Here is a 72,089-nt window from a genome sequence, read left to right on the forward strand (position 1 = left end):
TTATCATTTCTTGTTAGAGTACGAGATTCATATTTTCCATTTGACCTTGGACTTGAGAGATCCTATTAATTACAATACTATATCAACTGTATTAATCAATCAAATGATGATATTCTGTAAACGATATATAGGCGAGAAATAGTTTCAGATCGTTTAACGATCAAGAATATGCTTGAACATGAAATCTTCTACCATTTTTTGGAGAATATCAAATGAAATCTCCCACTTCACGATGGGAGCGTGGTTTTTGCAGTTGTTGCTAGTTAGATGGATGCCAACGTTCTTGCTTGTGAGCTAAAGGGTATTAGGTGTGGATTGAAGGAAGCCTGGGCTTGTGGATATAGGAAGGTTGAGCTTCTGACTGACTCTCTTAATTCTGTCCGAATTTTGGTGGGGGTCTGGAGCATTCTTTGGCATGTTATTGAGCTTTTTGATGACATTCATACGGTAAGAGAGGAGTTTTAGTGCCTTATTGTCCACAACGTTAGGGAAACCAAGAGGTGTGTTGATCTGCAAGCAGAGATGATACCAGTGAATCAAGAGCTCCAGTTGAATTTTTCTTTTTTTTTCTTTTTTTGTTGATACAAGCAAATAAAATAATTACAGAGAACAAACACAGATCTTCATGGTACATTGCCTCCCAACCGTTCATGAGATTTGAGTACATTGTTTGATTTGCTAGAGTGACAAACCAATTCTTTGTTTCTCCTTCTGGAATGGTTAGAGCCTAGCTGCAATAGTTTCTTTGGCTAAAGATAGCAGTTCCTCAGCTACCTCCATTGGCTAAAGTGACTTAGAAGTCTGCTAGTATTGTAATATGTTGTCTAGCATGGTCTAGATCTTGGTCACTCATAAATTGTGGCCTCTAGCATATTTGAATCCTTCTAGAAAGCCTCAAATGATCAATTTTAAGTGGTTATCCGTTGTGAACCGATCAACCACACAATTGTGGATTGTACCATGCACAACGGTTGGATGTTGATGGCCTTCCATTTTCTCTTCAGGCCTGTGTGCTAGAAAAGAGACGGGAAGGAAATTTTATAGTTTGTGGTTTGTTTTTCTCTTATATTTAGTATTTTTTTTTGGTAATATTATATTTAATATTTAATATATTGTATTCTCACCCTTGTTTCAATAACAACAATAACAAAAAAATAGTAAACTTTTCTTTTTTTCTACTCATGTTAGTCTTTGATTTCTCAAAATTTTTACTGATGTTTTTCCTTTGTATTTATTTTAGTAGATAATCTAGAAAAAAAGTATTTACATATCTCAAGTAAATAGTTTTTATAAAAATAATAAAACAAATCCATAAGAGTAACTTAAACAGACAATTTTATCAAACGGATAATAATCGAAAAGGGATATACCACATGCGCATCTTATTAGTAATTAGATGAATTTGAATACCTCAAAACAAATACGAATGTGAATTCAAAAACATATTTCCGTTATTTATTTACAATCCTAAATAAAAGCTCGAAATTTGGTTGGTCTTGAAATTACATCAATATTAGGGGTAACTCAAGAAGGTTATCTTTTTCCATCAAAAAAAAAAAAAAAACCCAATATCACCAACGACCATAATGGATATCAATACGACACAAATGATGAAAACAACCTTCGTGGCGAATCTGATACACCCTCACCCATGGAATTGGAGTCCAATCAGTTTCCCATAAGAGGAGAGAGAATAATGTTTTTGTGATACTTTTGAACCACACAATAAGGGACGGAACCCAGATAGACCCCACTAAAATTTTATTTTTTATTTTTAAAATATTTACAAGTGAATCCCACCATTGTTGTATGGTGAAAAAACCATCAGAATGAACACATTGTTCTTCCGAACGAAGAAGGCATCTAAACTCATGGAAATGTATTCTCTCTATAGGGTCCGGATCATATTGTGCTTCTTTGAGCTTTTGACCGCATAATTGGAAGTGGAATCCACTGGCTATTTTATATAATTTTAATATTTATTAATGGGTCACACGGTCGCACCCCAATGACTCTCTTAGCTTCATTGGCTGGCCGCCAGCCCGCCACATGTTTTAATCTTTTCCAAGAAAAAATAATAACAATAATTTATACAATAAAAATGGAAATAGATCATTAATCCTCGTGTTTCGAGGCTGTTAGGCAAAAAAAAAATTAAAAATTAAAAAAAATATAAAAAAAGGATTTGTCTGGGAAGTGACAATGATATCCTTGTAAAGGCCACTTCTTCATCTCTCTTTTGCTGGTTCATGTCCAATGTGAGTGCTTGAATTTGTATTTTCCTCTATTCGTTTTCTTGGTCTTCCTCCTCGGAGACGCACAAATATTAACTTGTCTTTCATCTTTTAGCCCAAAGAAGAATAAGGTCTCCAACCCAAAAGCTACTTGTTGTGTAACTTGCTTGGAAACCCAATTTGTTATCCTTCGAATTCCCCAACCCAGCAACCCAACAGCAGTTAGCTCAACTATTAAGCTGCAAAGAGCAGAATGTTAGACCTTCTAAGGTTTTCCTTAAAACCTTAATCAATAATAAAACCATGCAAGAACTAGAATACGATATTAAATTTAGAAAGTATTGGACATACTTTACACCAGACGTATATTGAAGAAAATTGATGCAAATTTTGAATGCCAAATTTGCAGAGTGACGAAGCCTTCTCCAATCTCCTCGTCTTTCTACTGTACCTCTTTTTTGTGGAGAGAGAAAAGAATAAAAGAACTTGAGAGATTGGAGGGACTCCATTATAGCTATTTATAATAGCAATCCTAAACCCTAGTTCACTTCCACAATAGACGGGTTTGGCCCATCTCAAACATATGGCAGTGCATCGGTGTGATGTGTTGAGACTCCCATCAATTATTAACCCTAGTATTTAATCTAAGCCCATATATTGCCTAGGATAAACCTAACACTGAAAGCTTGGGTTCAATGGCTTAAATTCTACACCCTTCACCTTCTGGGTCTTGGGGATTTTGAGCCCTGAATTTTTTTTTTTTTTATTTATTTATTTTTGTCATTTCTGCTACAAAGTAGCTTGAAGAAGTGTTTGAGGCATTGGAAGAAGCCATGTCGGCAAGGATGGTTCATCGCAGTCTTGATTTGCTGCAATTTTCCAGCTATGGTTCTCGAATTCACTCCCAACCTCACCGTGTTTATGTCTCTCCAGTAATGTGAGTAGCCTAATACCCTTGTAATGTTATTTTCTGACCTCTAGCCTACAAAATTTCTTCCCTAAAAAGGTTAAATTTTTGTGGAATTTAAATTAAAATATTTAGCCAGTTCTGGTTTCGCGACCTCTGTTCCTTTGGATCAGAGAAAATTATTGAGGTTCAAGACTGGATTTGTTGGAATAGTTCTAGTTGTTTGTATCAGTCCCTCTTTCTATTAATTGTTAGCTGCACATATAGGGCTATTTCTGATCTCTAATCCAATCAATCAACATTAGTCTTGATCCTCAGGAAAATCGACCCAACAAATAAAGACTTTTTCAACTTTTACACAAGCTTCTTTTTGCCTTTCTCAACAAATCTTTCTAGTTTCCTTATGTACACCTCTTCAAGAAGTTCACTATGTAAAAACGTTATTTTCACATCCATTTGTTCAAGCTCCATGTCATGCATAGCAACAAATCCAAGCACTGGCCTAATTGTCACCAACTTCACAATTGAGGCAAATACTTCAAAGAAATCTATACATTCTTTTTGTGTAAAGCCTTGGCAACAAGCCTTGCTCTATACCTCTCAACCTTGCCATCCACCCCTCTCCTAAGTTTGTACACCCATTTACAACAAATCACTTTTATTCCCTTTGACAATTCCACTAAATCCCATGTCTTGTTCTTATGAAGTGCTTGAAACTTTTCGTTCATTGTATCATCCGCACTGATGGCTTCAAGAAATGTACTTAGTTCTTCATTTAAAGCCACCAAAGCTCTAAGAGTATTTAGATCAACATAATCCTTCTACCTTTCTAGCAAGTGAGTTTGTCTTGTAAGCCTTCCTCCCAAAGGTACCACAATTTCTTCTTCAACACCAACCGATGTTTCCTTTGAATTTTTCATTGTACATTTTGATTATCAAGATCCATAACATTTTCATCATGAACATCCTCATTAAAAAAACTTGTAGGTTGCATGTGAAATTCATGGGTATCCTCAACAATTGATTTTTCTTCATCACATTTATTTTCCACCCCCTTAATCAACATAAAGGATTCATTAAAATGCACATCACAACTTATGATGATCCTATGGGTACTTGGATCCCATTAACGATACCCCTTCACATTTTTACCATATCCTATAAAAATGCAGTTCCTAGATTTTGGATCAAACTTACTCCTTTGATAACTTTGAATCAAAGCATATGCATTATGCATCACATCCAAAAAATTTCAAATTTTAATAATCATAAGGAGTTCCATGCCGTACCTTATTTGGAGTCTTTCCACCCAAAGTCATTGAAGGAGACCTATTCACAAGATAACATGTTGTAAACATAGCTTTGGCCCACAATTCTTTCTCCAAATTTGCATTGCCAAACATAGCTCGAACCCTCTTCATCAATGTTCTATTCATGTGCTCCGCCACTCCATTTTGTTGTGTAGTATGCACGACCGTATGATGTCATACAATTCCTACATCCTTGCATAAACTACCAAATTCATTCTCTAAATATTCCATTCCATTATCCATTCTTAAACTTTGATGCTCCTACGGTTGTTTTTTCCACCTCAACCTTGAAGTTCTTGAATGCCACTAACACATCACTCTTTGACTTGAAAATTGTCACCCATACTTTCCTTGAAAAATCATCAATGAAAGTAACAAAGTATTGAGCACCACCATAAGACACATTTGGTGATGGACTCCAAACATCCAAGTGAATATCATCAACAATCCATTTACTTGTATGCATACCTACTTTAAAAGTCATTCTATGATACTTCACAGACACAATGCTCACAAAATTCTTTCTCTAAAAAATTCAGTTTTTGGATGAGTTTCTTTTCCATTAAAATTTTTATACATTTCTCACTCATGTGCCCAAGTCTTCGATTCTTCATTTTTTCAACCACCACATTTGCAACATCATCAATCATGGAACTACCCAATAACTTATATAATAGACCAACACAAATTCCCTTGATAATAACAAGAGCACCTCTTAAAACTTTAAGGATAATCCATCTCTTCTGAAAAATTTACAACCTTCCTTCTCAAAAGTAGGTAAAAAAATCACACATTTTGTCATATTCGGAACATGTCTAACATTTTCAAGTGTGCGAACAGTACCATCAAACATCTTCAAGCATATCGATCAAATTACAAGTGTTCTACTAGTTGAGTTATTCTCCATCTTCACTAATCCTCCTTCACATGGCTCATATGTGTTAAACCAAGATTTGTGTGGGTACATATGATGTGTAACACCGGTATCAAAAACTCAATTTTTGTGAGATTTCGAATTACATCCCACTATCAACACTTTATATTCGATAACACTAGATGTGGTAGTCACAACATGATTTGCCTCCCTACAATTGTCACTAACAATCTCTTTACCTTTCTTATTTCCCGAGTTAGAACAATTTTTCTTTCTTTTGAGACAATTCTTTTTAAGATGTTCACTCTCTCTACAAAGCCAACAACTATATTTGTAATTATGCCGGCCCCTTGGATTTAGAACAATGTCTTGACTTGCTTCTTGAAAAACCCTATGAAGATTTATGACGTTCCTTCTTACCCTTGTCATATTAGCTTTCAATTCCATTTCCATAGAATTTCCCAAAGAAGCATTTTTCCAGAATTCCTCAGCAATTAATGTACTACAAACCAAATCAAAGTCAAGAGAATCCCCCTTATTACAACTTAGGGTCGTTATTAAATGATATAAGATTCCGGTAGAGAGCAAAGTAAAATCACCGCCTTATCTTCAACACTTTCCAATGGACAAAGTATGTTGTTGAACTCATTCAAATGATTAGAAATATTTGAATCATCTTTCATCTAAAATAAAATAATTTTTTCTTCAAGAAAATTCTATTTGTGAGAGACTTTGTTTGGTAGATGCTTTTCAATTTTGACCACAAATCCATCACCATTTTTGTATGTACAATGTTAAACAAAACTTCATTGGACAAGCTTAACCGAATAGTAGACATGGCCTAGAGATCCATCTCTTCCCAATCACCACCTATCATTCCCTCCGATTTTTTTTTTTTTTTTCTTTTTTTCCAACAATGCTTTGTGATAACCATTTTGAATTAACAAATCTTTCATCTTCATTTTTCATAACTCAAAATTTGTCTTTCCATCAAATGACTCCACCATAAATGTATGAACACTCATCGTCTTTAAAATAGTTAAATGCACAAAACATATACTCTGATGTCAATTGTAAAAGACAAGATATGATCCAAGGATGTGGGTAATTGAACAAATCACCCAAATAAACAAAATAAACCAAAGATCTTGGACAAATAAGTTGAAGACAATCACAAAGCAAATAACAACAAACCACCACAAGAATGAAAGAAAAATGCAAACAACACATGAAAATTTTATGTGGTTCACTAACCCGAAATATTCAAAATCAGCTACTTCTACGAGGAGGGAACTCACTATTTTAATCTTCAAAATAGAACAAGATTTGAGAATAATATAATGTTACCTCAATCGGTCACACCACCTCTCAACCTCCTTAAAAACACCCTTCCACCTTCAAGCTCTTGAAAAAAAACCCTTCAATCCAAGCTCTAGCTTCAATAGAGTTGGAATGGAAAAGAATACAAGAGAGAAGAAACTTTTTTCTTGCAAAACCGCAAGAAGAAGAAGACCCCAAGAGCTCAATTCCGTTTTTACTCAAAACCTCTCTTGAAACTCACTAGAAACTCTCTTTTTCTCACCCCATTTACCTCTCTTAAGGCCTTCTTAATGATACCAAACACCTAACCCATGTTTAACACTAAGTGAGACCCACCAAATTCAAATTTGAACTCAAAAAGAGATAAAGTGATTTTCATCACAAACCCAACACCCTCCTTCCGAAGCCACCAAAAGCTTCAAAGATCCATCCTCAACCAAAACCAAATTCTCTAAACAAGTGATTGAGTTCTTTTGGATAGTTTCAGTCCCTATGGAAGAAGCTCAATGATTACCGGAACAACAGTCTCCTCAATGAAACTTTATTTGATTTCAGTGAATCGAGCGAGATTCCTGAGGACCCGAGCCGTGACTACTTGGGTATTGGGCGTACCGGCATGGTAGAATGGCGGGAAGTGTCTTTTTTAAACTTAAAAAAAATTAAGTGAGGTTTAGTATAATTTTTTTATATTTCTCTTCATCCATGAACAGAATGGTCATCTCAATTTTAAAGTTAATAAAAAAATAACTATAGACAACTTGTAATTTTTAAAAAAATCTACACTAAGTAGTCTGTGAAATTTTCTACTTAAGTGGACAGTCAAGAATTTTAACCTTTAATAGGTAGCGCCATGAAGAAAACTCTTAAGCATATTGTGGAGTGTTGCAAGTTGCAACATGCTCCACCAACTTCGCCATGCTAATCGAGAAAAAAATAGGAAGAACCTTGGGAAGCACCACCCCATGTGAAGCTCTAATTTTGATGGATGCCAGTATTCATCGGATCCTCCTCTTTCAATGTTTAGAACTTTTGACCACCGCTACCCCCAAGAAACAAAACAAAACAAAAACAAAAACAAAAAAAAAAAAAAAAAAAAAAAAAAAAAAAGAAAGATTCAGCTCCACTACTTAATTAATTAGCGAGTTTTTAGTAGTTTAAGTTATTCTTTAATATTTGAGCTGTTATGGCCAACACCTTGGAGACTACACAAGGGAAGTCTTCACTTGATTTATATTGAAAGAATATCAAACAATCAATTTCACATATTTGCTAGCTACCAATATGCGAGATATCTGTTTTATGTACCATGGGTTGGTCATGTGTGAAGGTGGGGGAATATGAGGACTCCAAGGGTGAAGAAGATATGGACTCTTAAGATATAGGTATCAAGTATCGTATCTATCAAATGATTCTAGGAGATGTATCATATATTTTGGTGAAATCTACCAATGGATGTCCTCAAGGAAAAAAAACAGAAAAAGAAAAAGAGCCAAATATCGTATCAATTGTATCCAATATGAATATGTATTAGCTAGTATTATATCATGGGAGAATTCTTTACTAATTTTGACTAAGCTTTGATAACATGCTCTAATCGAGAAATATGAATTGAAAATTACAAATGAAAAAAAAAATGCATGTGAATAGTTTTTGCGTAGCTCTAATTTCTTCAGTCTTCACACGCAAGCTGCATTGGTATTTTCGCTTGTCTATTAATTTTTATGTTAAGCTGTTTAGCTGTTGGAAGCATCCAATCAGTGGTTAAGATTTCTTGCAAGTTGCAATAGATTTATTCTAAATGTTTAAGATATAGTTATAAGAAACTGATAAGAAAATGAATTAACTTTCAATAAAAATACAAACTATTCTTTTGGTCAAATAGGCCCAACTGACTTTGCATGTTCAACGAGAAATATAAGTAAAGAAGTATATATATAAATAAAAAATGTAATTAAGTAATAAGAATGGTGGGAACTCCTAGGAAAACTAAGCACGGATGCATGTGAGTTGCTCTACTTTGCTTGAAGATTTATGATTACTGGCTATTCACTCGCATTTTCCATTTCAGAGGTTCAGATCTGAAGTTTACAGAGTTCTTACCAGTTTTCCCTATTCTCTATCAAGCAATCAGTTTCATAATGGCTTCATCTTCTCAACAAACCTCTTCATCCGATTTTAGTTATGAAGTGTTCTTGAGCTTTCATGGCAACGATGTTCGTACTGGTTTTGCCGATCACCTCTACCATGCTTTAGTTAGAGTTGGAATTCGAACATTTAGGGATGCTGAAGAATTGGAGCCGGGAAAAGAGATTGCTTCGAATTTACTTGCGGCAATCCAGCAATCAATAATCTCCATTCCCATTTTCTCAATGAACTATGGGTGTAGCAAATGGTGCCTTAATGAGCTTAAGGAGATATCTGAATGTAGAAGAACAAGGAACCAGATCGTGTTGCCCATTTTCTACAAAATTGAACCAACAAACGTGCGAAACCAGACTGGGGAATATGCAAAGGCCTTCGATGACAAACACTCAAAAAAATTCAACAAGAAAACAGTGCAAGAGTGGCGAGATGTCCTGCAAGAGATAGGGAAATTGGATGGACGACATGTAAAGGAAAGCTTGTAAGTGCAATACTTTCATTTTGTTAAATTCTATATATTCCTCTCATATGAATTTATAATAAGGTTGGTCAACATGGGGTTTAGATCGATGAATGAAGAATAATCTGGGTTTAGAGTTACCCGAGAAAGAATTTTAGGGCTAAGAGACAAAAATATGTGAAATATTATATATAATTTTTCTTTACCCTATTTGCTATTCTTTGTTATCTTTGTGAAGAATTTTGATGAAAAATAAATGCCAAGATCGAATCACATAATGGAACTTGCATAATATAAATCAATTCACATAATTCACTTCTAGTTTTCTTTTATATGGAAATTTTCTTTTCATTCTTTTCCTTGTGAAGGTTATCAATCACCTATGTCTTTATCATTCTCTTGTTTGAATTATACAGGCATGAAGGGGCATTAGTAAAAGAAATTGTTACAATGGTTTCAAATAAATTGAACAAGAGACTTGTGCATCTTGCCGACGACCTAGTTGGAATCAAATCTCATATAGAAAAAGTGGTGGAACTATTAGAGATTACATCTGAGGTCACAAAAATTGTGGGGATCTATGGTTTCGGTGGAATTGGGAAAACAACCATTGCCAGGGCTGTCTGGAATAAAGTCCTTAATGAATTTGAAGAATATGCATTCATTGAAGATGTTCGAGAGAATGTTAAAAAATTTGGGATTACTTATCTACAAAACAATCTTATCAAAACTATCCTAAAAGGCGGGATTTCAGATATTATTGATGTGGATAGTGGAATTAAAGTGATCAAGCAAAGATTATGTGAAAAGAAAGTTCTGCTCATTCTTGATGATGTGGATAAAGATAGTCACATAGAGTCTTTAATTGGAGATGGTGGATGGTTTGATACTGGAAGCAAGATCATTATCACGAGTAGGGATAAGGATATTTTAACTTCCCGAAAAGCTAAGATTTATGAGCCCGGTGTAATGAATTTAGATGATTCTCTCAAACTTTTTAGCCGTTATGCATTTAAAAGTGACCAGCCACGAAGAGAGTATTTGAACCTTTCGAAAGCAATGGTAGAAATTATTGGAAGGCTTCCCTTAGCTCTTAAAGTTATAGGTTCATCTTTATTTTTAAAGAATGAATTAGTATGGGAAGACACGTTGAAGGAATTGCAAAAGGTTCCTAACAGTGATGTTATGGAAAGATTGAAAATAAGTTACGATGGATTAGAAAATCCAGAGCAACAAATGTTTCTTGATACAGCATGTTTCTTTATCGGCATGAAAATAAATATTGTGTGCTACATATGGGAAAGCTATGGTTTTTTCCCTCATAAAGGACTTGATATTCTCTGTGCAAAGTCCTTGATAACGATTGATGAAAATAATGAACTGAGGATGCACGATGTGCTTCGAGATCTTGGGAGAGGCATTGTTCATCGAGAGAGTACAATGCCTGAGGAACATAGTCGAATATGGTCTAAAGAGGAAGCCTTGGGTATACTTGTCGGACGGAAGGTATGTATTCACTGTATCTTGTTATCTTTGTGACGATTATGTGAATTAGTTATTTGAGGGCTTTACTAATTTTGGGGGTGGGGGCTTGTTAGAACAATTTAATTTTAACATTTAAATCGATAATCATTTCTTTTGCAGGGAACAAACAAGTGCTTTGGACTCACTATTGACTTCAAATGTGAATCAAACAAAAGATGTTCAATCAGTAAAGGCCTTGATGCAATGACTGGATTAAGATTGCTTCAGCTTGATTATACACATATCTTGGGTGACTGTAGAAATTCCTTTTCGGAATTGAGATGGCTGAGTTGGAAAGGATGCGTAGACAACACTCTTTCAAATCTGAGACAACTTATTTGGAAAGGATCTCTTGGACGATTTGCACTAACAAACTTTTGCCCGAAAGAACTAGTTGTTCTTGATCTATCATATAGTGAGATGACTGAGGATTGGAATGGTTGGAACTACATCAAGGTCTCTCTCTCTCTCTCTCTCTCTCTCTCTCTATATATATATATATATATATATATATATATATATATATTCTATTTAGTTTTGTGAATTTTCAAGCAATAATTAAAAAAAAAAGCAATTTTGAATTTCTTTCTTTCAATTACTATTTTGCAGATGGCAGAAAAATTGAAAGTTCTGAAACTCGAGTCCTGCAAGCAGCTACGTAGCACTCCTGACTTTTCAGGAAATCGATTTTTGGAGGTATTGAGTTTTGCAGGTTGTATTAGTTTGGTTAAGGTCGACCCATCTATTGGTCATCTCAAGAACTTGGTCGCTTTAGACATGAAAGGCTGCCAGAGTCTTGTGGATCTACCAATTAGAATTTCTGAGTTGGCATATCTTGAGACACTCATACTACATGGGTGTAAGTCTCTGAACAAAATACCAGATAATTTGGACCAAATGACATCCTTGACAACGCTGGACATAAGTTGCTATCGTGAGGTCCCAAGTCTTCCATCAGGCTTGACTAGCGTTAGTTTCTGTGATTGTAGTTTGCTTCAAGAGATCCCTAATCTTCCCCCATGTTTGACCAACCTAGAATTCCGTGACTGCCGCTCACTTCAAAACATAATGTTAGGTTCCCTTTCAGGTTTGACGACATTGTCTGTCGTAGGTTGCAATTCAGTTCGACACATATCGGATCTTCCATCAAGTTTGAGAAGCCTAGAAGTTCGCAACTGCAATTCAATGGTAAAGCTATCAATTGCATCAGGAGGACGCTTGAGAAATCTAAAGATATTACAACTTGATTCTTGCAAGAGGCTGGAAGAGATCGAAGGTGCCGACGACGAATTGGAGTCTTTGGAGCAGTTTCAAATTTGCAGGTGTAATTCATTTAAGAAGTTACCAAAACTGAGTTGTTCCAAAAAACTATCTAGTTTAAGTATTGTTGTGTCTGATATCTCAAGTTTTGAAGTTGAAGGGATGGATTATCTTCAGAAGTTGCAGATAGTGGACTGCAAATTGCTCAAGAAAATACCATACATGAGGGATTCAAAACAGTTGAGGGAACTACACATTGAGGAACTCCCAGAATTAAGGGAGATTGAACACCTTGAGGGCTATGAATCCTTACAAGAATTAAGAATTATGAAGGCCCCATCATTAAGAATAAAGGATATCTCAACTTTGAAGAACCTGAGGGATTTAGATATTGGTTGGTGTTCCTCGATGGAAATATTACCCGATCTTTCTAACTTAAAAGAGTTGAGGAAATTGAAGATTTGGGGGTGGGACAAGTTATTGGAGATTCGAGGCCTTGACAGATTGGAGTCCTTGCAAAGATTAGTTGTGGGAGGTTGCAAGAATTTGGAAAGACTACCAGATCTTTCTCATTCCAACTTGAAAAAGTTGTGGGAATTAAAAATCAACAGATGTGACAAGTTATCCCAAATTGTTGGACTCCACACGTTAGAATCCTTGCAAAATTTGTGGATATCTTACTGCACCAAACTACTTCAGATTAATTGTGTCGGCCGATTGAGAAGCTTAAAAGATTTGAATATTAGTGACTGCTCCTCCTTGAAAAGATTACCGGATCTTTCAAACTTAAAGAAGTTGCAGAAACTAAGGATTTCAAATTGTATCAAGTTACCTGAAATTCCTGGCCTTGATGGATTGGATTGCTTGGAAGATTTGGGAATAATTAAGTGCAACAATCTAACTGATATTCACGGTGTTGAAAGATTGAAAAGCTTAAAGACTCTAATCATTTTTGATTGCTCCTCCTTAGAAAAATTACCGGAAAACTTGAAAAAGTTGAACAAGGTATATATTACAGAATGCAAGAATCTACCCGATATTGAACATCCAAAATTCAGCCTGATGAGCTGCACAATTAGCTAGCTTCTCTCGTGGAAGGTAAAATAACAGTTTTGTCTATTATTCTTTGTTTTGTCCAATCAATTTGCATTATATTCCTTTTGTTTGTTTGGTAAGGACTTGCCGTATATCACACACATGTTTTTCAAAAGAAAAAGAAAAGCCCCCATTTATAGAATAAGCAAGGTGACACAAATAAGTTTTGCAAGGCTTTATTCCATTTAAAATCTTGCATCTCACACTTTAGTTCATTGACAGGAAATGAAGGAACAGGAATATTTGAAGTGTAAAGTCTCCAAACTGTCTTGATGTTGCCATGTTGTTCAAGCTGCAAATCATGACAACTCTGATTTTCATGAATCCTATTATGTAAATGGGCATTTCCAGACTTCCTGAGGTATACAATTCTGATCAAGGTTATTCCCAATAGTCCTAGTTTTTGAGGTATAAGATTAGGCTGCTCCCATGAAATCCTATGACATATAAATTGTACAGGGGAAGAAATGAAGGAAAAAAATATCATACTCCTTGGTGATGATCAGTGTGAGAAACGACAGATCAAAATGCATGAGGTTGTTCTAGTTAATCTTAGCCTACATCTTGGGGTTGTTTCTTCTATTCATTAGTTGCCAGTTGTGAAGTGTGGGAAGTTTGTTCACATCCTTTCTATGGAGGATACAATTGAGGAGTAACTTGGGAACCTGTTTGATTTGTACATGAAGCTTAAATGCTTTACAATACTTTTATATAGTTTGATTTCTTTATCTCCACATTTTCTTACTTTTAACATTTTTATATATGTGGCACTGTAAATCACTAGTGTTTGTTTTTGTTTGATCAGCATATTTACTGGATTTATACCGACCTTTGAGGAAGGGGGGTCTATTACTTGTTACAGAGGTCTGTGAAGTGTTCAATTCAAGGTAATTTAGACAATACCTGGTTAATTATGATGTAGTTGCATTACATAAATAAATCAGATTTTTTTTTTTTTTGGGGGGGGGGGGGGGGTGTGGGGAACCTATCTAACAAGAGAATGAAGAGTGACATGGGCATGGCCCTTCTCCAGATTTTAGTCTGATCTTAAATATTGTTGGGATCTTTTATTTCATCATGGGATCAGTTTTATGTGGTACATATCCTGGATTCCAAAATCTGAGTAATTTCTTTGAAGACTATTCATTATTGGGTGTTGGGGTGAGTTTCCCAATAAGCCATAACTGAGGCTTCTGAGTTTTCCCTGAAATGGCAAGCGACTGAATTTTACTGTCTCCAGGAAAGTTAGGGATGTATATACAGCAACTCAATCTGGTAGTTGGGTAGGAAAAACAAGATAAAATAAATGACTCATTGAAATGAGAATGAAGTGTGTTTAAGCGATTCTAGCCAGCATTTCGGTCTTCTCAGCTGACCCAATATATCCTTTCTGTATCCTTGATTTTACTCCCCCAAAAATTGCCTTTCAATGTAATTCATCTCACTAGCATCACATCCTTATCTGGGCGTGAACTCTGTACACGTTAGAAAAAGGAGCTAATACCGTACTGACCATACAGACTACAGGACCTTTTAGTTTTTATTTCTTTGCTGATAGAAGTAGAGACAAGGTAATACTCTAAGGAACACTCAAGTTACAGGATCTTAATGGCAGTTGTACTGTGAAAAACACTTCTAGATTCTTTACTCATCACAATAAAAAGCAGTCAATACATTGAAATTCATTGCAGAGTTACAATAACCCTACTTAGTAACTCTACAAATTTTTTCTTTTTCCATGTTCACATGTTTAGCCGGAGGGGGACAGTTTTCATAGTGAGGAACTAAACCACAGGAGTAAGGTTGGGGCAGCTGTTGTTGGGGTGTGTCTTGGAGATGTGAAGTGCAGGAAGCCTAATATTCAAATCCTTCCTATTGAGGATACAATTGAGGCATGACCCAGGAACCTCTTGGATATGTATTTGAAGTGTAGATGCTATACAATGCTTTTAAATTGTTTGACTTCCTTTTATCCGGGCATTTTGTTTTATATTATATTTTTACAAGTGCCAATATAAATTACTGGTGTTTATTCTTGTCTAAACAGCAAATTTCCTGAAATAATACCAACTTGTGAGGAGGAGTAATCTATTCCTTGTTAGGGAGGTATATGAAATGTTAACTTCCAAGTAATTGAGACAGAACCTGCTGAATATTGTGTTGTTGCACCAGATACAGAAATCTTCTGTGGAAGGGAACCTATCAAACAATAGAACGAAGAGTTACTAAATGAGGTTAGCCTTTCTCCAAATTTGAGTTGTTTCTTAACCCTTTTTTGTGACTCTATATTAAGATCACAGTATAATGTTTTTACTTCTTCCTTATTTTTTTTAAAATCAAGCTTGTTCCTATGTATTTGTTTGAAGTTGAAGTGAAGATTGTTATTAGTGATGCACCTAATCTTCTAGAAAATTGAACTATTGGTTTCTAGTTTTCTTGTCTTCCTGTCTAGCATTATGTGTGTTTGTCATACAGTGTGTTGAATTTTGAATCATATTTTCAAAACCAGACCATTCGTCAGGCCTGTTTAGTTTAAGAGAAATTACACCAAAACCTTGTGTTTTCTGTTGAATAAACAATTTTCCCAATACTTTCAACATTATACCTTGAGTAAATACCGAGAATTCTCCAAACAGAGTAGGAGAGTGGTGTTTCAGTTCAATTAAAATTGTTGAGGGTACCAAAGTAAAAAATGGAATAGATTCTGGAGACCCTATCTAAGTAAAGAGTAGTATTTTGATTGAGTCAAGTATGAACCTGGTTTTAGTATGATTTACAAATTACAACGCTATGGATGATGGATTATATTCAAATGGATTTGATTAAATGACCAAAGTGGTATCACCTTCCTCTGTTATGCTCCTTATTATGTACTGTAACTACTTTTTTGTTATTAGTTGGATGATCTATTGTGAGATTTTTTTTTTCTGTTTGTCTTTTTTGATGTTGGCTTTCTACAATAATTGGGAATTAAGGATGATTCAACACATTGTGATTTTCCTGTAGGTATTGGGAGGAACTCCAACTAGAGGCACCTATACTCAATTGTTTAGAATTGAAGTTCCAGTGATTAACAGGTAATCCCATCACCTCCATGTGAATTGTTAAATAACAAGCTCTCAATTGATTTCACTAGTTAAACATGTTCTCTTCTTGACCCTCTACATTGTCGTTTTCACTTTTCCCCTTCAGTGTCCCTGAAATCACTCCTTATCTGCTGGTGTATATACATACAGGTCTTCAGGCACACAGCAGACTTACCTGGAAGGGAAGCCACAATCAAACTTCAATACCAATTCCACTTTCTCCATAAATGATCTAATATTTGAACTGTTTGCAATGAGCCACTGCCACATGAGGAGATGACAACAGGCAAGGCTGCATTGTGGCATCATCTTTCATTTAACAGGAGAGAATGAGTGAGGAATCGTCTTTGAATTTCCGAGCTGATAACTGATCCGGACCAGTTCAGAGTAAGAAAGAAATCGTCTTCAAGTTTATGAGCTACCCTAGCAATATCTTGGTTGGTTTATGAGAGGATCACTTTCCTTCATCATACAGTCTCGATCCTGGCCAGAAGCTGCTCAAATATGTGGGTCACTGTGGATGGGGATCTCGTGAATGAGCTTTCTCCACATCAAAATATATATTTCCAGCCAGGACAGTTCTTCCTCTCATTGAAAGAACAGATGTGTTCCTTTCTTTCTAAATGAGTACACAGAGAATCCAAAAACAATGTGTTATGGTCAGAGAATCCAAAAACAATGTGTGCCATAACCTCTGGATGAGCTTTTTGATAAGCTTTTTGAAGTTCTGATGTCCATTTCCTCTCAAACTCCCTGCATTGAAATGCTGTTTATGTCTGGCATTTGTAGAAAAAAAAGATGCTAGACACTTGTGACCAATATGGATTGAGTAGAAATTAGTTTGGGCCAACTACTCTTTGAAACAATGAGCAATGGACTTCCCTTTAAATTTGTACATCACCCAGCCATTGTAATATATGGAGTTGAGCACCAGCAATGAAGACTCAGCCAGCTATAATATATGGAGTTGAGTCTGAGCAATGAAGATTGAGCTAAGTTACTAAACAACTGTAACTACTAGTTGTTTTTACAGAATTCTCATATTGAATTCAACATCCATTTTGCTTACCATCTTCATAGTTAAGAGTTTTGTACAGGTGACCCCCTAACCCTATAGGCACTCCACTTTAGTGCCAAAAATTACTGGTGGTCCACTTCAAAAATTACAAGTTACCCACAGTTTGGGTTTGATTTTGTTGAGTCATTAATATTTTGAATGTGAAATGACCATAATGTCTTTCGATGTAGTGAATTGACTGATGAGTTACCCTCCTGTACTCAACACTTAGGTGGGTGAAGGGAGAATCTTCTTTCTACATCTAGTCGGAAACTACCCACCACCGCTGGAAACCACCACACCTCCTTTCCCTGTCGGTGACCACTGTGCCCACCTTCCCCCTTCCTCCTGTCGGAAATCATCCATCATCATCATCTTTCATCCTCTAATGGTAACAGAGGAAAACCCTAACCTAATCTCATGTTCTTTTTCATTTTCAAAGTGGAGCAAACTGCAGAAAATTTTTGTAGGAATTAAAGCAGAAGGTGGAATCAAACCCTAGCAAGATCTGAGGATAAAAAATTTCAGTGTTAAGTCAATGTCTTCAATTCTCTGATTGTTCCCATAAGTAATTATAAAGTTGTTTAGACATTTTAAAATATCAAAAGAGAATGATCAAGAGATAAGAGTTCACTTTTTTTTGAGAATCCCAAATGAAATTTTTTAAGAGGAAAGTAAAAGAGTCAATAGAGGGTAAGTACAGAGAACAAGTAGATATTTTTCCTTTTCTTTTCTATGTATCTTCTTGGCATTACTAGTAAACTTGGAGAATGTACATATCAAAATGCAAGAACTCACCCGATCTAAAATTCAAGAAGGTGGAAGTGGGTAGGTGTTGGCCATCAGGAGTGGGCTCTTGGAGGCTTCACAATATGGGCTAGCTAGGCTACCTTCTCCCAGTTAGTGATCCAAGTTATCTTGCAACAGGAACTTCCCATCCCCTTTAGTCTTTCAAATGTTTTGTCAGATGTAAAGCATTAAGACTATTAAGTAATGTTGAAGACTGGAAGAAATCCCCAGCCTGTGTTTGAAGGACACAACACAAGTTTTCTTTATATTAATAAATTTTCAAATATAGAACAAATTAAAATTTTTTATTGTGGGAATACTATTGGAAAATAAAGGATCTCACCAAATCTACCCTATAGAAGGAAGCCTCAAATATCTACTTTCTACTAAATTTGTGTTATAATACTCAGTCTCGAATTGGAGCATAGATATTTATTATGCCCAAGTTGGCAATGATATTGATGCTTCCAAAATCTGCTCAGCCCTTAGGTCACTGAAGAATGACCTGCAAAACAATCGTCAGATGTGGCCCGACCGTGGGGGTCGGGAGTCCACCTCCGATGGCTAAGTCAGTTGATGAACTGATCACAAAGGCTCTACTTGAGTACAAAGCAGAAGTATGAATACAAATATTGGGAATACGATTCAGTTACCTTTCTTGTACGTAGGTCATGTCTTATATAGGTAAAAATACGATTCAGTTACCTTTCTTGTACGTAGGTCATGTCTTATATAGTGTTTACCTTCTAATTTCCTTCGTTGGATTTATTTGAGCCTTCTTCGGATGACTGTCTGATCTTAACGATTAGATCCGTTGGAGATAGATCCGTTCATTGATGAGATAACGGATAACTTCCTCCGCTAGCACGATCATAGCGCAGCAGTTATCTGAGTAAGCATGATCATTTGTTCCCGTAAGTGTCGTTAACCATCTCTTTGACGATTCATCCACTCCGAGAATTGCAGATTCAAGCGTACTTGTTGATTGAGTCAGGTTTCTTCCTCAGCAAGTTACCTTCAAACTCGGCCCGTTCAGATGCAGGTCGGTTCATTTCTTGCCGACCGGGGTCGAGGGTCAAACCATGGGCGGACCCGGTTCTACTATGATTTTCCCGTATCATGAGCCCCCCAGGCCAAGCGGTCGGGTAACTCCAAAGGCCTTGTTTGAACTGGACCCGACTATCAAATGAGGATTTTGAATGATCAAAAAGTGCTTGTTGCAGGTAAGAGTTCTATGCAAATTGGAAACCCTTGTTTAGAGTGTTCATTGGTGGGACCTGAAGTTGCAAATATTATTAGAAGTTCAGCCATTGAAGGAACTAAGGAGGATGATTTGGACTATTGTGGGGCCGATCAGAATTCGGCCAGGCTGGAGAGTTCGGCCAATGATGAAACTTTGCAATTGAAAGTAGTTCTTCCACTTTCGTCTTCGTCTATATCAGTGCAGGCTGAAGGTTCTCCTCGTCGGAAACCTGGCCGTCCGAAGAAGAAAGCTCACGCAGTGAAGAAAGTAGTAACAAGTAAAAAGGTTTCTATAGCAGAGGAATTCAAGAAGATAGATGCAACTTTAGCGAAAGTATCCATAGTGCATCAGAGCCTCCCATTGGGAAAGGATAGTGCTGCTATGTAACTATTGTTATGAAGCTTTTCTTAAAGATCTTGATTTGGATGCATCTAGACGTCCTACATTTCATTTCTGATGACTTAGTTGTTGTCAATTATGAGTAGGAACCAGTGAGGAAGGGTGTATTGGGGGCAACTGTTGTTGCGGGTGAGCAAGGTAGGTACTAATTGCTGTATTTCTTTTCTTTTTCTTATTTTCGTTATAAAATGACCCTTTTAGCGGAAAAAAAAATGATCAAATGTCGAATCACATTTATTGCTGCTGCCTCGCTTTTTCTTGAGTTTCGTGAACGTCTTCCTCTTTCCAGGGGGTGACGCCACATGTCTGTTGCAGCAGAAATCATCATTGCTTACAAAATCGAAACGATGGTTTCTCAAAATGCCTATACTGATTCGATTTGTTCAAACTTTTTCGAAACATCTCCCGATCACGATCGTCGATTATGAAATTATCCTGACTGTACATGTTCTTGATGGTTTGCGTGCTTAAAAGCTGTTCATTGTCTTTGCCTGTTTCATTCTCTTTGTCTGGGGTTCGAAACTTCGTCGTCTTCCTTGAGCCCCAATAGTCTTCTTGCTTTCACGCTCCCTGCTTTGGTGAACAAGTAAGTTCATTGACTCTTTTGTATCCTTTATTTGTCTTGATCTTTCCTTCTACTTTTGTCTCCAGTTTCTTCTCTATCGAAAACCAGAATCAGATTTCCCTAGTGATGAGAAGTGTAAGGACTTCTGATGAAGGTCCTTCTAAACATAGCATCGGTAAGGGCGACTTAGGCGGTGAGGCTTCTGTCTCTGTCCTCGTCGAACAGTCAGATAGTGACAAGCGAACTTTGACCGCCATTTGGGGTGAGTTCGAAGAAGTGAGTCAAAAGAATAAAGTAGAGAAAGATATTGGAATTCCTTCCTTGACTCTTGAGTCTGGACCGTCCAAAGCTCCTAAGACGGCTGCCAAGGCCTCTCGGCAATTTAAGCAAACCTAGCAGACCCAAGGAGGAACTTGGCTCTGTTCCTTCCACCCTCACCGAAGTTGAACTCCCTTCGGCAGTTGAACGTTTTGAAAAAGTGGTTGAAACCAACACCTCTTTGTCCAGCTAAAAGGGGTGGTAAGTGATATTTACCCTTTTTTTTTAGACAACCGAATGTCCACGTTTAATCAAATAACAATGAGAGACAGCGTGATGAATTGGTGTTGTATTCAAAAGATGTCCAATTACAAACCTTTAGAGTGTGTATGATGAATTTGACAAAATAAATAAATAAATAAATAAATAAATATATATATATATATATATATATATATATATATATATATATATATATATATAGACATATAATAAGTAGTTGTATGAGGAATTGATGTTGCATTCAAAAGAAGCCCAAAATGTAATTGACTATTCCAGTATATTGGATGGCCGTATATTTTTGGTTCAAATATAATATAATGATTATCTCTCTTAAGTTGCAATAATATTTTCTTTTTCTTTTTTTGGTACAAAGGGGCTTTATTAAGCCGGGGATGGGGATATTAATATGTCTCAGAGAGAGTCGAACCCACGACTTCTTCACTAAGAGGTGTTGGTTTCAACCACTAGACCAGTTCTGCGTTGGCAATAATTTCTTTTAGTAGGTGGTCGAAATTAGATTGCACTTGAAATTAGATCAATATACCCAAAAAAAAAAAAGAAGGGGAAAATTACATCAATATTCAAGGTAATTGTAAGTGAGTACTTTTTTCATTGTTAAGAAAGAAAAATGAGTTATTTATATTTGAATCATTATCATTGTGGATGTAGTTATAGTACATTGGTGGTAACCCTATAAGTAGAGGTAGTAAGTCCAATAAGGTCTTGAGTTCAAACATTCGTTCCTCCACACCTTGCCCCCACAAAAAAATAAAAAGTTAGATTGTTGCCATTCCTCATTACAATTCTCAACCTTTCAAGACCTAACAATCTTGTCAACTCCATCTATGATTCTCAATATATTGTTGAAAAGAAGGGAGAAACCTTTGAGATGTTTTGAGAATCCCCCCCCAAAAAAAAAAGTCAAATTGCGGAGCTAATTTTGTGTATTTAGAATTAATCAGTATTGCTGACTATTGTTTAATTATTTTGAATTGGATTATGGCTTTTATTAACATTTTTCTTTTCTCTCCACCATACCAATTACTAGTTTTTTTTCGTCATACAAATATGTAGCAAATCTCAGAGAACGATTGAGGATTAGGTTTTCCCAGAGCTGTATACAACAACACATCAAGGTATTTGTCCAAAATTGAGGGATTCAAATTTATAAATTATTAAACCTTTGAACGTAAATCTAAAATTATCTATTTTACATATATATCTCACTCTTTTGGTTTCCACTGTTTAGATCAAATTGTGATTACATAATTCAAATTTAAGGGTAGAATAGATGCAAGAGTATTTTGGTCATAAAAAAGTGATAATTTGTTCTTAATTAATCGTTTTGGATACCACAAGGGTTGCGGATGCAAAGTGTCATTTATTTGAACTAAAAATGACTTGGACCAAACCCCCAGGGGTCAAAATGAAAATTATCCTTCTTTAATACTTTGGAGACAACACTATAAAATTAAATCCAAAATTTGCATAGATTCATTAAAAACGCCCTAAGTAATGACAATACAAGGTCATGAAGCGTAACTTCTTTGGGAAACATTGAAGACATAACACAACAGAATCTTCTCTTTAGTTGCCGACGAAGAATGAAACAAAATCTCTTGTTGCCACAAGGATCTTCTCCTCCAATATCCTTATTCACTGGCTCAATGGAACTATATATTCGCTACTTCGTGTACGAGATATTTGTTTTCATGTACCATGGGCTGGCCATGTGTGAAGGTGGGAAATAGGGGACTGTACGTAGGAGTGAAGAGGATATGGACTCTTAAGATATATGTATCACGTATCGTATCCGTCAGATGATTCTAAGAGATGTAATAAACTAGTCAACATATTTTGGTGAAATCTACCAATGCTTGTCCTTAGAAAAAAGACGCACATATCTTATCAATTGTATTCAATGAGAGTATGTGTTAGCTATTATTATATCATGGGAGAATGTCCTAAATGGACTGATTTTGAAGAAGCTTTACCTGATCAGATGTTTTTTAAAAGTTATATCCAAATGAATTCTATTTTTGAAAAGAATTACCAGATTCTAAAATTTTGTGAGAATTATTTTTGCTCAATCAATATTCTACTATAAACTACCCAAATTACCCTCAAGTAAGAAATGACATTTGATAACAATGATATCAAATTATATCATTTATTAGTCAACCACATAGTATAAACTCCCAAATTCAATGAAATAAAATAAATAAAAAGAAATAGAAAAAAAAATGAAAGAGTAGTTAGTGAGAAATTAATATGAACAAAATTTAAGAGTAGATTATGAAGAAAAAAATAATTACTGAAAAATCTCAAACTTGAAGTTGTCTAACTATTTTAGGAATTGAATTAAAAAAATAAAATAAGTAAAAATTACTTTGAGGATAATTTAGGCTGTCCATAGTAGAATATTAGTTGGGCGGAAAATTTTATCACAAAGTTTAAGATTTAGTAATTTCTTTTTAAAATAGAATCTATTTGAATAAAAAAAAATTTAAAGCCTTCTTATTTAGTAAATCTTTTTCAAAACCACATCTAGAAAATTTCATAAGGAGATAGTTTATGCCATGCTTGTTGGCTCCTTTTTCTATTTAAGTGATGGAAGCATGCATGTAAAGATTTCCTGATTAAAAATATTGAAGTATGTTGCAACATGCAACATGCTCCAAAAGCATGCTTGTTGGCTCCTTTTTAGCTTAAATGATGGAGGCAGGCATGTAAAGACTGATTAAAAATATCGAGGTGTGTGGCAACATGCTCCACCCACTTTGTGATGCTAAAAAAAATAATAAGAACCTTGGGAAGTGATATGGTCGACCTGAAATAGACTGATGATAAGCATGCATTTATCATTATTTATTTGATTTAATTTCTCATACTTAGTTAATTAAAAGAGAGCTAATTAATTATTTTTCTATATTTTTCAGGAAAAATATGATTTTGGTTATTAGAGATAATATGGAGTAAAATTGGCAAATATATTAAATATTGGTGGATTTTAAATCATGGCATTCAATCTTGCTGCCCAATAAATCATGAAATGTGAGATCTTAGCCAAATTGGAAACAAGCGGAGGTCTAAGGAACAAAATTGGTAATAAATCTGAAAATCGGGTAAACAGACATACTTTCAATATTTTGGGCATATCTCTGTTGTATGAGCTCGGATTGCAGTGATTCAAGATGCTATAGAACGATATCGAAAATATCTACAATTTTCTAGTTTTGAGTTTTTTCAAAACCGGAACTAATAAAGGTCGAATTGACGGGTAAAGAGAGGGGATTCATTGTGTGTGGGAGACATAAAAGGGAAGCTAGCCTCAGAGAAGAGGGGAGACAGCGAACACGGATCTTGGCTCTTATCTCTCTCATTGTTCAAGAAGAAGACCACATCTCTCTCTCTCTCTCTCTCTCTCTCTCTCTCTCTCTCTCTCTCTCTCTCTCTCTCTATGTTTCATCTTTATTTGTCTTATGAACTTTGTGATAATGAGTAGTTAGTTCTTCTTCTTTGGGATGTAGCTGAACCATGTTTATTTCATTAATTTGATTGTTCTATATCTTCTAGTTGATTGTGTTTGAGTTTGGGCAAAGTTGTTCTATAGCTCAGCAAACTAAGCGTGCCAAGCTTCGGCGAAGGACGATAGTTTTGCGAAGATAAGGCATATATATCTAGGAAGACCATCCCTAATTTGCTTTGAAGTGTAGAGTTATATCGGTTAGGGAAAAGCATTGGGGATTCGAAATCCCAAAGATCTTCAGGTATTCATAGTTAAAGTTTTTGCATTAATTAATAACTGACCAGGGTCGACCATGAATGAACCAGACTGGTTAAAACCTAGTCGAACATGGGTGAACCAAGTAACATGAAGTACGCATTAAGTAACGTACGTTGGAAGAATTAAAACCAACTCTCCCTTAACTTTCGAATAAGATTTTGGTGTAACATGGAGTTGGGATTAGTCATAGAGTTTTGGTCCAACTCAATCACCATTATATCAAGGATGTCCTAAATCTAATGATCAACACTTGTTTGATCACAATATCAAGGTAACTTCCTAAAACCTATATAAACCTAGCACTCAGCCATAATTACGCACTCGCTGAGTACTCCACCTAGCATTCAAAGCGCTACAACTTGTGTTCTACTTCTAAGCTTGTGTGCATTCACTAACTTGTTCGTCAGAGGCATTCCTCAACCAATCAAGTTGAGCACGTTTTTGCAAGCCAGTTGGCTTGCACTGATCAACAAGATTTTTGAGCAAAAATTTTTGGCATCGTCTGTGGAAACTTAATCAAGAAGCCATGGTGGTACTCAGACTCATATCGCAAGCAGGAAGTCAATTGAATGATCTTGAAGGACCACAGAACCAACCTGTGGATCCATATCTAGTTGTCGAGCAGACTCTTTCGAGCAATGATGCCCTTGCTGGTCCATCCAACCAGTTTGTGACGATCAATCAGTTTAATGAAATGAATTAGAATTGGCATCCGTCAACAAGTAATTCCACAAGGTCAAAGCCAACAGGGAAACCCTTGCTTCCTAATGGAAGGCAGGATAATAGAGCATCGAAGCAACGAGATGGTTGAGCACCTTTGCTCAATCAAGCTGTACAACATCTGAAAGAAATCTTAACAAAAGAAAAGGAAAGGTTGGTGATCCAACCCAACCAGCACGTGGGACAATGCCCATACATACTGAGGACCCTCCCCCCAAAGGAAGTAAATATTGAAGATCATGAAAGTAGTCATCCTTTGGCCGACCACCGTGAAGGAATGGGCGACCATGATGTTTCAGGTAGAGAAGCCGCTTATGTGATAAGCGGTTTGAGGAACTAGATGAAAAACTGAAAAAGTTGAAAGATGCGGGAAAGGATGACCTATATTCAGCGTTAAAAGATGACCTATTTGTTCAAGCTATCTCAAAAGCAAAGATTGTAAAGGACTTCAAGTTCCCTACCTTTACCATGTTTGACGGGACTAAGTGTCCTAAACAGCATATCATGCACTACAAATCAATGATGTCCTCATACAAGCATAGACAAGTAGCTTTGTGCCGAATCATTCTAGCTTCACTAACTGAGGCAACATCCCAATGGTATTTAGGGTTGAAGGACGGATCTCGGATTTTGACCAGCTCGGTCAAGTGTTTCTATCGCTTCCACAAGCGGGTAAAAACAAATAAGAGTGAAGGCATCCTATTCTTAGTTTGGCGAGGTTGATCGGAATCAATCGAAGACTTCCTCCAGAGATTCAACGACTCTGACCATTCAAATTGAAAATTTGGATAAGAAGATAGCTAATAGCTTTCCAAGGAATTACTCATGATCGCTTGCTCGAGAATCTCAGGCAAGACATGCCCTAGACTTATGTAGACTTGCTCGACCGCTGCCACAACTAGGCATTGATATTTGAAATGATCGAATCTAGAAGGAAAGACCATGCACAAAGACAAAAGCTAATAAAGGCGAGCCTCAACAGAATAAGAGTTTGGCTAGAATTGGTAAGCCAGAGCCTCAAAAGGAATCTCCGAAAGGAGCATTCACTCCTATAAACACAAGCCGATCATAAATCTTGATGCAGATCAAGAGTCAAGGCCTTCTCGAATGGCTAAGCAGACTTTAATCTACACCAGAAGAGAGAGACAAAAGTAAGTATGGTGACTTTCATAAAGATCATGGCCATTGAACTAGCAATTGCAGGGCAATTGAGGCGAGAGATCAAGAAACTTATCTCGCAAGGACATCTAAATAAGTATCTCCAAACAAAATAAGAAGTAGTTCGGTCCCCTAACACAGATAAAAAAACAGTGAGGTCAACCAGTGGAGAAAGACACCGAAGTCCTAGAAGAGGTCAACCAAGGTCTAGAAGCTGAGACAATCAAAGTTTATCATACCCATTAATTTTTCAACCAAACTGGGAAGCCCATAAATAATCGTCCAACAGGTTGCTCTTGGAGCATATCATCACTTACATGATCCAAAGACTAGACAAGAGATACTCGGTCATGGAATTCGAGCAATCTCAAAAAATACTATCAGTAATGCATTTCAATTTATACTTCAGTTCTTTCCTTAAACAATTTTGATTCAATATCAGTAGAGGGTTTAGCCCTGATTTTGTTTTGACAATTAGAAACAAAAGCATTAATGCAAATCTTTTGCTTTTTTTTGATCGACCAGGAAGGTGGTCGAGAAAGCAAGTACAACTAAAGGAACTTCTCTAACAAGGTTGCAAAAAAAGTGAATATTGTGCTCGACCAAGGTCAAGGTCTATTAAGGAATTTTACAATTAAATAAAGTATGTTCGACCAAGGGCAAGATCGATCAATAAAAATAGCTCATCCAACAGAAGCATTAGCATAAATCTTTTGCTTTTTGAGAAATTTAAACTTTTGCTTTTTTTGACCAATTTAATCTTTCGCTTTTTGAGCCAATTTTGGATTCGCTTTAGCATCGATGCAATTTTTTTCTTTTTGAGCAAGTCTTTTCAAGATAGTTTGGGCACCGGAATGCTACTCAACCATAACAATGATTATGCTCGACCAGCACCGGAATGATTCTGCTCGACCAAAGCAATGACTTTGCTTAACCCAAACAGCAATTCGCTAATTAGCATCAAGTGATCCACTTATTAGCATCAATTCAAATTTTGCTTTTTGAGCAAGTCAAGTAATCAGTCACTGCTTAGCATTAACATCAAATTTTGCTTTCTGAGCATTACTTTATAAAGATGAGAGAAGTCTTCATTCTTGGAATTCAATAAAACATCTAGGAAAGATATCTTGAGTCGCTAAAATTTTGAGTTACCATGCTCAGCCGCAAGAGAATAACGAAGAAGGTAAAAAATACCAAGTCAACTTGGAACGAAAGAAGTGTTAGACCAAAACCACCATTTTAGAACAATTGATCAGGCACTGGAATGATTTTGCTCGACCAAAACAATGACTGCAGACATACTTTTCCTTTGGTTCGAGCACTAGAATGATTCTACTCGACCAGAACAATGGTTATTCTGCTCTATCAGAACAATAGTTCAAGCACTAAAAGGGTATAACAAAGTTCAAAACACATAATACTGGTTTGAGAAAAAGAGTGTTTCGAATGGCAGAAAAAATGCCTCGAGCAACAATGTTTCGAATAGCATAGATGATCCTTGAACTCCAGATGTTCCAAACTGAAATTCAGAAGCTCTGAACATTGGTTCAAGCACTAAAAGGATCGAACAAAATTCAAAACCCACCAACAAGGCACAAATGCTATAGGTTGGTAAAAATTCACACATTGGAGATATCTTGCATTGACAAAAATGAAAATTGAAGGGTGGTTCCTAGAAAGATTAAACTTCAAAACGACGCTCTTGTGCACACTGGGTTTCCAAACACGTGAAGGAAAAATGGAGGCAGAAGAAAAAATAAGAGGGGTTTTAAACCCGTCAAATGCTCATCTGACGTATTAGGTAAAATCCTTTGGATGACCCTGATTAGATGTGTCACATCCACCCAGCCAATATCCGTTCACCCGAATACCCAGGGGAGTGATCCACAACCCAACAAATCAGGTCTCAGACAATCGCCAACCATTCCACAAAATAGCCCAATCATGAGCAAGAATAAATCAATGTTATAAATATTAATAAAGAATATATCAAGTAACAAGGATCTCAAAGGGATCTCAAAACCAAATAAGAGTGCAGAAGTGATGACAAAACTAAAGTAATCAACTAGAAAGGATAAAGTAAAGTATATAAAACTCCTAAGGGTTACATCAAGTACGTATCCTTAATTAAAATATAATTTTAAAACTCGAAAATCTCCGTGTTATGAACGGTATAAATCAACTCATGAGTCAAACTAATTCTAGGACGCCCAGTCGAGACACGAACATTCTTCACTATGAAAGTCATAGTCCCCAAAATCTTGTACACCGTACGGATTGGTCACCAGTGTCTTGTATTCTTGAATTTTTGTGCCATCTGGATCTGCAACAAACTCTAAAACAACAAATTCCCCGAAGGGTGAGCTCAAAAGAACTCAACAAGGAGTTCACAAACAAATAACCAATATCACAGTCTAAATCAATACATCATATAGTGCATCATGATATGAAATGGAATGCAACAATGCAACTATACTCTAATGGATGCTAGTCTTTATATGGTAGACACGCATTAAGGTAGAACACCAGCCTCCTCTAAGTAGGTCTTGTCACTTTGATCTCTCACGGGTTGATTATCGGTCTTGAGATTCCGAGTAAGGGCTTAAGGCATCCCTCTCGGACTATCACCATGGCGGGGTTTAGGTCAGCACTCTCTCACCACACCATTAGTATGAGTATTGGCGTGTGTCAAGGTCATACCTAGCCTAATGTAAGTCAACTACTCAATCACATCATCCTAAGTTCAAATACCTCCCTCATGCATCTCACAGTCTTGGTTTAGTATCCTCCCCTACTAGAGTCAACGTATTTTATAGCTCCAACAAACTTCGGACTACGCCTTCCCTTAATCCAATTGGTCATCCACATATAATGGACAAGAAGCTCTCATGTCCTCTCACGGGTTGGCTACCGGTCTTGAGCACCCATGAGTCCAAATCTATTATATGCAACCCTACCAATCAATGGCCCCCACAATGTGGTTGTGTCCTCTCACGGGTTGGTTACCGGTCTTGAGCGCCCAACATCCCACACTACTCCCACAGGTCACTTGGCATCAATACCCATGCCGATAGAGTGTGATATGACGGGGTACCTAACCAAACTCCACTAGACTTCCTAGGTCATGGTATCTAGTAATCATGAAAAGTGCTGGGGGCATCAGAGGATTGTGTCCCATACCACCTCCGCTAATGTCCCAAGCCATAAACACCCAAATAAGTATTCCCCAATCCACAATCACACATACATTCACTTTCCACAAATTAGTAAAAAGATTCAATCACATTCCCAATTCATCAATCAATTTAAGTCCACAATGTCACATGTTGATCCATTCATCAGTATCAATAACAAACGACTTAAATTCTGTAATTTCAAAATCATAAACATCATTCCTAAATTCGAAAACAACAGCATTATATACAAGTTTCATCTCAACTAAGAAAGTAACAATAGTTATCTGCAAGTGAACGTCCTCACCTTGCTTATGATTTGCAACTTGAAAAGTAAGTGATATTAACACGTTGGTTCAAAGTTAGAAATAACCCTAGAGGTCTAATATTGAAAAGAGAAACAAAAGACCAACACTGCATGGAGTGGTTGCCCCAAAGTAGGGTTGGTCATCCAGGCGACCAGGCCAATCAACCAGCCTACGAGTACGGATAGAATTGACTCGGATCATCAGAAGGCTTCCGATTGAGTTCTAAACTACTCCAAAAGTACTTGAAAAATTCTGAAATAATACTAGAACATGATCTATCATAGTTTAGACATCAAATAAAGCAAAAGGAATGAAAACCTAACGAATCCATATTAGGTCTTCTCCGAAATCGTTTTGGAAGATTCACGAATAAGTCAGAGTGAATGGAATTCACTCTAGAGTAAAGAGGGTAGAAGAATTAGGTTGGTACAATTACTAAAAGCCTTCAAATATGTTTAGACAGTAGGATAAATCAATCTTAGAAGAGAATTAAAACGAAGAAGATGAATATTAACCTTTAAAAAAAGTAAATCCCTGTTCAAAAACTTTGTCGAATGCTTTCCACACTGTTTTTCACCTTTGCAAAGTGTTCTCTGACGAGCTCTGATGTTCACTGACGACTTCAGATCATAATGGCACGTTTTAGAACTAAAACACATTAAAAGGGGGCTTCAAAAATCAAATTTCCAAAATTGCCCTTTTCACCCAAATCCGGGCTGGTCTCCTGGGGAGACTAGGGCAATCAACCAGCCCATGGAACTTTTGTTCCAGGAGCAAAATCAAGGGCTTGAAAGCCTATGCTCTGACCCAGTTCCCATTATATACTATAGAAGGGTCTTACCTGATTTTCAAGACCTTTTACATGTGTCATCACAATATACTTGATCCATCTACCAAGTCCGTCAACTTCCGAGTTAGATCTCCTTCCATACTCTGATAGAACTCCAAACTCATCATCATCTCCATCTATTTCTATTTGGTTCGGAATCCAACCCAATAGTCTCCTTTTGGACCTACAATAAGGATTTTCGGGTTAGGATCTTGGGGGATTTCACAAGGCGTCTCTTCAAATTTTCTCAATACCCATCACATGGTGATAACAAAGCATTGGGACCAAGTGAACTCGGGGACAAGTGATATGGTCGACCCTGGACAAGAGCATAACAAAGTATTAGAAGGTGACAACTTAGAATGAGAGCTCAAGAGCTCGACCAGTTCAGTGATTCTGCTCGACCACGACCACGACCATCTTGCCAGAACAATAGTTCAAGCACTATGAAATTCAGATGTGTTCGAACAAAACACTGGCTCAAGCAGAACAACGCTTCAGGTAGCATAAATTATGTAAGTTCGCATGCTCAACGATCTTATCCCCACCAATGTGCCGCCCTTGTTGTTCGAGGCATTTCTCGAACAGATAAACCACTGTTCAAATTAAGTTGACCATCATTGCCTTGTTCGAGCAAGAACATGGTCTCTAAGGCTAGATTTGTAGTCCCTTGGTTTGAGCATTGAAGCTTCCTGACCAAGCGACTAGGGGGCTACTGATATGGTTAACCTGAAATAGAGCGACTAGGGTCGACCATGATTGAACTTGACAAATATGGGTGAACCAGAGTGACTTGACATACGCAATAAGCAACGTACACTAGAAGAATTAAAACGAACTCTCCCTTAACTTCCGAATAAAATTTTTGGTCTAACATGGAGTTGGGATTAGTTATAGAGTTCTGGTCAAACTCAGTCACCATTATATTAGGAATGACCTAAATCTGACGATCAGCACTTGTTCGATCACACTGTCATGGTAACTTCCTAAGACCTACACAAACCTAACACTTGGCCATAATTAGGTATGCATTCCCTGAGTACTCCACCTACCATTCAAAGCTCTACTACTTATGTTATTCTTTTAAGGCTATGTGCATTCACTAACTTTCTTGTCAGAGGCATTCCTCAACCAACCAGGTCGAGCATGTTTTTCGCCAGTTAGCTCACTTGCACTAACGAACAGGATTTTGGAGCAATAGGAAGTCCCATAATATTCATGTGAATGGTTTTTACATAGCTTTAATTTCTTTGGATGCCAACTATTCATCCAATCATAATCTTCCAATTATTCAGATCTTTTGACCTAAACGAAAAAATGATTCAGATCTATAACTTAATTAGCGAGTTTTTAGTAGTTTTATTTATTCTTAACGCAAGGTCATAGCTTAGCACGTCTTTACTCAATTAGTATTAAAAGATTATCAAGCAATCAATTTCACATATTCGCTACTTCATGTGTCAGAAATTTCTTTTCATGTACCATAGGCAGGACACTTGTGAGGGGAGGGGGAGGGGGGGATGACTTGTAGAGGTGAAGAGGATATGGACTCTTAAGACATAGGTATCAAGTATCGTATCCGTCAGATCATTTTAGGAGATGTATCGTACTAGTGAATATATTTTGGTGCAATCCGTTAATAGCTGTTCCTAGGAAAAAAAAATGAAAAATATCAATAATATCGTATTCAATATGAATATATAACAGCTAGTATCATGTTGTATAGTGAGATATTCCTTTTTCATTTTTTATGGGACATGGTGACATAGTTCAAACCATGGTCGTTGGCTCTCTTTTATGTTAAAACAGATGGAGGCTGGCGTATATAGACTCCCCTTAGATCAAGAATATAGAGAAGTGCTGTAACATGCTCCACCAAAAGATCGAGAAACATATATTTAAATTTACAAATAAAAAAATGCGTGTGAATGGTTTTGCGTAGCTCTAATTTCTGTGGATGCCATTATTCATCCGATCTTCATCTTTCAACGATTCAGATTCATATCGTTTGACAAAAAGAAAAAAGAATGTTGAGACCCATAACTTGATTAGTGAGTTTTTGCTTAGCACGTCTTCTTTTTTTTTCATGTCTAAGCTGTTTAAGCTGTTGGAAGCGTCCAAGTGGTTAATATTCTCTTGCAAGTTGCGATACATTTATTCTAATTGTTTAAAATATAATTATAAGAAACCTCGTAAGAAAATAATTAATTAAAAGTTAATAAATAAAAAATACAGAGGATTCTTTTGATCAAAGAGCATTGGAGTTTGCCCAACTGACTTTGCTTGCTCGTCGAGAAATATAAGTAAACAAATATATATATATATATATATATATATATATATAAATAAAAAATGTGATTAAGTAATGAGAATATTGGGAACTCCTAGGAAAACTAAGCACGGATGCATCATGCATGCGAGTTGCTCTACTTTGCTTGAAGATTTATGATTACTGGCTATTCACTCGCATTTTCCTTTTCAGAGGTTCAGATCTGAAGTTTACAGAGTTCTTACCAGTTTTCCTATTGTCAATCAAGCAATCAGTTTCATATGGCTTCATCTTCTCAACAAACCTCTTCTTCTGATTTCAGTTATGAAGTGTTCTTGAGCTTTCATGGCAACGATGTTCGTACCGGTTTTGCCGATCACCTCTATCATGCTTTAGATAGCAAAGGAATTCGAACATTTAGGGATGCTGAAGAATTGGAGCCGGGAAAAGAGATTGCTTCGAATTTACTAGCGGCAATCCGGCAATCAATGATCTCTATTCCCATTTTCTCAATGAACTATGGGTGTAGCAAATGGTGCCTTAATGAGCTTAAGGAGATATCTGAATGTAGAAGAACAAGGAACCAGTTCGTATTGCCCATTTTCTACAAAATTGAACCGACGAACGTGCGAAACCAGACTGGGGAATATGCAAAGGCCTTCAATGAGGAACACCCAAACAAATTCAACCAAGAAATAGTGCAAGAGTGGCGAGATATTCTGCAAGAGATAGGCAAATTGGATGGACGGCATTTAAAGGAAGGCTTGTAAGTACAATACTTACATTTTGTTAAATTGTATATATTTCTCCCATATGAATTCATAATAAGGTTGGTCAAAATTAACAAACATGGGGTTTGGATCGATGAATGAAGAATAATCAGGGTTTAGAGTTAGCCAAGAAAGAATTTTAGGGCTAAGAGACAGAATATGTGAAATATTGTTTATAATTTTTCTTTACCCTATTTGCTTTTCTTTTTGCTCTTTGTGAAGAATTTTGATGAAAAAATAATACCAAGATTGAATCACATAATGGAACTTGCATACTATACATCAATTCACTTCTAGTCTTCTTTTATACTGAGTATTTATTTTTCTTATGAAAGTTATTCATCACCCTATTTATTTATCATTGTCTTGTTTGAATTATTCAGGCATGAAGGGGCTTTAGTAAAAGAAATTGTTACGATAGTTTCAGATAAATTGAACAAGAGACTTGTGGATGTTGCTGATGACCTAGTTGGAATCAAATCTCATATTGAAAAAGTTTTGGAACTATTGGAGATTGAATATGAGGTCAAAAAAATTGTGGGGATCCATGGACTCGGTGGCATTGGGAAAACAACAATTGCTAAGGCCGTCGGCAATGCAGTCCTCAATAAATTTGAAGAATATGCATTCATTGAAAATGTCCGAGAGAATGCTAAAAAATTTGGGATTCACTATCTACAAAACCAACTTATCACAACTATCCTAAAAGATGGGAGTCCAAATATTGTTGATGTGGATACTGGAATCAAAGTGATCAAGCAAAGATTGTGCCAAAAGAAAGTTCTAGTCATTCTTGATGATGTGGATCAAGATATTCACACAAAGTCTTTAATTGGAGATGGTGGATGGTTTGGTATGGGAAGCAAGATCATTATCACAAGTAGGGATAAGGATATTTTAACTTCCCAAAATGCTGCAATTTATGAGCCTGACATGATGAATTTAGATGATTCTCTCAAACTTTTTAGCCGTTATGCGTTTAAAAGTGACCAGCCACTAGGAGATTATTTGAATCTTTCAAAAGCATTGGTAGAAATTATTGGAAGGCTTCCCTTAGCTCTTAAAGTTATAGGTTCATCTTTATTTTCAAAGAATGAATTAGTATGGGAAGACACGTTGAAGGAATTGCAAAAGGTTCCCAACAGTGATGTTATGGAAAGATTGAAAATAAGTTACGATGGATTGGAAAATCCAGAGCAACAAATGTTTCTTGACACTGCATGTTTCTTTATCGGCATGAAAATAAATATTGTGTGTTACATATGGGAAAGCTATGGTTTTTTTCCTCATAAAGGACTTGATATTCTTTGTGCAAAGTCTTTGATAACGATTAATGAAAATGATGAACTGAGGATGCATGATGTGCTCCGAGATCTTGGAAGATGCATTGTTCATCGAGAGAGTACAAAGCCGGAGGAACGTAGTCGAATATGGTCTAAAGAGGAAGTCTTGGATGTAATTGTCGGACATAAGGTATGTATTCAATGTATATTGTTATCTTTGTGATGATTTTGGAAATCAGTTATTTGAGGGCTTTACTAATTTTGGGGGTGGGGCTTGTTAGAATAATTTAATTTTAACATTTAAATTGAAAGTCATTTCTTTTGCAGGGAACAAACAAGTGTTTAGGACTCACTATGGACTTTGACTATGAATCAAATGATGAGCGTTCGATCATTAAGGGCCTTGATGCAATGGCTGAATTAAGATTACTCAAACTTGGTGGTACACAAATCTTGGGAAAGTGTAGAAATTCCTTTTCAGAATTGAGATGGCTTAGTTGGAAAGGATGCGCTGACAACTCTTCTTCAAAACTAAGACAACATAGTTGGAGAGGATTTTCTAGACGATTTGCACTAAGAAACTTTTGTCCAAGAAAACTAGTTGTTCTTGATCTATCATACAGTCGGATCACTGAGGATTGGATTGGTTGGGACTATATCAAGGTTTCTCTCTCCCACTTTTTTTCTATTTAATTTTGTGAATTTTCAAGCAAGCATTTAAAGAAAAAGCAATTTTGAATTTTCTTTCTTTCAATTACTATTTTGCAGAAGGCAGAAAAACTGAATGTTCTAAAACTCGAGTCTTGCAGCATGCTATGTGGCACACCTGACTTTTCAGGAAATCCACTTTTGGAGGTATTGAGTCTCACAAATTGTTATAATTTGGTTAGGGTTGACCCATCTATTGGTCATCTTAAGAATTTGGTCGCTTTAGATATGAAGAATTGCGAAAAGGTGGTGGATCTCCCAATCTGTGAGTTGACATCTCTTGAGACACTCATTCTATCTGGGTGTTGCTCTTTGAACATGGTACCAAATAATTTGGATCAAATGACATCCTTGACAACGTTGGACATAAGTTGCGACTGCCAGGTCCTAAGTCTTCCATCAAGCTTGACTAGAGTTAGTTTTTGTGGTTGTAGTCTGCTTCAAGGTATTCCTAATCTTCCCCCACGTTTGACCACCCTAAAATTCAGTGGGTGCCACTCACTTCAAAACATAATGTTAGGTTCCCTTTCAAGTTTGACCACCCTACAATTCATTGAGTGTCACTCACTTCAAAACATAATGTTAGGTTCCCTTTCAAATTTGACCAGATTGTCAGTTGAAAGTTGCGATTCAGTTGGACACGTATTGGATCTTCCGTCAAGTTTGAGAAGCCTAAATGTTTTCTTTTGCCCTTCATTGGTAAAGCTATCGATTGCATCAGGAGGACGCTTGAGGAATCTAAAGACATTAAAGCTTTATCGTTGCAGCAGCCTGAAAAAGATCGAAGGTGCCGATGAAGAATTGGAGAGTTTGGAGCAGTTTGAAATCTACGACTGTGCGTCATTTAAAAAGTTACCAAAATTAAGTTCTTCCAAAAAACTGTTGTGCATAAACATCTCTACGACTGACATCTCAAGTTTTGAAGGCGAAGGGATGGATTCTCTTGAGGAGTTGAAGATAGGGCATTGCAAATTGCTCAAGAAAATACCATACATGGGGGACTCGAAACGGCTGAGGGAGCTAGACATTCGGTTCTGCCAAGAATTAACCGAGATTGAGCGCCTTGAGGACTATGACTCTTTACAAAAATTATATATTGAGGCTCCATCATTGAGAATGTTACCTGAAGATATCTCAACTCTGAAGAACCTGAGGAATTTAGGTATCTGTAATTGTTGCTCGATGGAAATATTACCCGATCTTTCTAACTTAAAAGAGCTGAGGGAATTGAATATTGGTTCGTGCAAAAAGTTATCGGAGATTCGAGGCCTTGACAGATTGGAGTCCTTGCAAGCACTAAATCTGAGATTTTGCAAGAATTTGGAAATATTACCGGATCTTTCCAACTTGAAAAAGTTCTGGTATTTAAAAATCGTGGGATTTTATGAGTTATCCCAAATTCATGGACTCCACACGTTGGAGTCCTTGCAACAATTGGAAATAAGTTACTGCTCCAATCTAGTCCAGATTCACGATCTCGCCCGATTGAGAAGCTTAAAGAATCTGCGCATTGATGAATGTTCCTCCTTGGAAACATTACCGGATTTTTCAAACTTGAAGGAGTTGCGGAAAATATCAATTGGAGAATGTCACAAGTTACTTAAAATTTCTGGCCTCGACGGATTGAAGTGCTTGGAAGATTTTGAAATAAGGTATTGCGACAATCTAATTGAGATTCATGGTCTTGAAAGATTGAAAAGCTTAAAGACTCTACGCATTAAGCGGTGCCCCTCCTTGAAAAGCTTACCAAAAAGCTTGAAGAACTTGAAGGTAGTATCTATTGAAGGATGTGAGCATCTACCAGATTTTGAACGTCCAGGAAGGTAAGATAACTGTTCGTCTGTTATTCTTTATTTTGGGCACTCAATTTGCATTATATTCCTTTTGATTTTTGGTAAGGATTTGCCTTATATCAGGCACGTACATGTTTTTCAAAAGAAAAACTCCCCATTTATAGAATAAGTTTGTTGGCTCCACCAGTTTCCATGTATAAAAATATTTTTTAAAAAAGGGGGGAAAATGAAAATTTTCAATGTCTAAAAAAGATGGGGCGCCACCCCAGTTCATGCTTATGCTAGACTGAATGAGGAGTATTAGAGCAAGGCAAAATGGTTTTATGACAAATCTACTACATAAATTGGATTTCTGTGAAGACAAAACAAAGTTTCAGCAAGGTGATACTAGTAAGTTTTGCATGGCTTTATTCCACCTAATTAGAATCTTGCATCTCACACTTTCGTTCATTGTCAGGAAATGAAGGAACAGAAATATTTGAAATGAAAAGTCTCCAAACTGTCTTGATGTTGGTGAAGCTGCAAATGATGACAACTCTGGTTTTCATGAATCCTATAATGTAAATGGGCATCTTCCAAACTTCCCGAGGTATACAATTCTAATCAAGGTTATTCCCTCTGGTCCTAGTTTTTGATATCTAAGGTTAGGATGCTCCCATGAAATCTCATGACATATAAATTGTACAGGGGAAGAAATGAGGGAACAGAAATAACGTACTCATTGGTGATGATCAATGTGAGGAACGACAGATCGAAATGCATAAGGTTGTTCTAGTTAATTTTAGGCTACATCTTGGGGATGTTTCTTCTATTCATTAGTTGGCAGTTGTGAAGTGTGGGAAGTTTGTTCACATCCTTTCTATGGAGGATACAATTGAGGAGTAACTTGGGAACCTGTTTGATTTGTAAATGAAGTTTAAATGCTTTACAATGCTTTTACGTAGTTTGATTCCTTTATCTCCACATTTTTCTTATATTAACATTTTTATTTAGGTGGCATTGTGAATCACTAGTGTTTCTTTTTGTTTGATCAGCACATTTACTGGAGTTACATTGACCTGTGTGGAAGGGGGATCCATTGTTTTTACAGATATCTGTGAAGTGTTCAATTCAAGGTAATATAGATCAAATCCGGTTAAATAGGATGTAGTTGCATTACATAAATAAATCAGTTTTGAAAGAGGGGGGGGGGGGACCTATCTAACAAGAGAATGAAGAATGACATGGACATGGCCCTTCTCCAGATTTTAGTCTGATCTTAATTATTGTTGGGATCTTTTATTTCATCATGGGATCAGTTTTATGTGGTACATAACCTGGATCCCAAAATCTGAGTGATTTCTTAGAAGACTATTCATTATTGGGTATAGAGGTGAGTTTGCCCAGGAAGGCAAAACTGGGGGGTGGGAGTTTGTGTGGGAGCGAGCCGGGAAAAAGAAGGAAGTGGATTTTTTTTGTTTGGGGGAGGGGGGGGGTGGTTTTTTAAGGGGAACTTATTTTGGTTTGGGGGTGGGGAAATATGGAAAATAATTATTTATTTTATTTGTGTGGGGGGGGTGTTGGTTTTTTTTTGTTTTTTTTTTTTTTTTTTTTTTTCTTTTTTTTTTTTTTTTTTTTTTTTAATTTCATTTTTTTTTTTTTTTTTTTTTTTTTTTATTTATATTTTTTTTTTTGGTGGGGGGGGTTGTTGTTGTTTTTTTTGGTAAATATGTTTAAAACTTTATATAAATATTTATTTTAATTATGTCTTTTATCCATGGTTTTATTTAGTCCCACATCAGGTTGAGAGGATCTGAGTTTATGGTTTATGTATAGTAAGAGCCCATGTATTATTAATTTGCCTGAACCCTATAGTGACCCTGCCATGATTAATATATCTATATGACTTGGGACTTGGGCTTTGATCCGGAAGGCCCAGTTTGTCATGGGCCCTATTCTGGAAAGCCCACTATTGGGTGAATACGTGGAGATGCCATTTGAGTGGCACTCTCTGTAGGGAGGTCAACTGGAGGTACCTTCTTTGAAGAGAGTTGAGCTGAAAGGTACCCTCACAGCTTTACCCTTTCACCCACAGCCTTTGGGGCTCTATATAAACTCAATTTCATGCTCATTCTTGACATACAGAATTCCTCTTTCTCTCTCTCTCTCTCTCTCTCTCTCTCTCCCTGTTATTCTGTTCAACAGTGAACATAACCTAATTATATCTTGAGTAAACCTTTCTGGGGTGCAACCTTAAAGGTTTGGGCTGATTGATCTTGGGGTGAAGACACTTTTAGAACCCGTATTGCACAAATCGGGGTGTACTTCATGTACGTTTCAGCTCTAAAGGAGTATTGTGATTACAACAACAGTTCTAGTGTGCGTGCAGATCCCTCAATCGTTTACAACAAATGTAAAGTATTTAGAATTTTCTACTATGGCTACTGACAACACTGAAGTAGTCAACACAACCGTCGGAAAAGAGACCAACATGAAGGACTCTGCAAACGTAAGTGCACATGAGAAAGTCACTGAGAACAGCACTCCTCTTCCATCTCTGCAAGCTTCACAACCACCAACCGGAAAGTCAGATTTTGACAAAATCGAGCAGTTCAAAGGTGAGAACTTTAAACGTTGGAAGCAAATGCTATATTTCGCACTTATGGAAGCTGGGATAGCATTTGTGCTGAGTGAACCCCAACCTGATAAGTCAGGTGATCCTACATTCGATCAGAAAAGGATCGAATGGTTCATTGCGGATTTCAAATGTAAGAATCGCATTCTAAATGCGTTGTCAAATGAGTTATACAATGTGTATAGCTCTTTTGAATTTGCTTATGAAATCTGGGAGGCATTAGTCAAGAAGTATACTCTTGAGGATGCCGGTAACTTAAGGTTTGTGGTTGAAACCTTTATGGAGTTTACGATGGTCGATGGGATTAGCATCTCCGACCAAGTAAACAAGTATCAAGTGTTGGTGGGGAATCTGGCAAAAGAGAATATCATTCTGCCAGATGCCTTTGTGACCAGTGCCTTGATACATAAGCTTCCTTCCTCTTGGAGTGCCTTCAAGGTCTCAATGAAACAGAAGAGGAAGGACTGGGCCTTTGACAGTGTTGTGGTTCGGATCAGAATAGAAGAGAGGAACCGACTTAGGAACGAATCTAGTAGTTCCAATAAGCCTAAGGCCAACTTGGTAGAGACTGAACAGAAAAAGAAATTTAATAAGTCTCTGAAACCCAATCAAGATGCTACCTTCAAAAAGAAGAAGAGAGCATGCTTCAAGTGTGGCAAACCTGGGCATTTCATAAAGGATTGCAGGGTAAAGAAGAAAGGAGGATCAGAGAAAGCAAGGGCTAATCTGATTGATTCTGAGATCTACACTGCAATGATAACAGAGGCTTTTGTAGTTGAAAAGTCAACATCCTGGGTGATAGATACAGGTGCCACCAGGCACATTTGTGGAGATAGGAGCTTCTTCTCCAAGTACTTTGATGTTGCTGACAAGATCTTCATGGGAAATTCTCAACCAGCCAATGTAATCGGAAAAGGACAAATCACCCTGAAGCTTACCTCTGGAAAAATTCTGAAGTTGGAGAATGTCCTCTATGTACTAGATATAAGGCGAAATCTGATCTCTGGTCCGCTCCTGAATAAAGCTGGGTTCAAACTGTCCTTTGAAGCAGACAAAGCAGTTCTCTTGAAAAATGATGTATTTATTGGAAAAGGTTATCTAAATGATGGCCTCTTTGTATTGAGTATTATTGAATTAATAAATACTTCTGATTCTGCTTATGTTTTTGATTCTTTTGATTTATGGCATGGTAGACTAGGTCACAGTAGTGCACCTTATATATCTCAATTATGTAAGTTGGGCATTATACATAGTGTTAAACCACCACTGACTAAATGTCAAATTTGTGTTGAGGCTAAATTTACAAAGAAACCTCATAAGTCAATGGATAGGAAAACGAATTTGCTAGAACTAGTGCATAGTGATTTATGTGACTTCAAATCACAAGAATCAAGAGGTGGTAATAGGTATGTTATCACCTTTATAGATGATTGTTCTAGATATACTATGATATATCTACTAAAATCTAAGAATGAAGCATGCAATGCCTTTCTGTCTTATAAAGCAGAAGTAGAGAATCAACTTGGAAGAAAGATAAAAAGGCTAAGGACTGATGAGAGGGTCGAGAATATTTCAGCTTAGTAAATTCTTTGAAGAGAATGGCATTATTCATGAAACCACTGCCCCATATCAACTAGAATCTAATGGGATAGCAGAAAGGAAAAATCGTTCATTAAAAGAGATGATGAATGCAATGTTAATCAGTTTTGGCTTACCACTTGACTTGTGGGGGGATGCAATATTAACTTCGTGTTATGTTTTAAACAAAATTCCCCACAGGAAAACTGGAATGATACCATATGAAAAATGGTATTTAAGGAAACCAAGTGTGAAACACTTGAGAACATGGGGTTGTTTGGTCAAAGTGGCCATTCCAGAACCTAAGAAGCGAAAAGTTGGTCCTAAAACCATTGACTGTGTGTTTTTAGGATATGCAGTACATAGTTTTGCATACCGTTGCATGGTTATAAGAACCATTGAAGAAATTTGTGAGGAAAATTCAATAATTGAGACAAGGGATGCTGAATTCTTTGAAAGAATATTTCCTTTTAAATTTAATAGACTTGATAGTGAGTCTGGAAGTAGTAGTATGAATCATGGAAATGATTTGGCTACAACTACTAATTTATCTCATGAATTGACACAAGACAGTGGAAATGAGATAATATTGACTCCAAGTGGAAATGAGAATCCTATACGGAAAAGCAAAAGACAAAGGAAAGCTAAATTTTCATCTGATGAGTGGATAGTCTATCTTATAGACAATGACCCTCTCACATATAGTGAAGCAGTTACTTCTCCGGATGCTGTCTTTTGGAAGGAAGCTATAAAGAGTGAACTAGATTCCATCATAGCTAACCACACTTGGGAATTGGTAAATCTTCCTCAAGGTTCAAAGGTGTTAGAAACCAAATGGATATTTCGAAAGAAATTGAAACCACGATGGTTCCTTAGATAAGTTTAAAGCCGGACTTGTAGTCAAAGGTTTTAGGCAAAAGAAAGACATAGATTACTTTGACACCTTTGCACTGTAGCAAGAATAACCACGGTGAGAGTTCTCATGGCTTTGCATCTATCTACAATTTGGTGATACACCAAATGGATGTAAAAACAAGACATTCCTAAATGGGGAATTGGAGGAAGAGATCTACATAAGACAACCGAGAAGGTTATGTATCTCTTGGTCAACCTAATAAGGTTTGTAAATTAGTCAAGTCATTGTATGGGTTGAAGCAAGCACCCAAGCGGTGGCATGAGAAATTTGATACTTGCTCTCATTTCGAAGGGTTTTAGTGTCAATGATTTCGAAAGGTGCTTATATAGTAAGTTTCATCAAGGGAAGGGTGTTTTTATTCTACTTTATGTAGATGACATGTTGATCATGGGAACAAGCCTAGAAATAGTTAATCAAACTAAGAAACTGCTATTGTCTTTATTTGACACCAAAGATTTGGGCATTGCTTCTGGGAATTAGAATTATCAGAAAAGAAAGAGAAATTATACTCTCTCAAGCTCATTATGTGGAAAATATGCTTAAGAAGTTTGGTTTTTATGATTCTGGTTCATTCAAAACTCCTTTAACTATGGAAAGTAATTTTCAGAAAAATATTGGAGAACCAGTAAATCAGAAGAGATACTCACAGATTATTGGATCTGTAACTTATGTGATGAACTGTACTAGGCCAGATATTGCTCACAGTTGGAAAATTGAGCCAGCATACTCATAATCCTAGTAAAGAGCATTGGCTTGGAATTGAACGATTACTTCGGTATCTTAAGGGTACTATGCATTATGGACTTCACTACAGTGGAAATCCCTCTGTCTTGGATGGACACTGTGATGCTAATTGGATCCCAGATTCAAGAGAAACACTAGCTGCAAGTGGATATGTGTTTATGCTAGGTGGAGGAGCAATCTCATGGAAGTCAGTTAAGCAATCATGCGGAACATCTTCTACAATGGAAGTAGAATTCGTAGCTTTGGAAAAGGCTGGAAGTGAAGCTGAATGGCTTAGAAACATGATTGCAGATATACCTCTATGGCCCAAACCAATGCCACCTATATCGTTTGCTTTGTGACAAGTAAAGCAGCTATAGGAAGAGCCAAGAATCGAGTATATAATGGCAAAAGAAGACACATACGTCTTCGACATAATCTTGTAAGGCAATATATTGATGAAGGAACAATTGCAATTGATTACGTGAAATCAGAGGAGAATTTAGCTGATATGTTCACTAAAGCTATGCCTACAAGAGCTTTTAATGAAGCACTTATGGGAATGGGATCAAGACCTGTGACATAGGTCATATGACGGACACCCAACCTATGTGAAGAGGTTAAATCCTGAATTAGGTTCAAAGGGTAAGCAACGAAGTCACTAGATGACCTGTTTGTACTACTATACCCATTCTGAATAATTATAGTAAAGTAGTACCACCATATTGTTGATAGGATGAGTAACTGACTCTTAATCAAGCGTAGCTCACGAAATGTGGGGGTGTGTCAGATGTGGTGCACACCTAATGCTGACCTAAACAGATATAGAGGGTGAGGCCGCCTTCAGTTGGAAATATTACACAGGTAAAGTTCCTTAAATATCTGTGAGACCAAGATTTGAGACAAGGCCGATAAAAATGTCTATTTTTCTTTATAAAGGGGTTGTTAAGAAGGTCGACCAATTGGATATGAATGGTGAAGTAGCCAGCTACACTGAAGAGGATAGGTTCAGGAAGTCAGACTTCACCGGTGTAGCGTGCTTTATCAGATCTAGTGTAGATTCAAGTCCGAAAGACACCTACAACGAAGTGTCCTATTGTGTCTAATGTGTTCACTGCTGCTTGAGTCTTCATCCTCTGTATTTGAAGTTTTAACCATTGTGGGGGATTGTTGTAAATATGTTTAAAACTTTATATAAATATTTATTTTAATTGTGTCTTTTATCCATGGTTTTATTTAGTCCCATATCGGGTTGAGAGGATCTGATTATATGGTTTATATATAGTAAGAGCCCATGTATTATTAATTTGCTTGAACCCTATAGTGACCTTGCCATGATTATATATATATATATGACTTGGGACTTGGGACTTGGGACTTGGGTCGTGGGCTTTGATCCGGAAGGCCCAGTTTGTCATGGGCCCTATTCTGGAAAGCCCACTATTGGGTGAATACGTGGAGATGCCATTTGAGTGGCACTCTCCTGTAGGGAGGTCAGCTGGAGGTACCTTGTTGAAGAGAGTTGAGCTGAAAGGTACCCTCACAGCCTTACCCTTTCACCCACAGCCTTTGGGGCTCTATATAAACTCAATTTCGTGCTCATTCTTGACACACAGAATTCCTCCTCTTTCTCTCTCTCTCTCTCTCTCTCTCTCTCTCTCTCTCTCTCTCTCTCTCTCTCTCTCTCCCTGTTATTCTGTTCAGCAGTGAACATAACCTAATTATATTTTGAGTAAACCTTTCTGGGGTGCAACCTTAAAGGTTTGGGCTGACTGATCTTGGGGTGAAGACACTTTTAGAACCCGTATTGCACAAATCGGGTGTCTAAATACCTTAAAGAAAGTACTTCATGTACGTTTCAGCTCTAAAGGAGTATTGTGATTACAACAACAGCCCTAGGGGGGGCGGGCCCCCCCCAACCGAACAAAAAAAAAGAAAAAAAAAGGGGAAAAACCAAACCAACAAACAAAAAAAAGGCCCCCCTGGGTTTTTTTTTCTTTTAAAAAAAAGGGGCCCAACCACCACCAACCACACAAAAATCATAGTAAAAAAAAGAAGAAGGAGGGGAACGGGGACAAGAAAAAAAAAAAAAAAAAAAAAAAGAGAAAAACAAAAAAAAAAAAAAAAATTCTTTACTCATCACAGTAAAAAGCAGTCAATACATTGAAATTCATTGCTGAGTTACAATAACACTATTTGTAAATCTACTAATTTTTCTCCATGTTCACATGTTTCGCTGGAGGATTATTATATGTTTATTTCAGAGTTACTTTGTGATAACAACTTAGTTTATTTAATTCAAACGGGGAAAGTAATAAAAAGAACTTTACTGCAATATTTGAAATGCAATGTCTCCAAACTGTGTTGATGTTGGTGAAGCTGCAAATGATCATTACTATGGTTTTCATTAAAAAATTGACATGCTCCAATCTTTCCAAGGGAATACAGCAAATCAAGGTTATTTCCCCTTTTCCCGGTTCTAATAAAAGAAATTGGAATTACTCCCATGAAATATGAATTGCACAGGGAAGAAATGTAGGAACACAGTTTTCATAGTGAGGAACAAAACCTCATGAGTAAGGTTGGGGGAGCCAATGTTAGGGTATGTCTTGTTTATCTGCCCTTCAAATCCTTCCTGTTGAGGATACAATTGAGGCATGACCCCGGAACCTCCTGGATGCGTATTTGAAGTGTAGATATATGCTTTACAATGCTTTTAAATTGTTTGATTTCCTTTTATCCCCACATTTTGTTTTATTAGTATATTTTTATAGGTGCCAATGTAAATTACTGGTGTTTCTTCTTGTCTAAACAGCAAATTTTCTGAAATAATATCAACTTATGAGGAGTAATCTATTCCTTGTTAGAGAGGTATATGAAGTGTTAACTTCAAAGTAATTGAGACAGAACCTGGTGAATACTGTGTTGTTGCATTGAATACAGAAATCTCCTGTGAGAGGGAACCTATCAAACAACAGAACGAAGAGATATTAAATGAGGTTAGACTTTCTCCAAATTTGAGTTGCTTTTTAACCCTTTTTTGTGACCATATTAAGATCACAATATACCAATTTTGTTGGTTGAATTTAAGCTTGTTCCTATGTATTTGTTTGAAGTTCAAGTGAAGATTGTTTCAGTGATGCACCAAATCTTCCAGAAAATTTAACTATTGGTTTCAAGTTTTCTTGTCTTTCTATCTTGCTTTTATGTGTGTTTGTCATACTGTGTTTTGAATTTGAATCATATTTTGAAAACCAGACCATTCATCAGGCCTGTTTATTTGAAGAGAAATTTCACCAAAACCTTGTGTTTTCTATTGAATAAACATTTTCCCTAGTACTTCAACATTATACATTGAGTACATACCCTGAATTCTACAAACAGAGTAGGTGAGTGGTGCTTCAGTTAAAGTAAAATTGCTGAGGGTACCAAAAGTAAAAATGGAAGAGATTCCAGAGACCCCGTCTAAGTAAAGAGTAGCTTTCTGATTGAATCAAGTATGAACCTAGTTTTAGAATAATTTATAATGCTATGGATGATGGATTATATTCAAATGGATTTGATTAAATGAGCAAAGTGATATCACTTGCCTCTGTTATGCTCCTTATTATGTATTGTAACTACTGTTTGTTATTAATTGGATGATCTCTTGTGAGATTTTTATTTTTTAGGTATTGGCACTGTACAATGATTGGGAATTAAGAATGATTCAATACATTGTGATTTTCCCGTAATTATTGAGAGGAAGTCCAATTAGAAGCCCCTATGCTCAATTGTTCAGAATAGATGATTTACTGGTAGTCTCATTGCCTACATATGAATTGTTAAACAGCAACCTCTCAATTCATTGTCATTTTCACTTTTCCCCTTTAGTTTCCCGAAAATCACTCCTTATCTGCTGCTGTATAATGTTTCTACCCTTTTCCTGTAATACTATGGATGATGGATTATATTGAAATGGATTTGATTAAATGTGCAAAGTGATTCACTTACCTCTGTTATGCTCCTTATTATGTACTGTATCTACTTTTTGTTATTAATTGGATGATCTATTGTGATGTTTCCCCCCCTTTTTTGGTGGGTGTTTAGGGTTACATTGTGATTTTCCTGCAGGTATTGAGAGGAAGTCCAACTACAAGCACCTGTGCTCAATTGTTTAGAATTGAAGTTCCAGTGATTAACAGGTAATCTCGTCGCCTCCATATGAATTGTTAAATAACAAGCTCTCAATTCATTTCACTAGTTAAAGATGTCCTCTTCTTGACCTTCTACATTATCATTTTCACTTTACCCCTTATAGTTTCCCTAAAATCACTCCTTATCTGCTGTTGTATATACAGGTCACACAGCACACTTAACCTGGAAGGGAAGCAACAATTCACACTTCACTACCAATTCCACTTTCTCAATAAATGATCTAATACTTTTGACTGTTTGCAATGAGCCACTGCTGCATGAGGAGATGACAACAGCCAAGGCTGCATTGTGGCATTACCTTTCATTTACAAGGAGAGAATGAGTGAGAATCGCTTTTGAATTTTCTTGGTTGGTTTATGAGACGATCACTTTCCTTTATCATACAGTCTCAACCCTGGCCAGAAGCTGCTCCAATATGTGGTATCTGTGGATGGGGATCTTGTGAATGAGCTTTCCCCACGTCAAAATAGCTGGCTCTTCAAACAAATATTGTTCTAGCCAAGACAGTTCTCCCTCTCATTGAAAGAACAGATTTTGTCCCTTTCTTTCGAAATGTGTACATAGAGAATCCAAAACCAATGTGTGCCATAACCTCTGGATAAACTTTCTGAAGTTTTGATGTCCATATCCTCTCAAACTCTGTACATTGAAATGATGTTTATGTCTGGCATTTATAGAATTAAAACGAAGGGATCTAGACTCTTGTGACCAATATGGATTGAGTAGAAATAACGAACCTATTTATCAAATGCAATTTAGCTGTTTTTTGTTCTCACAGCACGTAAAAACACAAAAATAATTTCTGGGAGAGTTATAAAATGTCTCCTAAAAGATGTCAATGTGATGGTGGTGATGATTTTTGTTCCCTGTTAAGAATGCAAAGTTATTGTCAAGATTGTAATCACCTCCTACAGTGAAAAGGGTTATTGTAAATCCACAAGATGAACAGCCCCAAGAAGGTGACACCGGTTTTGTTGCACTCAATTTCATGGCCTTGATCATGTAGAGCAGTGCTCAAGAATCAAGTGGCGTTACTCAAAACACCCATATGATGGGCAAATCATCTAACAAACATTGCTTTTGAAAACAAAACAAGAGAGGTGTTTTGAGTCTTAAGTTCATTTCAAACTTCTTTAATGATGGTTTTGATGTACAAAGTGCACATAGTTTGCAAACAGGGGAAAATATGGAGCATTTTATTTGCTGTTGGAATTTATTAATATAATTAATAAATTAGTTGCCCAAGGGCAAATCTGGAAACTCACAATTAGGGCGGTTACAGAATATAGGTTATATATTTGTAACCAACTCATTAGTGAATACGAGTGTAATTGTATTACGTAAGTTTTCCAGAAACGGCGTCTCCCATCTCTCTCTCCCTTTCTCCAAGAAACGCAGGAAGGAGAAACCCTTTAGAGGTTTACTTCCTTTGCTTTAGATCACTATCCCATCCTTTCCACACGGCATTTGGGTTGTGGAAATTATTCCCTTTTCTTGTGATTGTGGAATCATCCCAGTAGAGATTTGGTGGTGGAACGAGAACGTGGATCCAGAATTACTTCTGCTGCGAATACTTTATAAAAGGGAAAGCGAATCCAGATAAGGAATCTTTTCCCCGTCAATTAAACAATATTGATATATGGAGTATTACCAACATTATGGATGTTGCCTTGTGTTCTTATGCAAATGATGGTTCCAAAACAAATACAAATATTGGGCCGTACCCATAATAGACTTGACTTTTTGCTTTGTTGAATCTGACACACATCAGGATAGGTAGGTAGGGTCATTATTTAGGATCTCACCACTCGACATTAGCTTGTCATCCTTAAAAAGCTAATGAGCTTCACACTATAAAGATGCAATTTAAGATGAAAAAAGGAACACAGTAAATTGCAGAAGGTAGGCTTTTCTATTTAGTGTTGATTTTTATTTTTCTTGCGTGAAAAGCAAGTATTGCACCTCTTCTCATTATGAAAGAGTACTAGGGTTTCAACCTTAGGAGAGTTGAAAGATTACACTGCAAATCTTTTTCCTTGAAACAAAGGGTATGATTGACCTTGAAATAGGAAGAAGATAAATACATGGATAAGTCATCTAACATACTACGAGCCCAAGAGATATAAGGCAACTGCATCAGGATGTCTGATCTCAAGTATTCTGCCTTTTATTTTCCACCTGCAAAAATTAAAATAATGACTGCATAGTTATCAATTTTGTTAAATCTTTGTGCTATGGTTTTAGAAATGGATTTTTAAACGTTTATAATTCTATGATTCTGAACCATGAGATACAAAAACGAAAGAAAAAAAGAACTAATAGATTGAATTAAGCAAACAATATACAATAAATGATCAGTTGGTTTTTACATTCACTTAATTGAACGATAAAGCCAATCCAATTCTAACTTCTATGAGTGTCTTCAAAAGAATGAAGGTCCGGCCCATATCCAAAATCCGGGGGGTTGTGGTGGGGGGAGAGGAGAGGAGATAAAAAAAAAGAAAGCAAAAGGCAAAAAAAAAAAAAAAGCAAAACAAAAATTATTTTTTTTTTTTTTTTTTTTAAAAAAAAAAAAAAAAAATCTCTACCTTTTTTTTTTTTTTTTTTTTTTTTTTTTTTTTTTTTTTTTTTTTTTTTTTTTTAATACATAAACGGGGTTAAAAATCCCAAATCAATTTAAAGAGAGCTGGTCAAACGATCCACCTGAAGGAACTCCTCTATACCTTGAGGGGGTTCCTGAAAGAAATGCGTAGGAGACTCCAATGTTGTTGTTCTCTTCGCCATCCAATCGGCAACCATATTTGCTTCTCTATTAGTATGAATAATGATGATATTTCCATGCAAATCTACCAACTCTCGAATCGCCACAATAATCCTTGTCATCCTTCCTTGATTTGAGCACTCAGTTTCAAACAATTGATTGCTTGTGAAGAGTCAGACTCCACGTAAACAGGTAGCATATTTCTTTCTACTGCATAGCATATGCCTGCACAAATAACATGGAACTCAGTTTCAAGAACACTTGTCTTGGGGATTCTATGCACAAAACCTCCCAAGTACACCCCTTCTGAGCTGCGAAAAACCCCTCCAATTGATTGAAATCTTCTTTACCAACTGCAGCATTTACATTGCATTTTAGCCACCCTTCCGTTGGTCTTTTCCACTTTGCCTTTCTTCTAATAATTCGTGATAATGATTGTGGATTATTTTCCTGGGTCCAAGCTGCCACCACATGTGAGTAGTATTCTTTTATCATTTCCACCCCTCCCCCTGGTCGAGTGAAGTCTTCTTCATGAGTATCACGATTTCTCCAACCCCACAGTAGATATAGTGTGATGGCGAAATTGGTTGACCATCCTTTATGTTGTTGTGATAGATTTCCACAAATGTTTAGGTAAAGCCAATCACGACGATCACAATTGAAGAACTGTCCTTGTTGATTCATTGGGATTAATAGTTTCCATACTCCACTCGCATATTGGCAATCTCTAAATATATGTAGACTAGTTTCGGCTTCATGAAGATAGAAGTTACAGAATGAGTGGTTCATGAGTCCCATTTTCCACTTCCTATCATTAGTTAGCAGCCTGTTCAGACTTATAACCCACATGAAACAAGAGATTCTTTGCGGCACCTTTAACTTCCAAATGGCCTTCCAATACCTGTTATCAAAAGAAATGTCCACACCAAGACTATTGGAATCTTCTAACACTTCATATGCAGATTTTATTGTAAAACATCCATTTTGTGATGGATTCCATAGCCATACATCCTTTCCTCCGCCTGTACTTGGCAGTGGGCATGCTTCAATTTTAATGCAACAGTCAGAAGGTAATATATTTTTGAATTTTTCCTTTCTCCAACCTCCGTTTCCATCCACATATGAAGATATTTTTTCCTTACTCATTCCACTGGGTATATTAAAAATAGCTTTTGACTTAAGGTTCTGCCCCACCTCCAGCCAATTATCTTCCCAGAAAAAAGCTGAAGTTCCATCGCCAACATCAACTTTGCTGTTGCTCAGCACTTTGGGAGCTACAGTACAAATTGCTTTCCAGATGGGAGAGTCACTCGAACTAGCTTTGAATTTCTCTTTTCTTCTACTGCTTCCATATTTTGCCTGCAAAACTGATTTCCAGATAGTATTATAATTTAAGAACCCCCAAGTAAGCTTCATTCACCTTAACGAGATTTCTAAAGCCCAATCCACCTATCTCTTTTGGTTTGCAGATAGTGTCCCACCCAATGAGATGAGATCGCCTTTTGTTTTGAGTATCACCCCATAAAAAACCTCTAGCTGATTTTTCAACATCTTGAAGTATTCCTTTTGGTAAGGGTCCTGACTGCATAGAGTAAACTGGGATAGCCATAATAGCTGATTTAGCAAGGGTTATTCTGCCAGCCAAAGAAAGTGAATTAACCTTCCAATTCGACAGTCTACTCTTCACTTTAGCTAAAATATGGTGGTAATTTTCTTTCTTAACCCGTCCATTCCAAATTTGGGTTCCTAGATATTTACCAATTTCTTTTGTTTCAGTGAACTTGCTGACATGGGTGATGTCTCTAGCTTGATTGCGACTGACATTTCTAGAAAAGAAAATACTGGTTTTCGAAGTACTGACCTTGCTACCAGAAGCCATACAAAAATTGTTGAGACAATCATTGATTGTTGCTACCTGTTCAATCGTGGCTTTGGCAAAAAGAAGTACATCATCTGCAAACATTAGATGAGAAATGCATGGCCCGGTCCTCCCAATTTTGATAGGTTTCCATCGCCCATCACTTACAGCATCCTGTATACAATGTGATAACCTTTCTATGCACATCACAAAAATATAGGGTGACAAAGGATCTCCTTGCCGAATGCCCCTAGTGGGTTGGAAAAAAGTTGTATCTTCCCCATTCCAAAGAACACCCAGTTGTGCTGTGGTTATACACTTCATAATCACATCAATCAAACTACTCGGAAGATTGGCCAGTGTGAGGGTTTCTTGTATGAAGCTCCACCTAATCCGATCATAAGCTTTCTCAAGGTCAATCTTGATGGCCATAGTGAGTTGTTTGTTGGATTTCTTGCGCATAGTATGAAATATTTCTTGTGCAGTAATGATATTTTCTTGTATATGTCTCCCTGGAACGAAGCTGACCTGATTTGGAGATATGAGGCTTGGCATATACTCTTTTAATCTAGCAGTAATAACCTTAGTAATTATTTGCATGCTCACATTACACAGAGAAATTAGCCTGAATTGAGAAATTAACTCAGGTTTGTCAACTTTAGGGATGAGGGCTAGATATGTTTTATTCAATTTGACATCTATTTTTCCTTCAAAAGCATCTTTCACCATCCTAGTGACTGCTTGCCCTACCACTTCCCAAGATTTTTGGTAGAAGGCAGCTTGGAATCCATCAGGACCAAGTGCCTTCCATGGACTAATCTGTCTAACTGTCTTGTAGACCTCATCTTCATCAACCATTTTCCCAAGTGACAATAACCAATCATGATTTAATGTAGGAAAGCAATGAAGAGAGTGAAGTACCTGGCTATTTGATTGCTCCTCAGAAAATAGATTTTTATAAAATCCAATGACATGTGCCTGTAGTTCAGCTGGATCGCAAATCCATTTACCTTCATCAGATTTTAGTTCTTCAATCTTATTCCGCCGTCTTCTGATAATGGTTGAAGTGTGAAAATATTTTGTGTTTCTGTCCCCATGTAACATCCACATTTTTCTAGATTTTTGTGCCCACATAATCTCCTCTCTATCAAGAAGTTTTTCCAATTCAGCTCGCAGTTCTTTTTCCAATTTCTTGAGGAAAGGGTTAGATAATCCATCTGCTAGACGTTTCTGAATACCCCCTAGCCGAGCATGCAGTCTTTTCTTTGCCACATTAATACTCCCAAAATTATTATAGTTCCAAGTAACCAAATGATTTTGTAAAAAGTGAAGGGCTTCCGGAATCTCTTTATTGCTTTCCCATCCATCTGCAATTACTTTAGGAAATCTTTATGAGTCATCCACATAGCTTCAAACCGAAACACTTTCTTCTTCCTTTTTTGAACTATAGGCTGCAAATCAATGACTAGTGGGTGGTGATCAGATTTAATTCTAGGCACAACCCGAACTACAGCATCAGGATAAAGTACTCTCCAATCAACATTGCACATACCTCTATCGAGTCTTCTATACGTTCTCTTGTAACCCTCCCATTTAGGTCCACGCCACGTGAATCTTGGTCCCATTGCTCCCATATCAATAAGATTACACTTGTTAATATATTTGCTGAAGTTCTCACATCTTTTAATCTGAATTGCTGCTCCTCCCTTTACCTCTGATTCATCTAGGACATCATTCAAATCTCCAGCTAAAAGCCATGGTAGTTTAAACTGATCAGCTGCAATTGCCAATTCTTCCCAACAAAATCGTCTATTGCCTTCCTGTGGGCTAGCATATAGCATATACAGCAGCAAAAATCCAAGGAATATTATGTTTATCCATAATTTCGAACAAAAGGAATTGGGGGTGTTCACGAAGTAACTTCACCTTCAATTCACTGTTTAAAAAAATGCACCAAATTCCCCCTGCTAGATCTATTGCATCACTCCGATAGCTAGCAACACCTTTCATTTTCTGTATAACTTTTGCTGCTCTTTCACCACTTATTCGGGGCTCCATAATTACTGTGCAATCTGGATTATAAGTACTTCTGTAATGCTTAAGAGCAGAGGTGAAGGCTTTACTCCCTACTCCTCTACAGTTCCAGCAGAAAACTATCATTAAAAATCAATTATTTCGGGGGATCTCCCCATCTATCATCATCTCTTCCCTAATAGCGGAAATATCTCCACTACTCTTTTCACATAAATCATCCATCCTCTGATCCTCCAAGCATGGTTCTTGGCACTGATCCGGTGGCTTCCCATGGTCCCTTAATATAATTGTTTTCCTTCCTTCCTGACTCCGCTCTAAGGCAGAATTGGTTGGTGTTGAATTTTGAATATTCGGATTTCGATTTTCTTGATTTGAAGGAGCTACCACTGGATTATTGCTTATCACTTGATCATTGTTGTCCTCATTTCCAATCCTGAATTTTGCATTCGCTAAAGCTTCTGGTATCCTATAGGGGTGTTGTGTTTGAGGCTCTATAATTTCTTTTTCTGGCACATGTCTCTCAAATTGATTACCATCCAATACCACATTATAGTCCTTATTGTTTTGTCTTCTATTCTTCACATGTCTGTCATGATTCAAAGAATTTAGCTGCTGGGATGAGACCACATCAACTTCCTTAACTACATTAGGATTTTCTCCCAATATTTCTTAGTTATTCTCCGTACTAAGGGCCATGAATCTTGATCCAGATACCACTCTTCTAGCTGAGTTTCCGCCTGCCACAAAATTCTCTACCCTTCTATCACTCCCACCGACTTCCCCTCCTCCCATCATTTTCCTTTTGTAACGTGGTTTTTGGGCGATCATCCATGGTCCATAAGTATCAAGAGGAGGGAGATTGTTTCTACCTGTAGCATTGATCAGCTCTGGTAGGGCTTCCTCTCCTTCATTAGTAGTAGGTTCTATTATATCCTTGTTTCTTGTAGATGGACACTGATCTTGATTATGACCGAACTTCCCGCACTTGAAGCACAACAGATGTAGCGATTCATAGAGGATTTGGTGCACTCTTCCTTTCCTTCTGAATTTAGATAATAACGGTTTTTGCAAATCTATCTCCACACAGACCCTTGCAAACCTTCCTCGTGTGGCAGCCTCCGTAGTGGAATCAATTTTAATAACCTTCCCTATCCTTCCTGCAAGATTAGATAAGAAGTGTGTATCAAAGTATTCAATTGAAACTCCTGAGAACCGTACCCACACCACTAATTTTCGAACCTCTGCTTCTATTGGGTTAAAATCAGGTTCCCACTTTCTAATGGAGAGATAATGGTCGCCAACAATCCAAGGACCCGTAGTTAGCACTTTCCTGTAGTCTTCCTGTGCTCCAAATTTTGCAATGAAAAATTCATTCCCTATATCAATTAGGTCTAGAGAGCCTACCGGTTTCCATAGTGAAGGCAAACGCTTAGATAAGAACAGGAATCCCGTTGATCGCCCTACTAATTTAATTATGAGCGATTGTTGCCAAGGAGCTCGTAGCCTCTCCTTTTCCTTTTTTGATAACACAATTGTCGGGCATAATTTCTCTTCCTCATTGAGAATTTCTTCATCAATCTCCTCACTATCCGTCTCCCAATCCGAAAGCCCCTCATAGGAAAACCCATCTTTGTCATATCCTTCGTCTTCCATCTTTTGGTCATAAGACATCTTCTGGTCATCTTCCATTCGAGTGGTGGATCTTGAGCCTCTAACCATATCGACATAAGAACGAGAGGAAGGAGAAATCCATGCGTCTCTATCCGTGTCAACCTGCGAACAAGGAGAAGAAGAATTTTTTGGATCATCCCCTTGGCATGGTTGTCCACACTTTACTTTCTTGCTACTTCTTTTCAATTGATCGAGTTCCTCCGTCGAAGCACCGATCACCGCTAAGCTCTCTTCCGATATCATCGCTAAAGGGTCCATTGAAGCCACTCCAAGCAAGGGTTTAGCGAAACGCTAAACCCTTCAAAGGCAAAACCTTTGAAAATAGAAGGAAGACGAGACGCAAAAACCCTAGGGTTTGCAACAGCAGACCCAACGAAAGGAAGAGTCTCGGATCCTTCTAACTTCTTTAACTTTCCTTCGCTCAGCTATTTTTGGACGATCGCTTTCTAATCGTCAGAGCCAACTCAAAACCTAGAGATGAATTCTCAAAAACTGATTTCCAACCAGAATCGGTTCAGACTTGATGATGAATCTCTGCTGGAGAATATCGAATTCCTTTCTTCAAAACCCTATACAAGTTCTTGATGCTTTTCGATCCGCTTCTTCTTTACTCCACAGGTACGAATCGCTGGATAGGGTTCAGTTTTCGGTTTCTAATTTTGAAGATCTGCTTCCAATTCTGAATCGATGGGTTCTGCTAAGAAAACGATCAAAACCGCTAACTAGCAGAGCGTACTTCACGATGCTTCTTTAACTAGCAGAGCGTCACCAATCGCTTCTATATTTCTTTTCTATGCATCTCTTTCGCTGCTTCAAGATTTCAACACAAATTTTACCGAAAAAGGAGATTTCAACACAAAAACCCACATCTAATGTTCTTTATTCTCTAAAACCAACCTCCTTTATCTGCAACAACTGTTATCCCAAATACACTCTTTCTCATTGATTTTTACTCAGATTAGAGAACCACTAACTTATAAAACGAAATCTAGGACGTCTAGAGGCATTCACATCAAATTCATTAAGGATTGAAGCTGACCAAGGAATGTTAATATCAGAAGTTCATGTCCTAGCTCCCGAATTTGCCAAAAAATATGCCACTGTATTAGTTTCACGATAGCAATGTGAAATCTTCCAATCTATAGTCAACAAATATTCTTGTAACTCTCTCCACATATGAAAGATATACCAAGGTATTTTTTTCTGCTTTATTAAAGTCACCACAGCTTTTGAATCACTTTCTACCCAAAGCTTTGTAATTTGTAAATGCCTTGCCCAACGTAATCCGTAAATGAAAGTTTCTAATTCAACCTCAAAGTTGGTTTTAACATCTAAAAAAATACTGAAATTGAAAACCACTGCAACAACTTCATTTCGAAATACTCCTCCACTGCCAGACCTTCCTGGATTGCCTAAAAAAGACCCATCGATATTTAGTTTAACCCAACATGCAGCAGGAGGACACCAAAAAATTTCTTGTGAAGGAGCAGCACTAAAGACAGAGAAGTGAAGGCTCAATCTTCTTGCATCCGAAAAAATGGTAGGAGTTACTTTTCTCCCATCCATTTTAAAGCCAAACTGTACTAAGTCTGAAAAAATTAAACCCATCACCTCATCAGTCCTGAAATTTAAATTTTCAAACCGGATTTTATTGCGGACCATCCAAAGAAAGTATAAAAGCAAACATCATCCATTAATCCAAGCAGTCTGTAAAGGAGACTGTGAAGCCTGGTGTTTCCAAGCCTTGAACGACTCTACAATCGAATCTTTTACTGTCCAACTATAACCAAACTTTGCGCAAAAGCTCCTCCACATCCACGTGAAAATGAACAGTGAAGAAAGAGATGTCCTATGTCCTCTGAAGCTTTACCACATAGATTACAATGAGAGGCCAGCATAATCCCTTTCCGAGTCAACAAAGAATCAACAGGTAACCTATCATGAAAAAGTCTCCAACAGAAAACTTGTTGTCTAGGATGCAAAGAAGTCTTCCAAATACTTTTAGCCCATTCCAGTTGTTCTCCTTTTCTACGATAGAGATCCCATGCCGATTGAAAACTAAACTCTCCCCCCACCGAACCTTGCCAATGACAAACATCAACAAAACTAGCACAAGGAACAGGATATAACATAATAAGAGATTACCTCTTAAAATTTGGCATTGGCCACTGATGGAAATCTCCACTCCCTTTGATGTAAACAATCTACAACAGTCAATTTCAAATGACCCTCTAGATCTAGAGGAATACCAATATAGTCTACAATGGTAAAATTCCCCAACCACCTGTCAAACCAGAAATTTATATTCTGACCATCTCCAACTACCACCTTTCATTAGCTTGAACAAAACCCCAAACCTTCATCAATCCCAACATCAAAGATGACTGCTGCCCAGAAATCTTTAAATTTCCCCTTTTGTCCACCATCTTCCCCTTTAAAAATTGAGCAAAACCATAGTGTTTATGTTTAATTGTCCAAGCCAACTTGCATAAGGAAGCAAAATTGACATCTCTTAATCTCCGAAAACCCAAACCACCCTCACATTTTGGAGTACATAGTTTTGCCTAAGACACTGTAACCTTCTTCACAGCCTCTATACTCCTTGTCCAAATGAAGTTATGCATCCAAGCGTCTGCTTGAGAAATAATAGAGCTAGACCACCAGTACATTGAAAAATTATGAGTCGGCATGCTAGAAATAACTAAACGTACCAACTCCACTCTACCTGCCAAAGATAACAGCTTTCCACACCACCCTTGTAGCCGATTCTTAATCTTGTCTAAAACTTACAGCAATCGGACACGAGTAACTCTTCCTTTAAAAATATCTACCCCCAGATATCGAGTAGGAAAGAGAGCAATTGGGATATTTAATATGTCCACAATTTTTTGTTTCCGACTAGGAGGCACACGTCCAAGAAAAAGCTTACTCTTCTCCAAACTGATATGTTGACCCGAAAATTCTTAATACTTCGATAAGAAAATTTTCAAAGCTTTAACATAACATAAAGAAGCATTTGAATAAAAAAAAATCATCAGCATACATCAGTACGGAAGGAACTTCTATTCCCCTGAGACCTGGCAAAGTTCTCAATCTACAAGCAACTATCAAAGAATGAAGGCCCCTGCATAGTATCTCTTCTGCAAGAAGAAAAAGAAGAGGAGATAAAGGGTCCCCTTGCCGAAGCCCTTTCTCAACTCCAAAGAATCCAACTGGTCCCCCATTCAATAAAACTGAGATTCTAGTAGACTGAAGCATCTCATGAATCCAACCAACCCATCTATTTGAAAATCCGAAAGCCTTCAAGACCAAGAATAAAAACTCCCATGATAGAGTATCATAAGCCTTCATAATATCAATCTTAATTCTCATCCCTCCCCCTCTAACAGAAGAATGTAAAATATTTGTAAGTTCAAAAGCTACAGCAATATTTTCAGAAATCATCTTACCTTTCTGGAAAGCTCCTTGTTCCTCAGAAATAAGCTTAGGCAAAAGAGGACTCAGCCGAGAAGCCATTATCTTTAACAATGCTTTGCAAAAAAAATTCTCCATACATAGAGGCCGAAATTTGTCCAGTGTAGCTGCATTCTCCACCTTGGGAATTAAAGTGAGGAAACAATTATTTACCCCTTTTGGAAGTTTCCCTTTTCGAAAGAAGGATCGAACTGCAGCCCCAAAATCGATTGAAACAATATCCCAGCATTTGCGGAAAAAACTTCCCGGAAAGCCATATGGTCCTGGAGAACTGTCATGATCTAGGTCCCATACCACTCATTTGATCTCCCCATTAGAGGGCAAACCTTCAAGTAATAAACAATCATCATCCATCAGCACTTTTGGAATCACAGACAACAACTCTGGGTGTCCCAAGTAGGAACCAATTTTATGATAGTTTTCAAAGTAAGTCACCACATAATCCTTCAGTTCAACCAAACTTGATGTCCAAGTGTCATCCATTCTTCACAAAGATTTAATAGAGTTTATTCCTTCTAAGTTTAGTAGAGATGGAAAATTTTTGAATTTCTATCTCCCTCCCTCAACCACCTGACCTTTGCTTTCTGCCAAAGAAGAGAGTCCAGACGATCCATTGCTTGTATAAGTTTTGACTTCAAGGAAGCCTCTTGATCAAAATATTCATCTGTCATATCAAGTTGATCAATATTAGTTTGAAATGATGCTAGATCTTTCTCCGCTTGCTGTACTTCAATAAAAAGATTAGGAAAGGTCATTTTTTCCCCCAAGCTTTAAGACACTGCTTACCATTCTTCAATCTCTGTGCTAGTACAAAAATGGGATCACCAACAACTGGTTCCACCCAAGCCAAACGAACCACCTCCAAAAAAGAATCGTCAGTCATCCAAAAATTATTAAACCTGAAAGGAGAGTTTACTGGTTTGACACCTTTGTCAACAAACACACAAATCGGAGAGTGATTTGACAAGTGTGTCGGAAGAGTGATCTGTTTAGAATCACCAAACAACTCTAACCATCTGGCATTGAAGAAACTTCTATCAAGAACCAAACGAATATTACCAACTTTGCGTTGGTTTGACCATGTAAATTTCCTTCCCGAAGATGGAACTTCAAAAAGCTCACAAGCATCAATGGTAGCCTGAAAATCAACTGCTGCACCCAGCTGGAATCTGCTCGAACCCCTCCTTTCAGACACCCGTAACGCTGCATTAAAGTCCCCCATAACAAAAAATGGTAAGCTGGACAAAGGGAGAGCAATAAGATCCTCCTAAAGCCGTCTGCGATCAGATCTATCACAACAAGCAGGAACCACTGATAGACCAAATTGCACACCTTGCCACTTGAATTGAAGAGAGAGTTGTTGGTTAGATGAAGAGAGAACATAGGGCCGTTGCAACTCCAAAGATTTGGAACTTTCTCCTGCCGAAAATTATACACAAAATTAGAAGAATATCCCAATCTATTAATAAAGAGAATTGGGCACTTATTGACATCCACTTTGGGTTCAGCGACACAAAAAATGTCTGGTTGATGAGTCATTAACAACATTTTAAGGGCCCTCCTACCAGACGCATCACCAATGCCGTCAATATTTCAAAAGAAAAGCTTCATATCAACAGTTACAAAGCAGCACTTTTCTCTCCCAATGAGAGGCTCTTATTTACTGTAGAGACTTTCCCTAAAGTAGCATCTACCTTCTTGAATTCCTCTGCCAACAAACCCTTTTTACTTGTAGCCACTTTCTTCACTGCATGAGCCTTCTTAGGACGACCAGGCTTCCGACGAGGAGAGCCTTCATCCCTCATTGAGATAGAAGACGAAGGAGGAGGAACAACTTCCAATTGTAGTGTTCCATCATTTTCAAATCTGGCCGAACTCTTTTGGGCCCCACTAGAGTCCAACGCATTCTCCCTAGTTGCCACGTCAGCCCCTAAGGAATTCTCTCTAAAATACATTCCTTCCTTGGTCGAACCTCTTAGTGCATTTACAACATTGGGTCCCACCAATGAATCCCCCAAATTAAGGTTTTCAAGTTGAATAGAACTCTTATCCGCAAAAAAAAGGAATTAGAAGCCGCCATCTGTGGGAATCGAACCCACGACCACGTGAAAAATAGGGATGGCATTGAAAAAGGGGTGAAAAGAGTTGTTTCATCAAAAAGATTTCTTATTCACTGCGTCTGCCGGGAGTGGAACCCGGGTCTATTGCTTGGAAGGCAATTATCCTAACCGTTGGACTACAAACGCTGTTGCAAAAAATGTAGAAAATGTCCAGATTGATAACTCTTTTTAGCATCAATTATCTTTCTCACTTGTGAAAAATTTTCATTATTTTAAATTGTTTGGTATTTATTGTCAAATATTTTATTTAAAATAATAAAAAAGCCTCCAAAATCCATAATAGACTTTTATTCTTTCACTAGGGCCGTAAGGTTCTCTTGCAAGTTGCAATATATTTATTCTAAATGTTTAAGATATAACTATAAGAAGGGAAATTTTTTCAGATGGTGATATTTAAAAAAAAAAATTACTCAATAAAATATTTAAGAGGATTTACTTAAATGGATCTTACTTTTTGAAAATAATTATAAAATCCAAAATTGTGTCATAATTTTTTTTTCAATTAATATTCTACCATGAACTATCTAAATAATCGTTAAATAAACTAAGAAAAATGCTTACCAAATCCTTCAATCTATTGGTAATTTTAGGGTAGACAATATCTTGTCTTTTGTAACTTTCATTTTTTCTATTATTAGTAATTTCATCTGTTGTAATGAAAAACTTGAAGATAATTGGGATAGTTCATGTTAGAATATTAGTGAGGTAAAAAAAATTATCTTAAAATTTGAGATTTGATAATTATTTTTAAAAATAGAACTCATTTGAATAAACATTTTTTTTTTTAAATATCTTGTTGAGTAAATTTTTTTTTAAAGTGACCATCTTGGAATTTTCTTATAAGAAACTGACAAGAAAATAATTAATTAAAATTCAATAAAAAAAAATACAAAGGATTGATCATAGAGCATTAGAGTATGTCCAACTGACTTTGCGTGCTAGCTCAACAAGAAATATAAATAATCAAATATATATAAATAAAAAATGTAATTAAGTAATAAGAATGCTGGGAATCCTGGGAAAAGTAAGCACGGATGCATGTGAGTTGCTCTACTTTGCTGAACATCTATGATTACTGGCTATTCATACGCGTTTTCCTTTTCTCAGGCTCAGATCTGAAGTCACCTCCGTGTGAATGGTTAAATTACAAGCTCTCAATTCATTTCACTACTTAAAACATGTTCTACTCTTGACCTTCTACATTGTCGTTTTCACTTTTCCCCTTCAGTTTTCCTAAAATCACTCCTCATCTACTGGTGTATATACAGGTCTTCAGGCACACAGCACAGTAACCTAGAAGGGAAGCAACTATTCAAACTTCAGATCTGAGCCACTGCCGCATGAGGAGATGACAACAGCCACGGCTGCACTGTTGCATTTACAAGGAGAGAATGAGTGAGGAACCGTTTTTGAATTTTCGAGCTGATAACTGATCCGGACCAATTCAGAATAAGTAAGGAATCATCTTCAAGTTTATCAGCTACCCCAGTAGATCTAGAATATTTCATAAGGAGATATTTTAAACCATGCTTGTTGGCTCCATTTTCTATTTAAGTGCTTGAGGCAAGCGTGTAAAGATTCCTGATTATCGAGGTGTGTACCACTTAGCGATGCTAATTGAGAAAAAAATAATAAGAACCTTGGGAAGCACCATAATATGCAAGTGAATGGTTTGTGTAGCATTAATTTCTATGGATCCAATCAGTGGATCAGATTAAGTAATAAGAATGGTGGGAACTTTTATAATTAGCTGTTTAGCTGTTGGAAGCGTCCAAATCAGTAGTTAAGATTCTCTTGCAAGTTGCAATAGATTTATTCTAAATGTTTAAAATATAATTATAAAAAAATGATTATTTAGAATTCAATAAAAATACAAAGGATTCTTTTGATAAAATAGCATTAGTGCATACCCAACTAAATTTGCGTGTTCAACGAGAAATATAAATAAATAAAAAATATAATTAAGTAATAAGAATGGTGGGAACTCCTAGGAAAACTAAGCACGGATGCATCATGCATTCGAGTTGCTCTACTTTGCTTGAAGATTTATGATTACTGGCTATTCACTCGCATTTTCCTTTTCAGAGGTTCAGATCTGAAGTTTACAGAGTTCTTACCAGTTTTCCTATTCTCAATCAAGCAATCAGTTTCATAATGGCTTCATCTTCTCAACAAACCTCTTCTTCTGATTTCAGTTATGAAGTGTTCTTGAGCTTTCATGGCAACGATGTTCGTACTGGTTTTGCCGATCACCTCTACCATGCTTTAGATAGAGTCGGAATTCGAACATTTAGGGATGCTGAAGAATTGGAGCCGGGAAAAGAGATTGCTTCGAATTTACTTGCGGCAATCAACAATCTCCATTCCCATTTTCTCAATGAACTATGGGTGTAGCAAATGGTGCCTTAATGAGCTTAAGGAGATATCTGAATGCAGAAGAACAAGGAGCCAGATTGTATTGCCCATTTTCTACAAAATTGAACCGACGAACGTGCGAAACCAGACTGGGGAATATGCAAAGGCCTTCGATGACGAACACCCAAAAAAATTCAACAAGAAAACAGTGCAAGAGTGGTGAGATGTCCTGCAAGAGATAGGGAAATTGGATGGACGACATGTAAAGGAAAGCTTGTAAGTGCAATACTTTCATTTTGTTAAATTCTATATATTCCTCTCATATGAATTTATAATAAGGTTGGTCAACATGGGGTTTAGATCGATGAATGAAGAATAATCTGGGTTTAGAGTTACCCGAGAAAGAATTTTAGGGCTAAGAGACAAAAATATGTGAAATATTATATATAATTTTTCCTTACCCTATTTGCTATTCTTTTTTATCTTTGTGAAGAATTTTGATGAAAAATAAATGCCATGATCGAATCACATAATGGAACTTGCATAATATAAATCAATTCACATAATGGAACTTGCATAATCTAAATCAATTCACATAATTCACTTCTTTTCCTTATGAAGGTTATCAATCACCCTATGTATTTATCATCGTCTTGTTTGAATTATACAGGCATGAAGGGGCTTTAGTAAAAGAAATTGTTACAATAGTTTCAAATGAATTGAACAAGAGACTTGTGCATGTTGCTGACGACCTAGTTGGAATCAAATCTCATATAGAAAAAGTGGTGGAACTATTAGAGATTACATCTAAGGTCACAAAAATTGTGGGGATCTATGGTTTCGGAGGCATTGGGAAGACAACCATTGCTAGGGCTGTCTCGAATAAAGTCCTTAATGAATTTGAAGAATATGCATTCATTGAAGATGTTCGAGAGAATGCTAGAAAATTTGGGATTCACTATCTACAAGACAAGCTTCTCACAACTATCCTAAAAGATGGGAGTCCAAATATTATTGATGTGGATAGTGGAATTAAAATGATCAAGCAAAGATTATGCACGAAGAAAGTTCTGCTCATTCTTGATGATGTGGATCAAGATATTCACACAGAGTCTTTAATTGGAGATGGTGGATGGTTTCGTCCGGGAAGCAAGATCATTATTACAAGTAGGGATAAGGATATTTTAACTTTCCAAAATGCTGCAATTTATGAGCCCAAAATAATGAATTTCCATCATTCTCTCAAACTTTTTAGCCGTTATGCATTTAAAAGTGACCAGCCACTAGAAGATTATTTGGATCTTTCAAAAGCAATGGTAAATATTGTTGGAAGGCTTCCCTTGGCTCTTAAAGTTATAGGTTCATCTTTATTTTCGAAGAAGAAATTAGTATGGGAAGGCACGTTGAAGAAGTTGGGTAAGGTTCCCAACAATGATGTTATGGAGAGGTTGAAAATAAGTTACGATGGATTGGAACATGAAGAACAACAAATGTTTCTTGATACTGCATGTTTCTTTATCGGCATGAAAATGAATATTGTGTGTTATATATGGGAAAGCTGTGATTTTTTCCCTCAAAAAGGTCTTGATGTTCTTTGTGCAAAGTCTTTGATAACGATTAATGAAAATGATGAACTGAGGATGCATGATGTGCTTCGAGATCTTGGGAGAGGCATTGTTTATCGAGAGAGTACAAAGCCGGAAGAACATAGTCGAATATGGTGTAAAGAGGAAGTCTTGGATGTACTTGTTGGACGGAAGGTATGTATTCAATGCATATTGTTATTTTGCGACAATTGTGTGAATCAGTTATTTGAGGGCTTTACTAATTTTGGGGGTGGGCCTTGTTAGAATAATTTAATTTTAACATTTAAATTGGAAGTCATTTCTTTTGCAGGGAACAAACAAGTGTTTAGGACTCACTATTGACTTCAAATGTGAATCAAATGATGAACGTTCGATCATTAAGGGCCTTGATGCAATGACTGAATTAAGATTACTCAAACTTGATGGTACACAAATCTTGGGTAAGTGTAGAAATTCCTTTTCAGAATTGAGATGGCTTAGTTGGAAAGGATGCTTTAACTCTTCTTCAGAACTAAGACAATTTAGTTGGAGAGGATTTTCTAGACGATTTGCACTAACAAACTTTTGTCCAAGAAAACTAGTTGTTCTTGATCTATCATACAGTCAGATCACTGAGGGTTGGATTGGTTGGGACTATATCAAGGTTTCTCTCTACCACTCTTTTCTATTTAATTTTTTGAATTTTCAAGCAAGCATTAAAAGGAAAATAAATTTTGAATTTTCTTTCTTTCAATTACTATTTTGCAGATGGCAGAAAAACTGAAAGTTTTGAAACTCGAGTCTTGCAACATACTATGTGGCACACCTGACTTTTCAGGAAATCCACTTTTGGAGGTATTGAGTCTGGCAGATTGTAAAAATTTGATTAGAGTCGACCCATCTATTGGTCATCTCAAGAATTTGGTCACTTTAGATATGAAGAACTGCAAAAAGGTGGAACATCTCCCAATCTGTGAGTTGACATCTCTTGAGACACTCATTCTATTTGGGTGTAGGTCTTTGAACATGGGACCGGATACATTGGATCAAATGACATCCTTGCCAACGCTGGACATAAGTTGCGTATGCGAGGTCCTAAGTCTTCCATCAAGCTTGACTAGAGTTAGTTTTGCTTATTGTAGTTTGCTTCAAGATATTCCTAATTATTCCCCACGTTTGACCACCCTAAAATTCAGTTGGTGCGACTCACTTCAAAACATAATGTTAGGTTCCCTTTCAAGTTTGACCAGATTGTCAGCTGAACATTGCTATTCAGTTAGACACGTATCGGATCTTCCGTCAAGTTTGAGAAGCCTATATGTTTTCCTTTGCCCTTCATTGGTAAAGCTATCGATTGCATCAGGAGGACGCTTGAGAAATCTAGAGACATTAAAACTTAAATCTTGCAAGAGCCTAGAAGAGATCAAAGGTGCCGACGACGAATTGGAGTGTTTGGAGCAGTTTGAAATCATCGGCTGTACGTCATTGAAAAAGTTACCCAAATTGAGTTCTTCCAAAGAACTGCTGTGCATAAACATCTCTAGGACTGACATCTCAAGTTTTGAAGGTGAAGGGATGGATTCTCTTGAGGAGTTGAAGATAGGGGATTGCCATTCGCTTAAGAAAATACCACACATGAGGGACTCGAAACAGCTGAGGGAACTACACATTCAGTTCTGCCGAAACTTAACAGAGATTGAGCGCCTTGAGGGCTATGAATCCTTACAAAAATTATATATTGAAGATGCCCCATCATTGAGAATGTTACCGGATGATATCTCAACTTTGAAGAACTTGAGGACTTTACATATCTTTAAATGTCGCTCGATGGAAATATTACCCGATCTTTCTAACTTAAAAGAGCTGAGGGAATTGCATATTTTTATGTGCAACAAGTTATCGGAGATTCGAGGCCTTGACAGATTGGAGTCCTTGCAAGCACTAAATCTGAGATTTTGCGAGAAATTGGAAATATTTCCGGATCTTTCCAACTTGAAAAAGTTATGGTATTTAAAAATCGAGGTATTTCACAAGTTATCCCAAATTCTTGGACTCCACACGTTAGAGTCCTTGCAACACTTGGAAATAAATTACTGCTCCAATCTAGTTCAGATTCACGATCTTGCCCAATTGAGAAGCTTAAAGAGTCTGCACATTGATGGTTGTTCCTCCTTGGAAACATTACCAGATCTTTCAAACTTGAAGGAGTTGCAGACTATATGGATTCGAGCATGTCACAAGTTACCTAAAATTCCTGGCCTCGACGGATTGAAGTGCTTGGAAGATTTTGAAATATGTTCGTGCGACAATCTAATTGAGATTCATGGTCTTGAAAGATTAAAAAGCTTAAAGACTCTGCGCATTAAGTGGTGCCCCCTCCTTGAAAAGCTTACCAAAAGCTTTGAAGAACTTGAAGACGGTATCTATTGAAGGATGCAAGCACCTACCTGATATTGATTGAACGTCCGTCCAGGAAGGTAAAACAACAGTTCGTCTGTTATTCTTTGTTTTGAGCAATCAATTTGCATTATGTTCCTTTTGATTTTTGGTAAGGATTTGCCTTATATCATGCACGTACAAGTTTTTCAAAAGAAAGACTCCCCATTTATAGAATAAGTTTGTAGGCTCCACCTGTTTCCATGTATAAAAATATTTTTAAAAAAGGGGGGGGGAAATGAAAATTTTCAATGACTAAAAAAGATGGGGGCACCACCCCAATTCATGCTTATGCTAGAATGAATGAGGAGTATTAGAGCAAGGCAAAATGGTTTTATGACAAATCTACTACATAAATTGGAGTTTTGTGAAGACAACATCAAATTTCAGCAAGGTGATACTAATAAGTTTTGCATGGCTTTATTCCACTTAGAATCTTGCATCTCACACTTTAGTTCATTGACAGGAAATGAAGGAACAGGAAATGAAGGAACAGAAATATTTGAAATGAAAAGTCTCCAAACTGTCTTGATGTTGGTGAAGCTGCAAATGATGACAACTCTGGTTTTCAAGAATCCTAAAATGTAAATGGGCATCTTCCAAACTTCCCGTGGTATACAATTCTAATCAAGGTTATTCCCTCTAGTCCTAGTTTTTGATATATAAGGTTAGGATGCTCCCATGAAATCTCATTACATATAAATTGTACAGGAGAAGAAATGAGGGAACAGAAATAACGTACTCATTGGTGATGATCAATGTGAGGAACGACAGATCGAAATGCATAAGGTTGTTCTAGTTAATTTTAGGCTACATCTTGGGGATGTTTCTTCTATTCATTAGTTGCCAGTTGTGAAGTGTGGGAAGTTTGTTCACATCCTTTCTATGGAGGATACAATTGAGGAGTAACTTGGGAACCTGTTCGATTTGTTCATGAAGTTTAAATGCTTTACAATGCTTTTGTATAGTTTGATTCCTTTTTCTCCACATTTTCTTATGTTAACATTTGAAGTTTAAATGCTTTACAATACTTTTGTATAGTTTAATTCCTTTATCACTGTAACATTTTTATATAGGTGGCACTGTAAATCACTAGTGTTTCTTTTTGTTTGATCAGCATATATACTGGAGTTGTATTGATCTGTGAGGAAGGGGATCTATTGCTTGTTACAGAGGTCTATGAAGTGTTCAATTCAAGGTAATTTTGGCAAAACCCTGTTAGATTATATGATGTAGTTGCACTCCTACATAAATAAATCATTTCTTTTCTTTTTTGGGGGGGGGTTGGGGGGGGGGGGGGGGAACCTATCAAACAAGAGCATGAAAAGTGACATGGGCATGAGATCAATTCAATGTAATTCAGTCTGATCTTTTATTATTGTTGGGAGCTTTTATTTCATCATGGGATTAGTTTTATGTACCACATAACCCAGATGCCAAAATCTGAGTAACTTCTTTGAAGACTATCCATTATTGGGTGTTGGGAGTGAGTTTGCCAGTAAGCCATAACTGAGGCTTCTGAGATTCAGTTGGAACTAGCCTTGAAAAAGCAAGCAACTGAGTTTTACAGTCTCTAGGAAAGGTATTGATATATATATACAGCAACTCAATCTGGTAGTTGGGTAGGAAAAACTGGATAAAATAAATGACTCATTGTAATGAGAATGAAGTGTGTTTAAGCCAGACTAGTCAGCAGTTTGGTCTTCTCAGCTGAGCCAATATATCCTTTCTGTATCCTTAATTTTACTCCACCAAAATTGCCTTTTAAGGTGATTCATCTCACTAGCATCACATCCTTATCTGGGCGTGGAACTCAGCACATGTTAGAAAAAGGAGCTAATACTGTATGACCATTCAAGCTACAGGACCTTTTAGTTTTAATGGCAGTTGTACTGTGAAACACTTCTAGATTCTTTACTCATCACAGTGAAAAGCAGTCAATACATTGAAATTCATTGTGAGTTTCAATAACCCTATTTAGTAACTCTACTAATTTTTTCTTTTTCCATGTTCACATGTTTCGCAGGAGGGGGACAGTTTTCGTAGTGAGGAACTAAACCACAAGAGTAAGGTTGGGGCAGCTGTTGTTAGGGTATGTCTTGGAGATGTGAAGTACAGGAAGCCTATTCAAATCCTTCCTATTAAGGATACAATTAAGGCATGACCCAGGAACCTCTTGGATGTGTATTTGACGTGTAGATGCTTTACAATGCTTTTAAAATGTTTGATTTCCTTTTATCCCCACATTTTGTTTTTCTTAGTATATTTTTACAAGTGCTAATATAAATTACTGGTGTTTATTCTTGTCTAAACAGCAAATTTCCTGAAATAATACCAACTTGTGAGGGGGAGTAATCTATTCCTTGTTAGGGAGGTATATGAAGTGTTAACTTCCAAGTAATTGAGACAGAACCTGCTGAATATTGTGTTGCTGCACTAAACACAGAAATCTTCTGTGAGAGGGAACCTATCAAACAATAGAACGAAGAGTTACTAAATGAGGTTAGCCTTTCTCCAAATTTGAGTTGTTTCTTAACCCTTTTTTGTGACTATATTAAGATCACAGTATAATGTTTTTACTTCTTTATTTTTTTTTTAAATCAAGCTTGTTCCTATGTATTTGTTTAAAGTTGAAGTGAAGATTGTTATTAGTGATGCACCTAATCTTCCAAAAAATTTAACTATTGGTTTCAAGTTTTCTTGTCTTTCTGTCTAGCATTTATGTGGGTTTGTCATACAGTGTTTTGAATTTTGAATCATATTTTCAAAACCAGACCATTCATCAGGCCTGTTTAGTTTAAGAGAAATTACACCAAAACCTTGTGTTTTCTGTTGAATAAACATTTTCCCCAATACTTTCAACATTGTACCTTGAGTAAATACCCAGAATTCTACAGACAGAGTAGGTGAGTGGTGTTTCAGTTCAATTAAAATTGTTGAGGGTACCAAAGTAAAAATGGAATAGATTCTGGAGACCCTATCTAAGTAAAGAGTAGTACTCTGATTGAGTCAAGTATGAACCTGGTTTTAGTATGATTATAACGCTATGGATTATGGATTATATTCAAATGGATTTGATTAAATGACCAAAGTGATATCACCTGCCTCTGTTATGCTCCTTATTATGTACTGTGACTACTTTTTTGTTATTAGTTGGATGATCTATTGTGAAATTTTTTTTTTTCTTTTTTTCTTTTTCGATGTTGGCTTTCTACAATAATTGGGAATTGAGGATGATTCAACAAATTGTGATTTTCCTGTAGGTATTGGGAGGAACTCCAACTAGAGGCACCTATGCTCAATTGTTTAGAATTGAAGTTCCAGTGATTAACAGGTAATCTCATCACCTCCATGTGAATTGTTAAATAACAAGCTCTCAACTCATTTCACTAGTTAAACATGTTCTCTTCTTGACCCTCTACATTGTCGTTTTCACTTTTCTCCTTCAGTGTCCCTGAAGTTGCTCCTTATCTGCTGGTGTATATACAGGTCTTCAGGCACACAGCAGACTTACCTGGAAGGGAAGCCACAATCAAACTTCAACACCAATTCCACTTTCTCCATAAATGATCTAATGTTTGAACTGTTTGCAATGAGCTGTTGGGAAAAAGGCCGATAGACGGTTCACTATTTTCCCTCCTGTGTAAAAGATCGACAGAGAAAAACAATACAAAAATGTATTCGTGAATAGTGCCTGTGTGAATAGTGTTGTGAATAGTGTCGGTGTGGGGCCCACGTGAATAGTACTTGTATGGGACCCACGTGAAATATAACGAAGGAAATAATCACAAAGGAAGCACCAACACAACAATATACGTGGTTCGGCTTTGCCTACATCCACGGGCGTAATGGGACCTTCACTATGAGAGAGTTGAAATACAACACTTGTACAATGCTTGGATTTACAACCAAACCCAACCCTGTATCCAAAACCGGATACCCCTGTACACCCTCTCTCAACTCACACTCTCAACTCTAGAAGAGTGTTCCCACACTTGGCTTTCCTTCACTTAGCTTACCTCTCACTTGGCTTGCTTGCCTCTCTACACTTCTCTGCTATCAAGCAAACCTCCCCACCCCTATTTATAGTTGGAGAGGAGAAGGAAGAATGGACGTTGCCTTATCTCCCTTGCCATTTTGTCAAAGGACTTACCGTCCATATTAATGGAGTTGTCTCCAAAGGA

The 72,089-nt window shown here is 36.9% G+C and overlaps 3 protein-coding genes, 1 long non-coding RNA gene, 1 other non-coding gene and 1 pseudogene across 11 annotated transcripts; 4 read left to right on the plus strand and 2 right to left on the minus strand.

Annotated features, from left to right (window-relative positions):
- The first annotated feature begins 15,166 nt into the window (after positions 1-15,166).
- LOC149006045 (uncharacterized) lies at positions 15,167-16,834 on the plus strand. The gene is made up of 3 exons (XR_016175443.1): positions 15,167-15,360; positions 16,133-16,203; positions 16,363-16,834. It is a non-coding gene; the product is annotated as an uncharacterized LOC149006045 (long non-coding RNA).
- Positions 16,835-33,330: 16,496 nt separating this feature from the next.
- LOC149006046 (TMV resistance protein N-like) lies at positions 33,331-37,637 on the plus strand. The gene is made up of 4 exons (XM_089136030.1): positions 33,331-33,815; positions 34,203-35,292; positions 35,430-35,765; positions 35,871-37,637. The coding sequence occupies exons 1-4, from the start codon at positions 33,331-33,333 to the stop codon at positions 37,635-37,637; spliced, it is 3,678 nt and encodes a 1,225-aa protein (XP_088992156.1).
- A 13,569-nt stretch (positions 37,638-51,206) lies between these two features.
- On the minus strand, positions 51,207-56,198 carry LOC149006047 (uncharacterized). Its single transcript, XM_089136031.1, has 7 exons — positions 54,999-56,198; positions 54,538-54,893; positions 54,205-54,384; positions 53,803-54,077; positions 51,813-53,617; positions 51,587-51,751; positions 51,207-51,293 (listed from the first exon to the last, which is right to left on the minus strand). Exons 1-7 carry the CDS (start codon positions 56,196-56,198, stop codon positions 51,207-51,209), a joined length of 4,068 nt encoding a protein of 1,355 aa, XP_088992157.1.
- A 5,405-nt stretch (positions 56,199-61,603) lies between these two features.
- Positions 61,604-61,675, minus strand: TRNAG-UCC (transfer RNA glycine (anticodon UCC)). Its single transcript has one exon. It is a non-coding gene; the product is annotated as a tRNA-Gly (tRNA).
- Positions 61,676-63,448: 1,773 nt separating this feature from the next.
- Positions 63,449-67,596, plus strand: LOC149006049 (disease resistance protein L6-like; annotated as a pseudogene). Its single transcript, XR_016169967.1, has 4 exons — positions 63,449-64,180; positions 64,575-65,664; positions 65,801-66,133; positions 66,238-67,596. The product of XR_016169967.1 is annotated as a disease resistance protein L6-like (transcript).
- Positions 67,597-67,613: 17 nt separating this feature from the next.
- Positions 67,614-71,766, plus strand: LOC149006050 (uncharacterized). 6 transcript variants are annotated; one of them, XR_016175607.1, is made up of 7 exons: positions 67,614-67,946; positions 68,387-68,537; positions 68,617-68,694; positions 69,023-69,103; positions 69,932-70,407; positions 71,169-71,239; positions 71,395-71,766. XR_016175607.1 is itself a non-coding variant. In XM_089168945.1 (7 exons), the coding sequence occupies exons 3-7, from the start codon at positions 68,657-68,659 to the stop codon at positions 71,522-71,524; spliced, it is 375 nt and encodes a 124-aa protein (XP_089025071.1). In that variant the 5' UTR covers positions 67,614-67,946; positions 68,387-68,537; positions 68,617-68,656; the 3' UTR covers positions 71,525-71,766. The 6 variants fall into 6 exon arrangements, 2 of the variants coding, with proteins under 2 accessions (XP_089025071.1, XP_089025072.1); XR_016175608.1 differs by having other exon boundaries at positions 69,943-70,407; XR_016175609.1 differs by having other exon boundaries at positions 70,221-70,407.
- Positions 71,767-72,089: the final 323 nt, after the last annotated feature.

This window comes from Hakea prostrata, chromosome 9 (assembly GCF_041222555.1).
Source record: "Hakea prostrata isolate BN-2017 chromosome 9, UWA_Hpros_2, whole genome shotgun sequence".
NCBI classification, from domain to species: Eukaryota; Viridiplantae; Streptophyta; class Magnoliopsida; order Proteales; family Proteaceae; genus Hakea; species Hakea prostrata.

Bases quoted from the DNA above. Each gene is read 5' to 3' on its own strand.
- LOC149006046 (XM_089136030.1), top strand. From the start codon at position 33,331: ATGGCTTCATCTTCTCAACAAACCTCTTCTTCTGATTTCAGTTATGAA. The intron at 35,293-35,429 runs GTATGTATTCAA...TTTCTTTTGCAG, and splicing joins ATGTAATTGTCGGACATAAG to GGAACAAACAAGTGTTTAGG. The intron at 35,766-35,870 runs GTTTCTCTCTCC...ACTATTTTGCAG, and splicing joins TTGGTTGGGACTATATCAAG to AAGGCAGAAAAACTGAATGT.
- LOC149006047 (XM_089136031.1), bottom strand. From the start codon at position 56,198: ATGATATCGGAAGAGAGCTTAGCGGTGATCGGTGCTTCGACGGAGGAA. The intron at 54,078-54,204 runs GTGCATTTTTTT...GCTATATGCTAG, and splicing joins GATCTAGCAGGGGGAATTTG to CCCACAGGAAGGCAATAGAC. The intron at 53,618-53,802 runs GTATGTGCAATG...AAGTAATTGCAG, and splicing joins GTATAGAAGACTCGATAGAG to ATGGATGGGAAAGCAATAAA.
- LOC149006050 (XM_089168945.1), top strand. From the start codon at position 68,657: ATGATCAATGTGAGGAACGACAGATCGAAATGCATAAG. The intron at 69,998-71,168 runs GTATGTCTTGGA...ATTTTCCTGTAG, and splicing joins TTGGGGCAGCTGTTGTTAGG to GTATTGGGAGGAACTCCAAC. The intron at 71,240-71,394 runs GTAATCTCATCA...GTGTATATACAG, and splicing joins GAAGTTCCAGTGATTAACAG to GTCTTCAGGCACACAGCAGA.